We start from the raw sequence: 72,089 nt of genomic DNA, 5'->3' as shown, positions 1-72,089 counted from the left end.
TGGTTTTTCCCCTTTAAGTAACTCATAGGGAGTCTTCTCTACAAGATGTCTAGTCATTCATCTATTGATAACATAACATGCAGTGTTTACAGCCTCTGCGCAGAAGCTGTGGGGCAGTTTACTAGAAAGAAGCATAGTCCTGGCCATGTCTTCAAGAGTCATGTTCTTTCTTTCAACTACTCCGTTTTGTTGAGGAGTCTTAAGGGCAGAAAAGTTATGATCTATACCATGCTCATCATAGAATTCAGCAAACTTAGCATTTTCAAATTTAGTTCCATGATCAAACCTAATGGATGCAAGTTGATCACCTAGTTGTTTTTGAGTTTTTCTAACAAAGGCAACAAACACGTCAAATGCTTCATCTTTAGATGTTAAAAATAGTACCCCAGGTAAATCTATAATAATTATCAACAAGTACCATTACATATTTCTTTCCACCTCTGCTCATGGTTCTCATTAGACCACAGAGATCCATATGGACCAGTTCCAACGTCTTGGTTGTGCTTACCATTTTCTTGCTTTTGAAGGATGATCTTACCTGCTTCCCCCTTGCACAGGCCTCACAAACTTTGTCTTCCTTGAACTTGATGTTAGGTAACCCTATCACCAAGTCCTTAGAGACTAATTTGTTTAGCTGATTCAGACTAGCATGACCAAGTCTTTTGTGCCACATGAGGGGATCATTATCCAACACACTTAGGCAGGTGAGTTCATTTTCTTAAAGAGTAGATAAATCTACAATGTAAATATTGTTAACTCTTTTTCCCTGCAAAACAATCTTGTTAGTGGTAAGGTTAATCACAAAGCATTTAGTAGAGGTGAATTCTACAAGGTTACCTCTGTCACACAGTTGTGACACACTAATCAGGTTGTATTTCAAGCCATCTATCAAGTAGACATTCTCAATGGAGTGAGAGTCCGTCTTACCTACCTTTCCAACCGAAATAATCTCACCTTTCTTCCCATTTCCAAAGGAGACATTACCTCCCTTTAAGTCCTCAAGTGAAAGGAACTAGTTCTTACTTCCAGTCATATGTTTTGAGCAGCCACCATCCATGTACCATATTTGGTTACTTCCCTTCACTTGGACGTACAAAAAGAAATCAAGGGTTAGTCTTAGGAACCCAAACTAGTTTGGGTCCCTTTCTATAGGCAAAGGGATAAATCAAATTCCTTTTAGCCCACCTAGGCAACCTATTTTTCTCTTGAACAAAAGCTTTGTTCTTTTGACTGGCCTTTTCATTTGCATTACATTCATTTTTGTAATGGCCAGTCTTGCCACAATGTGTGCAGATTTTGTTCTCAGTGAGAGTGAGGTACTTGCTTTTAGGATCCCACTTAGATGCTTGAGTCCCATAGCCAAGTCCTATTTTGTTGCTACTGTGATGTTCTTGTAGCCAGGAAAATGCATCAGAAGCCTTGTTCCATTTGCAAATTCTGTCTAGTTCATGTTTTACCTTCCTTAGATCTTCTTTTAAGACTTTTATATGCTCATCCTTTCTGTACAACTCATCCTTCATTTTTCCTAAGTTTTATTCTAGGATGATATGTGTGTGGTCAGCTTTCTTCTTAGTTGTTCCTAGTTTCAGTTTTAAGTTCTCAGACCTAAGTTCTAGGACACTTGTGTCAAGTTCAAGAACCTGGTTCTTCAACTCAGCATTTTCACTATCACTCTCAGTAGCCCTAGACTCTAGATTTTTGCACTTGGCTTTTAGGATCACACACTCCCTAGACAGATTTTCCTTCTCACTGTTAATTATCTCAAACTCATCAATGAAGTCTAACAATAGCTCAGATAGGCTTTCTTTAGACAGGAATTTAATCTTGTCTTTGAGATAAAGTATACTTACCTCTTATTCATCATCTGATTCTCCGATGGCCATAAGTGTTTGTTCATCTCCAGCTTTATCTTCTAAGTCCTCATATAATATTTCTCCCCAACCAGCAACCATAGCCTTTATTGATCCTTTGTTCCTTTTTGGTTAAACTTGTTTCTTCTTCCTGTTCCTTCATTCCGCCCTTTCCTTCTTCCACTCAATTTCCAATTGAGGACAGTTCTTGATCATGTGGTCTGTCTTACCACATTTGTAGCAACCCTCATTGGTCTGTTTCTCAGGAACCCTTGGTTTGTTGAAGGTTGTACCTCTTGAAGAACCCTTTACTCTCATTAGGTACTTTTTGAAATCTCTTGTGATTATGGCCATTTCATCATCCTCCAGATCTGAACCTTCAGTTATTCTGAGAGCCAGACTTCTTTCCTTCTTGGGTGCATCCATTTTCATGGTTTGCCTTCTCAGTTGATAGGCAGTGAGGTTTCTAATCAGTTTATCCAACTTGAGGGTAGCAGTATTCATTGATTCCTAAATAGCAGTGATTTTGCTTTCTTAAGTCACTAGTAAAACCCTTGTCAAGATTTTCTCAACATTGTCTTGTTCAAGGATAATTCTCCCAAGAGATTTAAGTTCATTTGTTAGTGTTGTGAATCTTGTGTAAATCTCCTGGATAGATTCTCCTTCCTTCATACTGAAATTCTCATATTGAGAATATAGCAGTGTTCCTCATTATCTCTTTACTTGAGGAGTTCCTTCATGAGCCACTTGTAAAGTGTCCCATATTTCATTTGTAGTAGTACAACTTTGAATCCTGTTATACTCGTCTGGACCCAGTCCACACACAAGCCATTTCTTGGACTTAGCATTTTTCTCCCATTTCTTCAAATCTTTAGTAGTGCAGTCAGCTCTAGTCTTTGGCACATCCACTCCTTCAGCATTCTTCTTTGTAGTTTCTAGAGGACCATCTGTGACTTTGTCCTAGAGTTCATAGTCTTCTCCTATAATGTGATCTCTCATCATGTTCTTCTACCAAGAATAGTACTGACTATTAAAGAGTGGAGGCCTAGCAGTGGATTGCCCTTCTTAGTTCCCAGGTGGTGCACTCATTTTGATCATTTCCTAAAGTGTTAGCCTCTTCAAGGATAACCTGCTCTGATACCAATTGATGTTTTAAGCGTCAATACTACACAAGAGAGGGGGATGGTGATTTGTGTAGTACCCAATTTTCTCTTAACTGAACTATAGAAGAACCTTGTTCTTCTAGGTGTTCCAACTACTACTGTTTGCGGAATAATAATAAAAGAAAATAAAGGACATAGGTATTTTTACGTAGAAATCACCTGGCTCAAAAGGTGAAAAAACCACGACCTACTATTTGTAGGATTTTCCCAAACTTTCACTAAAATCACTGAGCTAAAACAGCATTTACAAAAACTCTTTGTAAATCTGAGGATTAACTCTAATCTCGTTATGGCACACAGCCTCAACTATTACGACAAGTTCAAGTTAACTATAACTTGAATACTCTAGGCACCTAATACAATTTGCTTCTATGAAAGTTGAAAGGTACAACTTTAAAAAACCTACTACAATTGAACTAGAATAAAAGATAGAAACACTGGAGCTGGTTCTTCTATCTCATTCAAGTAGCTTCAGGAGTGCACACTTAAATCACACATAAATTGTTTGCAAAATCGCCTTGCTCTTTTGCTCTCAAATTTGTTACTTCTCCGTATGTGCATTACATGGAAGAGAGAACAACACTGACATTTAATAGGTTAGTAATCAAAGTTTGATTGGAACTCAATTGCTGCTCTCCTATCATAGCAGAGTTCATGATGATCTCAAACTCTAACACTATCTTCATCCTAGATTGTGTTCTCTTCATATAAGGAGACTTTCTCCCCTTGTCCATTATACAACCTTTTCGATCATATCAGGAGATATTGTTGCTTGATCAGTAGGACTTATCTCCTTCACATGCTTGATCAGTAGGACTTATCTCCTTCACGTGCATCTCACATGTATAGGTTGATCATGATTGTGCTTCACAAGATGGACCTGGTCCATGACTGAGTTCCTTTTGTCATTATTCAAAACTTCCCTTATTCTTGGGCCAATAATAGGTCTCACGAGTCATGAGCAGGTTTAGTAAAGTCTCTCGGATCGGTACGGAGACATCTGTACTTATCCTCGGAAGGCTGCACAACCTTTAGGAAAACTTCACATTCTTGAATTTTTATCATGCGACATTGATTCAGCTTGAAATGTAACTCTTAAAATTCCTTCCACGCTTTCGTATGCTCGCATGAGCGCTCGGTATTAGCTGTGCATCGACGGCTTCTGATTCCCCGAATCGAGGGGCGAGGTGTGATTTCTGTGTGTTGATGTTTGGCAAGTCTAGAGGACTTGAGGCCGGGCTTTTCTTGTAGCTTGAGCACTAAGGTGTTGATTATGTGAGCACGTGCTTTTGGGCTTATATGTCCGATAGTGTCCCTATTAGTGGAAGTGATGGTTGGATGGCTATGTGATGAGCGTGATGTGTTCATATGATTTAGATGTGATAAGAAGAGTCTACTTGAGGGAAGTAAGAATGATTTAGTGCTTGATTTCCATCTTGGTTTGATGTGTAGCCCCGAGTTATAGGTGTGTTGAAGGATCTTTTCATATCTTCTAGTTGTGGAATGAAGTAAATTTCATGTCTTGATATGAGTTCAGACTCTGGAGGGTTAAGTGATCGAGTAATAGTTATGATTATGGAAGGGTATAGAGAGATACCAGTTTGAGGCTAAACAAGTGGCTTATCTCCTGTAGAGTATTCTGAGGTTTGTGTGATCCTCATGTCGTAGGTTGGGAGTCCTCTTTTATCTGTGAATTATACGTGCTGCATTTGGAGTTTGGATCACGTAGAAGAGTTGTCTTGACTGTTACGAGGGTGAATGCGAGGTTCACAAATGATTTGAAATATGAGATGTTATATGTTGCATGGGCTTATGGGGGATTTAGTTGAATCTCCGTATGGTGTTGTGGCAGTCACAGAGTATAGGCATTGTGAGTTTTTGTGTGTTTTGATCTATGGCTTTGAGCCAAGTAGGGGAGTATGCTATTGATCAGTTGATCATACGGTTATATGTGGTGTTGGTTCCAATTTAAGGTATATTAGTGAATCAGCTATGGCTTACAGCGGTTGAGAACAAGGATGAGTTGAGTACATGAAACATCGAATAAAGGTTGGGTTATACTGTATGGGTACATGAGAAACGATGAATGATCTAGCTGTTGTTTGTATGGCTTAGAAGAATAGGATTACTTCCTGGGGTGTTGGAGTGCTAATGGAGCACATGTCGTTTAGCCTATTTCATCAGTCTAATTGAGGTTTGAGCAGAGTGGATGACTCCCAAGAATGGTTCCAATGGACTCGTGATGTATATGTAACAATTGGGAATCTTCAGGATATGTATTTGGCTAGAAACTGAGATTTATTTTGGAGGGTGTCTGGACTTGTGACATTTCTATGTCCTTATGGATTCTACATACCAGTATCAGGAAAACAAAGTTTATGTCTTTGGATTCGCATAGTGGTCTCTTCAGAGCGGGTATCTCGGTTGTGGTACTTCAGGGGTGCTTCAGAAGAATACAACGGTTTATGAGCCTTAGGGTTGTGTAGTCTTATGCTTGGGGTCTCGTGTGGTGAGTCTGAGTTGAGGGATTACTATATTATGGCAAGGAGAAGTATCAAATGAAAGGTAATTTAGAAGGAACTTGGATAAATAGGATAGTTTGGTAGTAGGTCGGATCGGCATTGTTAGGGATATGATTAGTTCTTTGGGTGCTTATGAGGTAATGAGTTTCCACAGGTATTTCGTGGCAATGCTCTTGGGTTTTTGATGGCTTGTGTAGCTAGGCTGAGATAAAAGGATTCCATCCTCACGATTTGGTTTTGTGCAAATGGGATTCGCAGGGTTCTTGATGATTTCTACCACGGTTAGAGATATATATTTTATGCTGGCATGAGGAGCATGCAATGTATAGTGATTTTCTTCTAGATGGGATCAAATTGAAAGTTCTTGGCTAGTTTAGTACATGGTAGCTTGTGGCTCGGAATGGATTATGAAGTCCTCATATTTGACATAGGATGGCATGGTATATGTGGTATGTTGTGTAGTGTTGAGATTGCATGTGTAAGGTTATGGTTCAGTTTTGGAAGGAAGGTTATAAATTCTTAGGCGGCATGGAAAGTTTTAGATGACTAGACAAATGAGATCACTGATTAGTGTGGCTTAATGAGGGTATACATTTTAAAAAGGGCGACGTGTTTGAGTTATGGATACTTCATTGGTATTGTGGCACTCTCTTGTTAGATCGACTGCTGACATTCATGTTCGCTTAGTAGCACAGACAAATTATAGGAGTATCCCCCGTGGAATGATCAAGTATCAGATGTGTGTTAGATGTTCGGGCGGGTAGTTGGGATATGCTAATTCGTGATCAATTATAGTATATAAATGATCAATTATAGGATATGCTAATTCGTGTTCTTTATGGATTGCGAGACTGAGAGTTTTTGTGAGTAGATGGTTTTGTTGTTGTGGACTGTGGTAAAATAGCTAAGGTTAGTCAGAGAGTGGTATGTTCAATGATTTAGTCATAGTGATTTATTTACCTATTGTGGGTTACCAGAGTTGATTTGTGATTCATTGGTAGGCCCAAAATGGATGTGTGTCTTGCACCGGGTCATATTTGTTGATTCCGAGTTGCTATTGCTGAGGGATGTGCCATTCGATTGTCATTGAGCTTTTTCGTGTTCTGGAGTGATCTATGAGTTACCCTTATATGTTACGAGGAGTTGTGATTCGTTGGTTATATACACATATGGTGCGGTTCAATTTGAGCTTTATAGCAGAGTTTGAACGAGCCATGCATTTGACTGTTGCATGATTGATTGCGCATTGGGTATGTTCTCTCAGACTGGTATGTCATTGTGTTATTTACTTCTCTATGGTTATGGTGATTCACTTTTGGTACTAGACATCAAATTGCTTGAGTATAGTGACTTTAAGTGTTTTATATGGACTAGTGTTTAGATAGGGTCGCATATTGTAACAAAGTTATGTGGAGGTATGATCCTTCAGGTTATCTTTGTATGTTTTGGTTCTATGATGTGTGATGGGTTTTCAGCATTGTGTGGTGGTGCTAGTGAATATGCGCTACAACTCTCTCATTTGAGTCATTTTCCTGATTTGAGTACATTTGGGTTGTTGCTATTTGGTGCACGGATTGCACGGATTGTGGCTTTAGATTGTATCGATGTGCCATGTCACCCAAGTAGTCATGTTGGATGAGATGAGGTCATTGAACCTAGAATGAATACTATCTGATTCGGTTTCAGCATGTTGGAAGGATAATCTCGGGATTTGGCTTGGAAGTTTGCTAAGGTCCTTTCTAAGGAGAGGGAGCTTCATGAATGGTTGATCTGAGGGATGGTTTGACTTTTTGTGTGTTTCCTTCAGCATTAACAGTATACAAAAGTGTCGGAATGAGGTTTTGTTTAAAAAGAGGTTTATTACCAGTATTGGGTTATTTGTGCAACTGTTGTGACTAGAAGTTAATGCAATGAGCGTTTGAGTTGTGTGGTACATCAGGTGATTTCATCCTGAGTTGTAGATATGGGTTGATGCAGCTGGTTCGAACTTATTCAGTGTATAGATGTGAGATTCTGATATTATAGATAAGAACAAAACTGGAAATTTGGTTCTAAGGTTCATGGGCTTGGTTGGATTGCAAAATTTCAGTTATGTTGCGTTATCAGACCTATATGGGAAAGGGTAACGTGGGATCACCCTCGAGTATCTACATGGTAAGGTTATACAACGATTTGTTGTCTTTTGGAACAACTATGGGCACGTTCGAGGACGAACTTATGTTTAAATGGGGGAGGATGTAACGACCCGACCGATCGTTTTGAGAATTTTCACTTCGCTCATCGGTTCTCGGGAATGACTAGCCCCGTATGGTGTATTATGACTTATGTGAATCATCAGTTTTGCTTTTCAGGATAATCGAAAAATATTTGGAAGAACAATTCTCAGTTTGAAGCTTTAAATTTGAAAGGTTTCACCGAGTTTTGACTTGTTAGTATATGATCTCGGATTTGGATTTTTTTTAATTGGTTAGCTCCATTAGGTGATTTGGGACATAGGAGCATGATCGGAATCTATTTTGGTGGTCCGTGGAAGGTTTAGGCTTTAATTGGCAAAATTAAAAATTTGGCATTTTCCGGTTGGTAGTAGAAATTTCGATATTGGGGTCAAAATGAAATTTCGGAAATTGTAGTAGGTCCGTTATGTTATTTGTGATGTGTGTGCAAAATTTCAGGTCATTCGGACGAGGTTTGATAGACCTTTTGATCGAATTCGGAATTCAGAAGTTTTTGAAATCCTTAGGCTTGATCCGAGGGTGATTTGATGTTTTAATGTTATTTTGAGCATTTTGAAAGTTGGAACAAGTCCGAACGATGTTATGGGACTTATCGGTATGTTTGGACGGGGTCCTGAGGGGCTCGGACATGTTTTAGATTGATTTCATGCTATTTTTCCCTGTGATTTCAGTGCTGGTATGATTCTGCATCTTGTGTCTTTTCTCTTCATCGCGATCACAGAGAGATGAATGCGGTCACATAAGGGAAAGACCTGAGGCTATTTATTTCTTCCTCACATTTGCGAACATGGATCCGCGTTCACGTAGCTTGTGGCAGATGGAGCATCGTGTTCGCAACAATGAGCACGCGTTCGCGTAGTGTTGGGGTCTGAGCTGAGGCAGCATGGTTACCTCTTCGCGTTCGCGAGATCAGTTACGCGAATGCGTAGTTCAGTCAGTGGAGCATAACGCGATCGCGAAGTGTATTATGCGATCGAGTAGGGTTATTTCTGGAGCCAGCAAAGTTTTTTCTTCACGATCAATGGTCTTTCCGCGATCGCAATTAAGGGAAATTACCTGGGCAGAATATTTAAATTGAGGTCTTTGCGAATTTTAGCCATTTTCCACCATTGTATAGCCGTTTTCAAGCTTTTTGAGAGGGACTGAAGAGGGATACGATGGGAAACACTTGGAGATAAGGTTTTTGGACCTAAAAACTCTATTCTATGTTGATTTTCAATTGTTTAAGCATGAAATTTATGGGATTAAAAGTGAGAAATTGGAGAATTAGGGATTGGAATTGGAGAGTTTAAATTTGGGATTTGAGGGGCCATTTGAGGTCCGATTTTGATGTTCTTGGTATGTATGGACTCGTGGGAGGATGAGGATTCAATTGATGTGATTTTTATCAGATTCCGATACATGGGCCTAGGGGTCGGGTTTGACCAATTTTGGGATTTTTGAGCTAAATTGATTATTTTTGCGTGCATATTGATGTTATGATTCTAATTTCGGATAGATTCAGAGTATTTGGAGACCGATTCAAGAGGAAAAGGCATCGCGGGTTAGAATTTGGACCGGGTTGAGGTATGTAATGATTGTAAATCTAGTCTAGAGGGTATGAAACCCCGGATTTCACATCATTTCACTACTTTGAGGTGACGCACATGCTATATGACGAGCATAGGGGTCGTGCACCGTTGGAGATTCTGACTTGGTCCGTCCCATACGACTATTAAGTCGTGTGTTTGATTGAAAACTATTGATAGTATTGTGTTTTGGAAAGTATTGCTATGTTTTGGGCGGAATGCCATATTTGGGCCGTGCCAACTATTTGGACCCTTAGGAACTTTTTATTACTATTCCTCATTGTGTTGATTTAACATTTGTACTCAGTCATGCTTTGTTTTAGTTATTTCATAACTCAACCTTATTTATTAAGAGAGGTCGAGGGCGTGGTTGTGAGGATTATATATTTATGGATCGGGATGCACGCCACAACGATATATATGTGTATATATATGTATATATGTATATATATATATGTATACGGATCGGGATGAACGCCGTAGCGATATGTGGATCGGGCCGCATGTCGTAGAGATATGTTGGATCGGACTGCACGTCGCAACAATATAGCACTTGGGCTGAAGGAGCCCTCCGGAGCTGCACACCCCAATGAGCGTAGTCGACTATATATATGGATTGGGCTGCACACCAAAACGATATATGGATCGGGCTGCATGCCACAACGGTTATTATGATGTACCTATTGAGTGGGAATGCTGAGTGTGATCGCTGATTGATGAGAGTTGAGTCTCGAGTCACTGAGAGGCTCGCCCGAGGGGCTATACTTATGAGTGATATTGTTGCCCGAGGGGCTTGTTTATGAGATTTTCTGTTTTCACTCTTCTTTTATACTAAGCCTCTATTTAAAAATGTTGAATAAACATTTTAAAGGATTTTTCATCTAAACTAGAGTTTTCTAGAGATGTTCGAAATTTAATTACTGATTTGGTTTTTGTTATTTTTCACTGAGATATTTATGTTATGAAATGTATATGAGTGACAATGATAATTTGCCTGAGGGGCCAACTATGTTATTCACCATTTCTACTCATTGTTTCACCACTTGTTTTGAAAATCGCTGAAAGATGTTTTAAGTGGAGTTTTACACATCTTCAAATGATTTCCACCAAAAATTGAATTTTTGACGAAGTTAGTTGATTTATACGCTATTGTGGAAGTACATTGTACTTACTATCGTGTTATGACGTGGATTATGTGTTTTCTTACTGCTCAGTATTTATTTACTCTTATCACTTACTGAGTTGGCATACTGACATTATTCACTGCACCTTGTGTACAGATTCAGGTGTTTTTGAACCCGGTAGCGGGTGTTGATTACTCAGTGGCAAGTTCACCGGAGTTAGCAAGGTAGCTGTCTGGCAACCGCAACCCTACTTTTCTCCCACTACATTCTTCCTTAGTTATATTCCTTGATTTTTCCGGCCATGTTGCTCTTATGTTGTCAAACAGTAGTAGTAGATGCTCATAACTAGTGATACCCCGATGTCGGGCTTGTGTTATGCTTTCCGCACTGATTATTTAGACTTATATTATGAGGTTTCTTGTTAATAAATGGCTTAAAAATGACTTTTATAGAACAATGGTTGACTTGGAAATTGTGTCCATTGACCTAGTTTCACGATATGCGTCATCATGATCGGGTTGGATTCAGGGTCGTGACATGCATAGGTTGATAATGCTAAGTGGCGACGAGTCGATATTTGAGGTCGGGCAGTTATGGGCAGGTTTTTTGAGTATTTTGAAACGTTCACTGATATTTTGGCATGTGATAGTTGAAAGGTGTACAAATGTGTATGTAATGACTTAATTTTTGGTATCAACCACGGTCATAGATGTAGTATTTATAATTTCTAAATACTCTGCCTTACATGACATTTTATGTTGCATTTGTGAGCTAGCAAGGTTTTAGATTACTCAAGGACAAACACGAACTTAAGTGAGAGGTGGTAATATCTGGCTAAAAATATATATTTATATATATAATTTGCATTTCATTATGCGTCAATCCTATTGATTGTAAAGAAAATATTTGTGATTAGAATTCAGTTATGGTGCTTATATGTGTAGGAGATAATTACAAGTGATTTAGAGAGAATGCACACAATTTGAAGCTAAAACAAAAGAATTAGAGGAGTAGGATTTAGCGTCTAGAAGGGTGCAAGGCCCCTCCCAAAATATAAAACGCAGCAGAGCACAAAAGTGAGATATTTGGGCACCCAACTTGGGGCGAGGCACCTCCCAAAGCACCAAATGCAGCACCCCAAAAGTTTGGACGCCCATCATGGCACTAGGCACCCCCTATAGCGTCCAAGCACGGGTGTTTAGTCTTATCTTGACTTGGAGTGAGTTGTTTCGACCTTACACGCCCTCAATATGTATAAAAGGAGTTTTTAAACCTACTTTGGGGGGGGGGGTGAGGTTTCGGTGAATGTTATTTGGAGGAAATAACACTGTGAAATATTTTTGGAGGCGAAAAACATGAAATTCGTCCTTCCTTCGTCATTTTGTAGTAATTTAATTATGCACAAAACTAGTATGATTGGTATTATAATTATGAATCGCTAAGTGCTCTATTTTTAGGCCGTGGTTATCATGAATATTGAAGTTTTTTAATTATATCTTTGTTACTTTGAATTACCATCTTGTGGTTGTTTCTTTATTTATAAGTTTTACTTGTGAATTATTATAGCTACTGATTCACCATACTATCTTTGCTATGCTTGAAAAATCGATGTTTAGATGAAAGTAGAACTAAATAGAGTTTTTTTTTCTAAACTCGTGGCTCGGGGAAGGATTTCGTGGTTAGAATAGGAATATACCTAATATTATTGCTTAGTTCAATGCCAGATTATATTCGTTCATGATAGATTCAATACCATAGGAATAATTGATTGATATATGTGGATAGACGTACACCACTAAAAAAATCAGGTTTTACTGACGGATAAATTCTGTAGCTAAACAGAAATATCCATCACAAATCTCATTAAGTGACGGATTATCGATGGAATATCAAGAAATTATGCTAGCTACGAGCGATTTGGCGAGAGATTTGTGATAAAGTTCATAGCTAATTCAAGTTTTTTTTTGTAATGATATAGTATAGTGGAAACATACTATATATATAAATTATCTGGTGAACTAGCGACCACAAGTAATTCGGATTACCAGGTGTAATTATGAATGCAAAGAGAAACCCCATCATGCCATTCATATGATTGTCGGTGGGGTCGACATTCCACAGGGACCCATATTCAAACGAACTAACGTATCAATCACCAGGGAGAAAAGAACTTGAGATTACGTGCCCTAAGACTCCTTATCATTCAATGACAAAGAAGTAGAAGGCATTTCTCAGCCACACAACGACACTCTAGTAATTTTTATCTTATTAAATAAAATTCAAGTTAAGCGTGTTTTAGTGGATCCAGGTATCTCGGTGAATATCATCCGATTGAGGGTCGTGGAGAAGCTCGACCAAGAAGATCAAATTGTGGCCATAGCTCGGGTCTTAAACGACTTTAATAAGGACAATGAAACAACTAAAGGGGAGATTATTTAGCCAGTAAACGTGGCTGGAACCATTCAAGATACCAAATTACATGTGATCGAAGGTGACATGAGATACAATACCCTACTCGAAAGGCCTTGGATCCACAACATGAGGGCAGTCCCCTCGACTCTCCACAAAATGATGAAATTCCCAACAAAGGATGTTGTAAAAATAGTATACGGGGAGCAGCATGTTGCAAAGCAAATGTTTGCGGTTGATGAGGTAACACCGATATCGACGTTATCAACCTCAGAAAGGTCTAACATCAAAAGTAAATAGGAAGCAAAATAGCAGTCACATCCACCAGCCCCGACCGAATCGAGGAAGCAAGGAATAGAAGAAGAGGAGGAGGATTTTCTGACTCCTCGAACTTTTATCGTTCCCGAAGATTTGGACGCCACAAAATCAATGGTCGAAGAGCTGGAACATGTTATATTAATCATGTACCTGCATGAGCAAAATGTATATCTAGGAACGGGATTAACCCCAAAAATCAGGAAAAAGCTTATTCAATTTCTTATTGATAACATATATTGCTTTGCTTGGTCCCATTTAGACATGAGAGGGATCCCACTGGAGATAACGACGCATCGGTTAAACCTTGACACCAGGTTCAAATCAGTGAAACAAAAGAGAAGGCCTCAGTCCGAGGTAAAACATGCACTCATAAAGGACAAGGTAACTAAGCTTCTCAAAATAGGGTCCATTCGGGAGGTAAAGTATCCCGAATGGTTAGACAATGTAACCGTAGTCCTTAAAAAAGGGATCAAACTTAGAATGTGTGTAGATTATAAATAATTAAACAAGGCATGCCCCAAAGATTCTTTTCCACTGCCTAACATTGATCGCATGATCGACGCCATGGCTGGCCACGAGATCCTAAACTTTCTAGATGCCTACTCCAGATACAATAAAATTTTAATGCACCCGGAAGACCAGGAAAAAACTTCATTTATCACCAAGTATGGAACGTATTGTTATAATATAAGGCCGTTCGGGCTAAAAAATGCTGGAGCTACTTGCCAACGTGTAGTAAATAAAATGTTTGAAGAACAAATAGGTAAGTCAATGGAAGTTTATATCGAGGACATGCTAGTTAAGTCCCTGCGTGCAGAGAACCATTTGGATCATTGCAAGAAACGTTCGAGATTATGAGGAAATATAACATGAAGCTCAACCCTGAGAAATGTGCTTTCAGGGTCGGTTCGGGCAAATTCTTGGGCTTTATGGTGTCAAATCGAGAGATCAAAATCATCCCCGATTAAACCAAGGCCATCGAGGACATCACCGTCGTGGACAGTGTAAAAGCCGTATAGAGGCTGACTGGACGGATAGATGCTTTAGGCCGATTCATCTTGAGGTCGTCGGATCGAATCCACAGGTTTTTTTCTCTACTAAAAAAGAAGAATGATTTTACCAGGACCCTAGAATGCCAACAGACAATAGAGGAACTGAAGTGATACCTATCGAGCCCGCCACTACTTCACACTCCAAAGGTAGATTAGAAACTTTACTTGTACTTGGCGGTATCAGAAATTGCAGTAAGTGGTGTCCTAGTTTGAGAACAGCAAGATACGTAATTTCCCGTTTATTATGTAAGTCGAACCTTAGGAGAAGCAAAAACTAGATATCCACACTTAGAGAAATTGACACTTGGATTTATAAGAGCCTTTAGAAAGTTAAATCCGTACTTTCAATGTCACCCCATATGCGTGTTAACCACTTACCCGCTTCACAATATTTTGCACAAGCCCGAACTATCGGGCTGATTGGCCAAATGGGCCATCAAACTCAGTGGGTATGATATCAACCCCCAACGGCCATCAAGTCTCAAATTTTGGTGGACTTCATGGCCGATTTCGTGGCAACCCTCGGGCGGGAAGATGAAACACAACTTTTGTTAAAATACGGCGAATCATCAGGGGTATGGACCCTTTTCACATACGGTGCTTCGAATGTGAAGGGTCGGGGTTAGGCATCATTTTAAAGTCGATTATGGGTAACACTATTAGACAGTCCATCAAAACTTCTAGGTTGACTAACAATGAGGCCGAGTATGAGGTCATGATTGCATGTCTTGAGCTAGCTAAAAGCTTGGGAGCACAAGTAATTGAAGCCAAGTGTGATTCTTTACTGGTAGTGAACCAAGTAAACAAAACCTTCAAAGTTCAAGAGGATATAATGCAAAGGTATTTGGACAAGGTGAAGGTAATTTTGCACAATTTCAAGGAATGGACTTTACAACATGTACCTCGAGAACAAAACGGTGAGGTCAATTCACTTGCAAATCTGGGGTCATTGGTCAATGAAGATGAGATCAACTCGGGGAATGTCGTTCAACTCTCGAGATCTGTGATCGAGGAAGGGCATTCCAAGGTAAACTCTACAAGCTTAACCTAGGATTAGAGGAATAAATATACGGCATACTTGAAAAACAGGAAGCTCCCATCGGACACTAAAGAGTTGAGGGCCCTACGAACCAAAGCTACTTGATACACACTGGATGAGGATGGAACATTATACAGAATGACGTTCAACGGACCATTGGCAGTGTGTTGAGTATTAGGAGACACACCGATTATGATTTACGGGAGGTCCATGAAGGCACTTGTGGGAACCACTCCGGTGTCGAATCACTAATTCGCAAAATCATTAGAGCGGGGTACTACTGGGATAGCATGAAAAAAAACACAAAGGATTTTGTTCGAAAATGTGATAAATGTCAATGGTTTGCACCGCTGATCCATCAACCCAGAGAACAACTTCATTCAGTTCTATCCCCATAGCCATTCATGAAATGGGGGATGGATATTGCCGGCCCACTGCCAACGGCCCCAGGTAAAGGTAAATTCATTTTATTTATGTCTGACTATTTCTCTAAATGGGTTGAAGCACAAGCGTTCGAGAAAGTAAGAGAGAAAGAGGTTATAGACTTCATTTGGGATCACATCGCATGTCGATTGGGGATACCCGCCGAAAGAGTGTGTGATAATGGAAAATAATTTATCATCAACAAGGTAACGGAATTCTTCGAGGACCACAAAATAAAAAGGATATTATCAATGCCATATCACCCTAGTGGAAACAGACATGCCGAATCGATGAACAAGACTATCATTCAAGACTTAAAGAAAAGATTGAACAACACTAAGTTAAAGTGGAGAGAATTTTAACCGAAGTCCTTTGGGCATATCAAACAACATCAAAATCCAGTATGAGGGAAACCCCGTTCTCTTTAGTATATGGCTCCAAGGACTTGATCCGGGTCAAAGTCAGGGAACCTAGCACCAGATTTCGACATACAATGGAAGAATCGAAACACGAGGCTATGAATACTAGACTCGAGCTATTGGCTGAAAATGAGAAGTTGTGCTCGTGCAGATGGATGCGCAAAAGCAAAGAATCAAGAGATATTATAATATAATAACCAACCTTCGCCAATTTGGAATCGAGGACTTAGTTCTTAGGAAAGTCACCCTCAACTCTCGATACCCAAACGAAGGGAAACTAGGCCCAAATTGGAAAGGACCATATCAGGTCTTCGGTATCATCGGAACGGGATCTTACAAACTTGGCACAATAGAGGGCGAACAATTTCCAAACTATTGGAATGTATCACTCCTCAAATGGTATTATTGCTAACGTATGACTTTCACCCTTTCCATTTGTATGTGATACTAACCTATTGTAGGTGTTCGATCGAAGATGTCGAAGAAACTCTTCAACATGAGGACCTCATGTTTTAAAGTACGCGTTGCACTCTTTTATCCTTAGATCGATTTTTATCCTAAATGGGTTTTTCTGGCGAGGTTTTTAACGAGGCAACAATCATGTGCTACCTGGGGAAAATTCAATGCTATTCAAGGCTTCTTTGCAATGAACCTCAAATTCTGGGGGCATCACCCTCGAATGTTACATTTTCGAGGAAAATAATTCATGGGGGATATTTGTAATGGGCCAAACGGTTGAATGAACTGTGTCCATATATATTAGTCGAGCTCCGATGAAAAATATGTATGCATGTATAAATTATCTCAAGAAGCACTTTTTCTATATCAAACATCTTGTGTCTCAAAGAAAACATTCTACTATACTAGCTCTATACTTATGATTTTGTGAAAAATGGCTCAAGTGCTGAGCGCAAATATACCTCAAACACTTGGGGACTGTCATCGACGATCGACAAACTCGAATTCATAAGACCTCAAAGAGGCATTGGTGATACCCAATTTTTTCCTCATATATTTTTAAATGCATATATACTTTCAAAATAGTGCATGAACATCAACTAGTATTTTCCATAATTTTCTGTGATTTTAAAAGGATTTTAATTAACTTATTCTAGCATTTTATTATCTAAGTAATTACTAATTGCATCACAAATAATTTTATGATGATTTATTACTTGATTATTTATCATTTATATTTATATTAAGATTTAATCATTTTATGCATAATTATATTTGTATATTTAGGCTTTAATTACAATAACTTTGTAATAATAGCCCATATATGCATAATTACATTATTAACACGAAAAATGGATTTTTATATTTTTATAGTTTTAAGTAAATATTTTAAATCATCTTCGTGCACAAAATGATATTTTTATCAATTATAAATTATTTTATTAAATTAAATGGATATTTAACTAAGAGCCCTAAATTCCTATTTTTACGGACCTAGGCTACCAAACCAGCCCAATGACTAAAATACCTAGCCCAATTACCCTGACCCAATTATCATACTCGTCCATACCCCGCCCCAGCCCGGAATCGATCCTGGTCATTGATCTCAGAAGATCAACGGTCCAAAAACCACATTCCTTTTTTATTACGCTGCCCCCCCCAACCCTATCTCATTTCTCCAAATCCGCCGCCCTTGAGACCCTTTACCTCCTCTCGTCTCTCTCACCTTCCTTCTAACCCTAGCCCGTTGTCACTAATATCCCTCTTGACTTATGGGGTTTTCCATCGATTTCATGCCTTATCCAACCTCACCTCTCTACTGGTTATACGATTTCTATGTTGCTTTATGTGAATCTCAAGAGACTCGAACCAAATCTAATTCAAAGTCTCTCATTTCTCGATTATTTCGTCTATGTTCACTCTGATACCTGTGAGTACGAGTATCTCTCAAATCTCTGGTTCAAACCTGATTTGATTCACTTCTGGCTCAAATCTCTTTAGATTTGAAACGATTTTGTGTTTGTTTGGTACTTATCCCTTAAGATTTTTTGTTCTTACTATTATTATTGACAGATTTCGTTTACCCTAAAAGCTAGGGTTTTGATTTTTGATGGATTTCTGCAAAAAAGGTTTTAGCGTTTAAATGTTCTCATCTCTCACTTACTTATTTACTTTTCGACTGATTTTTACTTGATTTAATCAAGCTATATGTATATGTCTTTGTATTTCTTAGGGTTTTGATTATTTGACTATTTATTCTACTGTCTTTTGCCCATTTACCTTTAATTCTTCCAATTAAGTGTTAATTGATTTTATTACCCAAATTAGGGTTTGAATTTAGTACCCGCATTTTCTTATTAAGATTTTACCTGTTTTTACCTTATTTATATGATTAATTATCCGTGCTACTGGCCTAATTTTATGTTCTAACTTTTAATTTATCTCTGAACTTACTGCTTACCTTATTTAGACCTCAATCTTGACAGTTGATTCATTTCGTGTTAATTTAAGTGATACTTCTATGATTATGCCTATTAAATGATTCTTGTTAGCCCTAATTGACTGATTAACTGATCTTTTTGCCTTATTTGTGTACCATTGATTCTCCTACCTTATTTGGTTTTGCTCTACTATATGTTAGAAAACCCTTCATTGTTCTGATTTTCAAAGACGTTCAGACTCAGACACATACACGCTGAGACATACAAACTCACACCTACACTTACACACTTACACTTGCATAACTTGAGTTCTTTCTATCCCTCTGATTCGCAGCATTGTCTAGCTGGCTGAAAGCCAAGGCTAGACTCTTGGATTCCACCTGCCTTTACCTTCCTGTTTGCTATCTCGTTAACTGGTATGCCTCAATTTCTATTATCATTCTATATGCAATGTGGTCAGTTTACTATAGACATCAACATGCTTTTGTCTTAATATGTGTTTCTTGATCATCTCTTTCTCAACTACTATGCTATAATCCTTATTCACTGTGACTTGTATGAATAGCTTATTTTGAACCTCGATATGTTCTGTTCACTATATGTTTCCAGTTTACTATCCACTAGTATGATTTAGCACTTGTTATCACTTTGTTCTATATGTCTATGTGGTTAAGTGTTTCAAGTTCCAACATGCTCCTGCCGGACATGCAGCTCATGCTCTATTCTTGTTATCTTGCTTTGTTCATAGTAATTTCAGCATATTTCTATGCTTAATACATGTCTATACGATTCCACCTAGTAATAATTAGTATGATAAGTAATCTTCAACAATGTGAGACTTTGTTTGATTCAGTTTGGGTACTTCAAATATGTGCAGGCAGTTCTGTCTATAATTCAAGTGCCCCTGCTGTTGTTGTGATTATTTAATTACTGCTATCAATGCATGAACCAATCTATTAAATGAGGTTCTGTTCTATTTGCAGTCTTCGAACCTGTTTTCCCCCCAAAAAATCAAACTGCTTTTCTAAAACTATCCCTTGCCTCCTTATACACTGTTTTTGAACTTTTACTCTTATTTATATAGGGTCCTACAACCCCTAGTGTGAGCACTGCCTAGGGTCCATAAGGCTCCTCTGAACTCTGACACATTGGGGATGGTCTTCCAACCCGTTAAAACTGTTTTCTTTGAAAGATTCTGGTGGGAGCATTGCACGAGGTCTCAGAGGCCCTTGGGAACTTTGACACATCAAAAGCCCATTTGTATATTATGGATGGACTACCTGTGTACATTATACTTTCTTGCTTGAAGGCCTGGTTTCCAGGTTGATGTTGCGCCTGCTAAGGCTCCCTATAGTGTAATTAATATCTTTGTGTAATTCATTCATATTGGTATGTAATAATATAATAATCCTTGTAAAATAGATATGGGGTTATTAATAAAAGTTGGGGAGGGATTTTTATATATCTTTGTTAGGTTCAGGTAGAAACCATGGCTGTAGGCTATTTTGATGATTCTTTATGTGCATATTATTAGAAATCATGCCTATTGGATCGTGTCTCACCATTTGAAATCTGGAGTTTCATAATTGGTATCCTAGAAATCCTGTTTATAGGTTGTTTTATCTATTCTGCATCAAGAACCCATGTTTCACGCATATTTTCAAATCTCAATATGCATTAGAGATCATGTATATAGGGTCTTCCTTGTGCAAGTTACTAAATTTGAATGACATTTTTTTAACGTCTCTGCCCACTTAGATATCATGCCTATAGGAAATAAACATAAAATCAGTTCTGCACTTACACATCACGTCTATAGGAGTCATTAATTCTATAAATTAGAAATCATGACTGTAGGATCTAATGATAAAATCTGCCTATTAAAATCAGTGACCCGTTTATAAATTGTAGTCTCTAATTAACAGTTTAGATACCATGTCTATAGGATTTTACCCGGTTATCACCTAGGAAAACTGATAGGGAAATTAAAGAAGTCCGAGACTAAAATTGTGATTTCTTACTATTTGAAAATGTGCCCAGATACGGAGTATTAACAAAAATCAGTTGGCAAACTGATAGGTACTACTGCTCGCTTTAATAAAGTTGTTGTATATTCTGTTCACGCTCATCTAGATATCTTGTCTATAGGATCCAAAACTATAACACTTTATTTGTTTGAATTGCGTGCATTGGTTGGCTATTTGTGGAGGTTAACATGAACCCGCTTATTTTCTCCTTACATGATAGTCCTATCTGAATTTTGTTTGTCTCCTAGTTTTCTCATTTTTAAGAAATGTAGTTGAATCTAGATCCATCCAAAATAGAAGTCCTAAACACCTCCAGGACTATAGGTAATGGGCTGGTAGTGCATGCATAAGGTACGCATAAGAAGCTACTAGAACGCTTAGGTAACAACTAAAACATAGTAATGGGGTGGTAAAGGAGATGATGATCTGTGCGCTAATGCTATGTGTAACACCCCAATTTGGGGAAAGTTATCAAGTATTGCATGGAAATGATCCTATAGGCTAAAAAAACGTAGTACCCCTTTAATTCTTATTTTAAAGTAACTATCCATTTGTTTCAAATTGTTTAACATTCCTTTAAGACTAATTCGCTTAATTGAGTTTGGCCGGGACCCACTGTTGTGGACCTCGAGGGGTTCCTAACACCTTCCCCTCAAGGTAATTTCGAGCCCTTATCCGATCTCTGGTGATGTAAACTGGTTTCATCAGTTATTTGATATAGGTGCCCTAACGCACCTTAAGTCGTTAGGTGGCGACTCTTTAAATCCCTTACCTAATCTCAAAAGGAAAGAATTTGTCCCAAATGTCGAAACCCAAACTCCGCAAGGAAAAATGAGGCGCGATAGCATGGCAACTCTGCTGGCGATAATTAGGCTCTTACCATAACAAACTTGCTTTTTGTGAATTAGTCTTAAGCATGCTTTATTCTGTTAATACGTGCGCACCCTTTCCCATTTCCCCTTTATCTAGATTTAATTGCCTATTTTCAAGCATTTATGATTTCCTTTACTACAGAAACTGACTTTTCTTCTTGTTTTCTTACTTAAACATCTTTCAATTATTAAATACCGTAGTTATCATTTTTAACGTGCAAATACGTGGCAACATGCTATTTATTGTTGCATAATCATGCTCAACATCATATTCCACTCGTGCATAATTAATCCTATAGCAACGCTTGATGAGTGTTTGCGCCCTTCCTATATATCACCTTTTAAATTCAGAAAGTCTTATTTGCGGTAAAACTAGTCGATCAACGGTGCAGTCGACGATTCCGTGCCATTCCCTCTAAAGTTGTCCACTTGAGGGTACCAGTCTAGACCTTTATAGAAACCTTAATCTGATTAATTGTACATGTATCATGGTCAAACCTAGCTGGGCTAATATGTTGTCTACATAATAACCCTTTAAGACAAGCCTTGTCCCAAAGTCCACAAGGTTTTCCATGATCCCAACGGACGCAACCACAATTTTGTGCATTAATTTTGGAGAAATAAGTGCCAATATGCTAATCATTGGTGTATAAATAGTCGAATTCGGAGGGGGAAAGGATCTAACCATATTTGTTTTGCAAAAAATAGGCACGAAGTCCCCAGGTTCGGCATGGTCCGTAACATACCACCAATATTGCTAGATTGGTGGGAGGATCTTCCATCAAGTGATAAAAATCATGTTAAAAGGGTTTTGGGAAGTTTGCCTTCTCTATTGGACCTCCAACCGAACAACATGTTGATCGAAGCTTCCACAATGTTCTGGGGCAACGAAAGAGCCGTGTTTCGCTTTGGAAGCATCAAAATGACCCCTCTCCTAGGAGAAATAGGGGGATTCACTGGGCTACCTTGGGATAGTCCTGGTTTATTGGTGCCAGGAAATCGCACTCCCAAAAGGTTTCTGAAGATAATGGGTTTGACAAAGAATGAGGACTTGGAGTGCCTGAAGAAGACTTACATACCTTTTGACTTCCTCTATGAACGATACGGTCACAGCATATCTTATCGTATTTTTCATGACGAATTCTCCATCACTTCCTTGGGTTGGATTCACCGCAGGGTTTTTGTGTTCATCGTCTGCTTCTTGGGTATGATAGTGTTCGCGATCCAAGGAATAGAAGCCACACCAGACTGGACATGGTAACTAAAACCTTGATGGATGGGATCGAGGGGCAGACATATACCATTGTCCAGATGATCATAGCAGAAATATACCGCGCCTTAGAGCGCTGTCATAAGGGCTACGAATACTTCGAAGGTTGTAATCTGCTGCTACAAGTTTGGTTGTTAGAGCATCTCCAAAGAGGTCAATACCGTCAAGAGCTTCCGTGAAAGCTGTGGAATGATTACATAGCTTTTCATCATCCTAAGAGAATGACATATATCCCAGACAGGTTTTCTCAACCCAAGAATGGTATAGGATGAGCGCAATTTTTCAGCAATTTGACCGAGGATTAGGTTCAATGGATGTTCGAATGGTTCCCTACCGACGGGTTCATCCTCAGATCTAGGGATATTCCGTACTTGGTACTGATCGGGTTCAGGGGAATATACCCTTATGCTCCCATCAGGGTTATGAGATAGGCAGGCAGGAAACAGGTCATACCACGAGTTTCTAAAATGAGTCACTACAGGGAAGATTTCCAGGATGACGATGTCCCATACAAATGTGAATATTAGTATATGTGGCACTTGAAGATCATTATAGGAAGGGATACCATCGAACCATACCGTTATAACGTAGGGCATGTCCGATTATACCCATCATGGTTAGAAGATAGTTAATATGGATAGTTGAGCCAGGAATTGGTTGAGGGAATAGAGTCATAGATGAAGTTTCCGAAGCGCAACTGAAATATAACAAACTGCAGAAAATAATTCACGAGTCCGAGACTGAGCATCTGGAGCGACACAAGATTGATATGCAACTAATTAATGAATGGAGGGAGATGGCTGTTAGATCAAACGAAAGGTTGCAATATCTGGAGTACAGTCTGATGGAATTGGAGGGAAAAATGATGAAGAGAGTCACCGATTACCAGAACGCCGAAGGAAGCGAAGGAGGACATTTATAAAGGGCATACCTATTGCTCAACCTGCGCGAACTGGGGAATTTGATCAACGAAACAAAAAACATCAAGCCTGGAGAAGGTCTTTCTAGGACAAAGTAGTTTAGGTTTATTTACTTTTTCAAATGTAATAAGGCCAAGTGTCATCAGTGACTTATCTTATTTAGTGTCGTTTTAGATTTATCTATTTTTACATTAATAAAATGATGCAATTATTGGCACTAAAATTCTCCAAATCAACGTGTCGCAAGGCCTGCCTCAGGCACAACGAGGCTCCCAAATTAGGACGTAAATTTATATTCCCGAAATATGTGTTTAAATACTACAAACATTTTTAGAACTCTTACTAACTTGGTTACCTTTGTTTTTCTTTATTTTAATTATTCCCACTCCCCAAGGTTTGTTCGCACATACTGGCATTGTCAGCATATCACACCAGATCTAGAGGCCCTCCACCTCCTCATCCCCCGCGTAATCCAAAAAGTAGAGGAAAAGCTAAGATGGATGATTTGAGTGGTATCTGAAAAGAAAATGCTTAGAATAATGAAACTTCAGACGGTCGGAGTACTCCGGCCCAGAATGATTTGGTCCTACGATTAGAATAGAAAATACTAGAGTTACAAGGATAACTTGAGAAGGTCTGCAACTTGGCAAACCTCTCCCTCAGCCGAAACATCCCAGACGTCAACCGATAAAATGCTCAAAACCCAGCATCTCCTCAAAACACGGAAAACCAACGTCCACAAAATCCTCCCTCATCCCATCAATATACAACTCCTCCCCAAAATCCTAATCCTCTACCAATGCCCACTCCTCCTCAACACCAACATCTTCCTACTCAGTACTCGCAAACCACATATCATGCTCCCCAAAATACCCCAAAAATTATCCCTGAACCCTAAAACTCCACCAATAATTATGATTATATCCAAACTCCTGGCCTTCACCAGAACAACCCCATATACGTGGAAACCCTACCTCACTCTACTCAACCAATCTTCTATACAGCAGAATTCATTGATAATGACCTGCTTATCAAGAACATGGCCGAGGAGCTCAAGAAGTTGACAAGTTGAGTTCAGGGTGTTGAAGGAGGTAAAGGTATAAAAGGTCTGAACTATGAGGATTTGTGAATACAACCAGATGTGAAACTGCCGGAGGGTTACAAACCTTCCAAGTTCGAAATGTTGGACGGAACGGGTAATCCCAAGGTTCATCTGAGAACTTATTGTGTCAAACTTGTGGGGGTCGGAAAAGATGAAAGGATTCGAATGAAGCTCTTCATGAAAAGTGTTACTAGAGATGCCCTGTCCTGGTACATAAGCCAGAATCCTAAGAAGTAGGCCAATTGGGTAAGCATGACATCAGATTTTATGGACTGGTTCAGGTTTAATACGGAGAATGCACTACATGTCTTCTATATCCAGAACCTAAAGAAGAAGCTAACTGAGACTTTTTGCAAGTATTCTACTCGGTGGAGGTCGGAAGTAGCCAGGGTAAGACCAGCATTAGATGAGGAATAGATGAACAAGTTCTTTGTCAAGGAACAGGACCTACATTATTACGAAAGGCTAATGGTTAATGAGAACCATAAGTTTTCTAAGAGTGAGATGGTGACCAATTTCGAGGCATTGCAAGCCAGGAACAAAGCATTGCAGTCAGGGGGTATATCAAAGAATAAAGAAGTAGGGCAATAATAGTAGCCCAAGGCCCAAAATCTCCACTCACATACAAAATACCTCCACCTACAAACCAACCTTCACCTCCCAGATATTCTTAACCTGCCACCGCGTATCATATTATAACACCCAACTAGCCTATTACCATTCACCTCTAACTCGTCAAAATTACCAGAAACCCCGACCTATTTTTGACCGCAAACCACCCAGATAGTACACCGCCATTGCTGAAACCATTGACCAGCTATACGAAAGGTTGAAGGCTGCTGGATATGTTACCCGCATTTGTGCTATTGCAATGGAAAATTCCTCCCAGTGGGTCAACCCAAACAAAACATGTGCATATCATTCTGGCATGAAAGGGCATACTATCGATGAATGCTGCACCCTGAAAGATAAGATCCATGTATTGATTGATAATAATGTCATATAGGCGAAGGAAGTTGCACCCAACATCTGCAACAATACTCTTCCAGATCATAGGGGCAAAGGGATCAATGTGATAGACTTAATGAGATGTGGGATCCCGAGGGATCAATTGGACTTATCAAATATGGTGACGATCCTAAGAAACCCACAGTTACACTCAATCCTATAGTGGTGCAGGTATAGCCGCCAGTTGAGGTTGATATAACCGCATCGGTTCCATTTTAGGTAGAAGTAACACTACCTACAGCCACACTAGCTCCATTCGAGGTAGAAGTATCCACACCCTTCACCGTGACAATAGCGCCCACAACTCATTTCAAGTCCAATGCCATACCCTGGGATTATGTTGCCGAGGTTAGGAGAGAGGGAAAAGCAAAGATGGAAGAATTTGGTGCCACGCAGTGAATGACCAGGACTGGAAGGATCTATACACCCGAAAATTTGGGAGGATCAAGCATAGAGGCTGCTACCAAACAACCCGTCATTGAAATTGGTCCAGATGATCTTTGGAGGAATGTACAAGCAAGAGAATACTCTGTCGTCGATCATTTGAACAAGACTCCCGCCCAGATATCCATCCTGTCACTTTTGCAAAATTCTAAGGCGCATAGAAGTGCTTTGATGAAGGTGTTAATCGATGCTTGCGTACCCAACAACATCACCAGTGGAGAGATGTACAAAATGGTAGGGCAAGTATTGGAGAGTCACAAGATCACCTTCCACGAGGATGAACTACCTCCTGAAGGATTAAGTCCCAACAGGGCATTGCATATCACAGTACAGTTCGAGGACAAATTCATTACCAGAGTTTTAACAGATGGGGGTTCAAGCCTCAACATTTGTCCATTGATTACTCTAAAAAGGTTGGGCAAAGATTTCCAAGAGATACAAGCAGGGAGTATGAACGTAAAAGCATTTGATGGATCCCAAAGGGCCAGGATTGGGGAGATTAACCTTTGTCTGCAGATGAGACCAACTTGGTTCGATGTTGAGTTCCAATTACAAGACATGTCAACTACATACAATCTTCTATTAGGACAACATTGGATACATGCCACTGGGGTTGTGGCTTCCATGCTACACCGGGCCGTGAAATTCGAATGGAACCATCAGGAGGTAATCATTCACGAGGATGGAATCAACCCCACTTACACCAGTCAAACTGTTCCGGTTGTCGAGAATAGAAGAAGGCTGGGTGGAGAGACTTATCACCACATTGAACATGTCAATGCAATTGAGAAGGACAAGTGGTGGAGTAACAAAATAGAAAGCATACTTGCATGGTCTTGGTATGAACACGGCAAAGGTCTTGGAAAAGAACACCAGGGCATTACCAAACTGATACAGTTGAAGCGTCACGACACAACTTTTGGGCTGGGATATCCGTACACCTGGCAAAAATATAATGATTGGTCATCACTATGGCGTGGTCCTTATTACCCTCTCGAGCAGCCAGTGCCACATCTGAGTCAGACTTTTCACCAGGCCGATACAATATGGAGATCTGCAGAGGAGGAAGCTTTGGCTTGGTTGAGGAACTTGTTTCTAGAAGACGAGAATATGGATTGCAATATGATAGTTGAGGAGGAGGTGGAAGAAGGACTCACCATTCAGACCGTGTAGAAGGGAGTTGTTCTCAAGAATTGGAGTGCCACACCATTTTGGGACCACCGAGTTCCTAGCATTATTATTACTTTTCCTGATCAACCAATGACTGTGACATGTAATGAGACAACGCAATATAAGGATAGTGACTCAGAAGAAGAGGATGAAATACTTGAGGAAGTTGTCAGAGAGGTTGAGATTTTTGAGAACAAACCTAAGTCCAATTTGGACAAAACTAAAGCAATCAATTTGGGAGATTCCAAAACCGTCAAAGAAACTCGCATAAGAATTCACTTATCACCGTCAGAGAAGGAAGGATACACTCGTTTCATGAAAGAGTATGAGGGCATTTTTGCATAGTCATATGATGACATGACGGGTCTGAGCACATCCATAATGGCTCATAAGTTGCTCACCAATCCAATGTGTCCGCCGGTGAAGCAGAAACTTAGAAAGTTCAAACCAGACATGAGCCTAAAAATCAAAGAGGAAGTCACTAAACAGATCAAAGCCAAAGACCTCAGGGTAGTTGAGTACCCAACTTGGTTAGCCAACATTGTACCGGTTCTGAAGAAAGATGGGAAACTCAGGGTGTGTGCTAACTATCGGGATTTAAATAGACCAAGTCCCAAGGACGATTTCCCACTACCAAATATACACATCCTGATCAACAATTACGCCAACCATGAACTCCAATCCTTTGTAGATTGCTTCGCAGGTTATCATCAGATCTGGATGGACGAAGAAGACGTAGAGAAAATAGCCTTCACTACACTATGGGGAGTGTACTATTATAAAATGATGCCATTCGGTCTAATGAATGCTGGGGCTACCTACATGAGAGCCATGACGACCATCTTCCATGATATGATTCACAAGGAAATAGAGGTATATGTTGACGACGTCATCATTAAATCCAAGAGGGCCGCAGATCACATAGCAGACTTGAGAAAGTTCTTTGACAGGCTAAGGAGGTACAATCTAAAACTGAACCCCGTAAAATGTGCATTCGGGGTTCCCACAAGAAAGCTGTTGGGATTCATTGTCGGCCGTCGAGGAATCGAGTTCGACCTGTCCAAAGTTAAGGCTATCCAAGAGTTACCACCACCAAAGAGCAAAAAGGACGTGATGAGATTCCTAGGATGCCTCAACTACATCAACCGCTTCATAACACAATCCATAGTAATATGTGAACCCATCTTCAAAATGTCGAGAAAAGATACTGAAACCAATTGGACCGAGGATTGTCAGAAGGCTTTTGACAAAATCAAGGAATACCTACCTACACCGCTAGTCCTAGTCCCGCCAGAACCTGGGAGACCTTTGCTACTTTATTTGTTTTTATTAAATGGGGTTTTCGGATGTGTTTTGGGATAACAAGACGGGACGAGAAGAAAGGAGCAAGCTATATATTTCTTGAATAAGAAGTTCACACCTTACGAAGCACGATATTCTCTGTTGGAACGCACTTGCTGTGATTTGACATGGACAACTCAAAAATTGAGGCATTACTTCTATGCCTATACTACATACCTCATATCTAGGATGGACCCTCTGAAGTACATCTTTCAGAAGCCCATGCTAACCAGGAAGTTAGCCAAGTGGCAGATATTGTTAAGTGAGTTCGATATCATCTATGTAACTCAGAAGGCGATATAAGGACAAGCATTGGCAGACCATCTTGCTGAAAATCCTTTGGGAGGAGAATACGAACCACTAAAAACATATTTTCTTGATGAAGAAGTATCATTCGTAGGAGAGGACATTGCTGAAGCCTACGACGGATGGAGGATGTTCTTCGATAGGGTTGTGAACTTCAAAGGAGTGGGCATTGGAGCAATTTTGGTATCGGAAATAGGTCAACATTACCCGATATCTGCAAAGCTTAGGTTTTCGTGCACCAAAAATATGGTGGAATATGAGGCTTGCATCATGGGGCTCAATTTGGACATCGATATGAATATATAAGAGTTGTTAGTAATTGGTGATTCGGATCTTTTGGTACATCAGGTTCAAGGAGAATGGGTTACGAAAAACACCAAGATACTACAATAATTGTATCATGTGCCGGAATAGATGAGGAGGTTCACAAAGATAGAATTCAAACATGTGCTCAGAATTCAAAAGGAATTTGCAGACGCACTGGCTACCTTGTCATCAATGATACAACATCCACATAAGAATTTCATCGATCCCACCCTGGTAAGGATCCATAATCAATCGGCTTACTGTGCTCATGTTGAAGAAGAAACAGATGGAAAACCTTGGTCCCACGACATCAAAATATATTTGGCAAAAGGAGAATACCCGGAACAGGCGAACCATACTCAGAAATGCACACTACGAAGGCTAGCCAGTCAATTTTTCCAGAGCTGAGGGACCCTGTATAGAAGAACTCATGATTTGGGGTTGTTAAGGTGCGTTGACGCAAAGGAGGCTTCCAAATTGCTTGAGGAGATACATGCCGGAACTTGCGGACCACATATGAACGGTTTTGTTCTAGCCAAAAAGATACTCAGAGCTTGATATTTTTGGATGACCATGGAAACGGATTGCATCAGGTACGTCCAGAATTGCCACCAATGCTAGGTACATGCAAACATGATAAAGGCACCACCAAACGAGCTAAATGCAACAAGTGCACCTTGGCATTTTGCTGCCTGTGTAATTGATGTCATCGGTCCGATCGAGCCCACCGCTTCTAACGAGCACCAGTTCATTTTAGTGGCTATTGAATATTTTACAAAATGGGTAGAGGGTGCATCTTACAAAGCCGTAACCAAGAAAGTCGTTGCAGATTTTGTCAAGGATCGTATTGTTTGTTGATTTGGGGTTCCCGAGTCCATTATCACTAATAATGCCGTCAATCTCAACAATGATCTGGTGAAAGCTATGTGTGAAACCTTCAAAATCAAGCACAAAAACTCTACAGCATACAAGCCTCAAATGAATGGAGTTGTGGAATCTGCCAACAAGAACATCAAGAAGATACTAAGGAAAATGGTAGAAAATCACAAGCAATGGCACGAGAAGTTACCATTCGCCTTATTGGGATACTGTCACAGTACGCACATCAACCGAGATAACTCCCTATTTAGTGGTTTATGGTATCGAAGTTGTCATTCCAGCGGAGGTAGAAATTCCTTCTCTAGGGATCATACAAGAAGCCGAACTCACTGATGCAAAATGGATAAGGAGCCGCTATGACCCACTCTAAATGTCCGTAACAACCCTCTTCCATACCATAAGGGTGGAGGTATCCACATGACCGAAATAGAAGATGACTAGGATCCCGAGCGATCGGTCGGGTTGATCACAGAAGGTGATGACCCAAAGAAGGCAATAGTTACCCTTAATCCGATCATAGTCTAAATTCAACCATCCGAGGACATTGACGTGAATATATCTATGCCACTTGAATTTGAAGCAATGTCATCTGCAAAAACACCAACACCAATTGAGGTTGAATTCGTGTCTCTAACAAATGCACCCGCACCATTTGAGGTTGCAGTTTTTCCACCCAAAGCACATGCTCCGTTCGGAGTAAGGGTAGCCATGCCAATCCCCGTGGCGATATCGACCATGACTCTATTCCATACTAAGTATGTACCCTAGGACTATACAGCCGAGGCGAGGAGGAAAGGCAAGGTCAGGTTTGAAGAGACTATTGCAGCACAGGGCATGACAAGAATCGGTAGAGTCTATACCTATGAAGATCTAGCTGAGTCTAGCAAGTAGGCCTCCAATTGGCCACCCATCATTGAGACAGGTCCAGACGACCTCTGGAGAAAGATACATCCCAAGGAATACTCAGTCATCGACCAGTTGAACAAAACACCAACGCAAATCTCCATTCTTGCTTTGCCACAAAATTTTGAGGCACACAAAAATGCTCTGTTAAAGGTGTTGAGTGAAGCATACGTACCAAGCAACATCACTGGTGGGGAAATAGCTAACATGGTATAACAAGTACTAGAGAGCTATAAGATTACCTTTCATGAGGACGAGCTGCCACCTAAAGGGTTGGGGCACAATAAGGCACTGCACATCACCGTGCAATGCGAGGATTATTTCATCACCAGAATCCTGATTGATGGAGGTTCCAGTCTCAACATTTGTCCGCTGGTAACACTTAAGAAGTTGGGTAAAGGACTACATGAGATAAAAGACAGAGCTATCAATGTAAAAGCCTTTGATGGTTCCCAGAGGTCCACCATTGGGGAGATTATTCTATGTTTGCAGATGAGACCAACATGGTTTGATGTTGATTTCCAGGTGATAGATGTGCCAGCATCTTACAACTTACTGTTGGCACGGCCGTGGATTCATGCTGTTAGGGTCGTAGCATCAACGCTGCACCATGCAGTAAAATTTGAATTGAATCACCAGGAAGTGATCATTTATGGCGATGGTGGCAACCCCATATACAGTCGTCAGACTATTATGGCGATCGAGGGAAGAAGGAAGCTGGGAGGAGAAACCTACCATCACATTGAATGGGTAAATGTTGTTGACAAGGACAAATGGTAGGATAACGAAATCGAGAGTATACTGAATTGGAGTGGGTAAAAACCTGGCAAGGGGCTCAGCAAGAACTTCCAAGGAATCGCTAAGCCCATAAAACTCAAGAAACATAGCTCTAACTTCGGTTTGGGATATGATTACACCTGGGAAGAATTCAACTACTAATCGCCACCATGGCGTGGTCTTTATTATCTTCTAGAGAAGCCAATACCACGTTTGGAGTAGACTTTCCAACAGGCTGACATCGTTTATGGGTCAGACGAAGAAAATGCACTTGCAGCGCTGAAGAATTTGTTCCTAGAAGAAAATGATATGGACTGTTGTGTTGTTCTTGAGGAGGAGGGGGAGGAAGGCCCTTCCATAAAGGCTATGAGCAAAGGGGCACGCCTCAACAATTGGACCATCAGGACAACCAGAGCCCGACGAGCCTCGGGGTAGCAAGGCTAAAACAAGCATCATTCACTGTTTTATTTACTAAATGATTTTCTTTTTGCATTTTTAAATTCCCGCAATAAAACCTTCAATGTTCAAAACAGTTATGTAATTTATCAAAGCATTTTGACTTTTCTTATGAATCAACACTCATTATCATTTTCTCTAATTACTTTACTTATACATCATTACTATTACCTATCTTGATGAACCAATGACTGCAACAAACGGACATTGAGTCAGAGGAAGATGACATACCCGACGAGATTGTTAGAGAAGTTGAGAACTTTGAGAATAGACCTAAGTCCAACCTGGACAAAACCAAAATTGTTAACCTGGGAGATGCAGAAAATGTCAAGGAAACACGAAACAGCGTTCACCTAGCACCATCAGAAATGAAAGAATACTCAGAACTTCTAAAGGAATATGAGGACATATTCGCCTGGTTGTATGATGACATAACTTGTCTGAGTATGTCTATTGTGGTTCATAAACTACCAACCGATCCGACATATCCACCGGTAAAGCAAAAACTCAGAAAGTTCAAGCCTGATATGAGTTTGAAAATCGAAGAAGAAGTCACTAAGCAAGTCAAAGCTAAGGTTCTCAGGGTAGTAGAATACCTGGCATGGTTAGCCAACATCGTGCCAGTGCCAAAGAAGGATGGGAAGGTCCGAATCTGTGTCAAATACCGGGATCTCAACCGAGCTAGTCCAAAAGATGACTTCCCTTTGCCGAATATACACATCCTAATTGACAATTACGCCAAGCATGAGTTGCAATCATTTGTAGATTGTTTCGCTGGTTATCATTAGATATGGATGGATGAAGAAGATGCTGGGAAAACGGCTTTCATTACGCCGTGGGGAATGTACTGTTACAAGATGATGTCGTTTAGCCTGAAGAATGCAGGGGCCACCTACATGAGGTCCATGACTACCATTTTCCATGATATAATACACAAGGAGATTGATGTATATATAGATGATGTCACCATCAAGTCCAAGAAGGCAACTGATCATATGGAAGATTTGAGGAAGCTTTTCAATAGATTGCGAAGGTACAACCTAAAACTGAATCCCGCAAAGTGCGCATTTGGGTTCCTGCTGGAAAATTGCTTGGGTTTATTGTGAGTCACCGAGGAATAGAACTGGATCCATCAAAAGTCAAAGCTATTCAAGAATTTCCACCGCCAAAAAACAAGAAGGATGTGATGAGTTTCTTGGGAAGACTTAACTACATCAGCCGGTTCATAGCACAGTCTACAGTTATCTGTGAGTCAATCTTTAAGATGTTGAAGAATGACTCTGCTACCAAACAGACTGATGACTGCCAAAAGGCCTCCGGCAAAATTAAGGAGTACCTGTCAACACCACCAGTCTTGGTCCCGCCTGAGCCAGGTAGACTCTTATTACTCTACCTTGCAGTATTGGATAGAGCTTTTGGTTGCGTTCTGGGCAACATGATGAAACGGAAAGGAAGGAGAAGGCCATCTATTATCTCAGTAAGAAGTTCACCCCGTATGAGGCCCAGTATTCTCTATTAGAGCGCACCTATTGTGCTTTAACTTGGGTAGCTCAGAAGCTGAGGCACTACTTCTGTGCCTATACTACATATCCCCTAAAAACGTACTTTCCTGATAAAGAGGTATCATTCATTCGAGAAGACATTGGAGAACCCTATGACGGTTGGAGAATGTTTTTCGATGGAGCGGCAAATTTCAAAGGAGTTGGCATAGGAGTTGTCCTAGTATCAGAAACCGGTCAGCATTATCCGGTGTCCGCCAAACTCAGGTTCTCGTGCACGAACAACATGGCCGAGTATGAAGTTGCATCCTAGGGATCAAAATGTCCATTGACATGAATGTTCAAGAGCTACTAGTGATTGGAGATTTAGATTTAATTATACATCAGGTACAAGAAGAATGGGCAACCAAGAACTCCAAGATACTCCCGTATCTGCATCATGTACAAGAACTGAGGAAAAGGTTCACGAAGACAGAGTTCCAATATGTTCCTAGAGTCCAGAATGAGTTCATCGATGCATTGGCTACCCTGTCATCTATGATACAACATCCAGAAAAGAATTTCATTGATCCTATTCCAGTAAAAATCCATGATTAACCAGCTTACTGTGCCTATGTTGACAAAGAAGTAGACGGAAAGCCTTGGTTTCATGATATCAAGGAATATTTGGCAAAAAGAGAGTACCTAGAGCTTGCAAACCCTACTCAGAAACGCACACTTCAGAGGTTGTCCAACAATTTCTTTTATAGCGGAGGAATCCTATATAGAAGGACTCCTGATTTGGGATTACTAAGGTGTGTCGATGCAAAGGAAGCATCCAAGTTACTAGAGGAAATTCATGATGGGACCTGCGGTCCACATATGAACGGTTTTGTCTTAGCAAAGAAGATACTCCGAGATGGTTACTTTTGGATGACCATGGAAACAGACTGCCTCTAGTATGTATGGAAATGCCACTACTGTCAGATACATGCAGACATGATAAATGTACCTCCAAATGTGCTTAATGCAACAAGCTCACCATGGTCGTTCACCGTCTGGGGAATGGACGTTATTGGACCAATTGAGCCTGCTGCTTCCGATGGACATAGATTTATCCTGGTAGCCATAGACTATTTCACCAAGTCGGTAGAAATAGATTCTTATAGAGCAGTGTCTAAGAAAGTCGTGGCAGACTTTGTCCGCGACCGCATCATTTGTCAATTCGGAATTCCAGATACAATCATTACTGATAATGGCTCCAACCTCAACAACAACTTGAAGAAAGCTATATGTGAAACATTAAAGATCAGACACAAGAATTCCACAGCCTATAGGCCTCAAATGAATGGAGCTGTAGAAGCCGCCAACAAGAATATCAAGAAGATACTAACGAAAATAATAGAAAAGCATAAACAGTGGCACGAGAAGTTATCATTTGCTCTATTGGGGTATCGCACCACAGTTCGCACATCAACCGAGGCAACCCCCTATATGCTGGTTTATGGTACAGAGGCTATCATTCCCGTTGAGTTAGAAATTCCTTCCCTAAGGATCATACATGAAACTGAGCTCGACGACGCAGAGTGGGTAAACAACCATTTTGAGCAACTATCTCTTATAGACGGAAAGAGAATGAATGCGGTCTGCCATGGCCAACTCTATCAAAACAGAATGTCCAGAGCCTTCAACAAAAGAGTCAAGTCAAGACAGTTTTCACCGAGTTCTGATAGGAGGAGCCCTCATACTTGCAGAAATGGACGGAGAAGTCTGGCCAAAGCCGATTAATTCAGATGCAATCAAGCGTTACTATGTGTAATCTTTATGCTTTCCTTATATGATGTAAACTGAACTACGCCAGACCTGAGTCCCGTTTAAGAGGGGATATGTAGGTAGCCCTATGGGTTCAGTCACATTTCAATAAAAATTTCATTTCCCCCTGTAATTGGAAATTGGAGCAGAATTTTGAGCAGGACCCTCAAAATTCCGAAGTAATTTCAGCCGATCATCGCAAGCAACAGTCAGAAGCATCAACCCATTAAACTGGGGCAGAATTTTGAGGAGGACCCTCAAAATTCCATAGCAAGAGAGGTTGCAATGTCCCGAACCACGTCACAGTCGTCCGTTCATCTAAAAGCTATTTTTAATTCTACACTTATGTCATACTTTTACAAAATCATGCATGTTTATTATCAAAACAGCTTTGTTTAGCAACGCTACCCCAATGATACATACAGTATCGCCAGATCAAAGCCGAGCAGGTCAAGCAAAGCCAGCAGGTTTACGAACTGACATTCCCCCTTACAAAACTCATGATTTTCCTTTGGATGCAGGCACTAGGATTGCAAAACCATCAAAGATACTATACACCCATGGGATAAACAGAACCGTTGCACTTACCAACATTTGCTATTTGCACACACCAGTGATTTTCCATCCGACACAATGCTCTCAGTAATCACAATATCACAATCTGCTACTGGCTAAAAAACTATACTATCATTCGTTATTTCATTTTGCATAAGGCTACTTTCTACTTTCCGAGACTAAACGTTGTCTCCATCTGCATTCTTGCATAAGACTACCATTCTACCTTTCGAGACTAAACGCTGTCTCTATCTGCATTCTTGCATAAGGCTACCATTCAGCCTTCCGAGACTAAAAGCTATCTCCATCTACATTCTTGCATAAGGCTACCTTTCTACCTTCCGAGACTAAACACCGTCTCCATCTGCATTATTGCATAAGGCTACCTTTATGCTTTCTGAGACTAAACGCTGTCTCCATCTGCATTCTTATATAAGGCTATTTTTTTGCCTTCCAAGACTAAACGCTATCTCCATTTGCATTCTTGCATAAGGCTACCATTCTGCCTTCCGAGGTTAAGCTCTACCTCCACCTGCATTCGCACATTTGCATAAGGCTATCCTTTTGCCTTCCGTGGCTAAGCTCTGCCTCCTACTTTCTTCGGAACTAAGCACTATCTCAAGCATTGTTTATTTCGTTTCTCTTACGGGCTAAGATCTACCCTTCAAATCGCAATACTAAGCTCTGTCTTGTCCGCATCATGCTACTGCATCTTAGGGGCTGAAAGATCGCCTCATACTGAAGGGCTGAAATATTGCCAACTCATCCGAAGTCATCATCACTCGGAGGCACCATCTTCATAGTCTAAGAACACCATGTCATGGCCTGAGGACCCCTTTCAATCTTTTGCATATCATTATTCAAAGGCATCATGGTTTGGATGCACCATCCTCATAGCTCGAGAGCATTATTTCATGTCCTGCGAATCCTTTATCATACGCTTCATGGCCCAGAATGTTATGGTCTAAGGACGTCATCCTAACCGTCCAAAGACAACATTCATGGTACAACGGGAATTTGCATCATGTTTAAATTTATGCACAATATACGCTTGTATTGCTTCTATTTGTAGGTAAACCGGCGAGCAACGGCCAATCCAGCTGGAGCATTCCCTCTCCAGTTCCCGCAGACATATCAAACCTTAACCATTCCCACAAGCCGTCCACTCACCCCGCCTTAGATATTGCATCTGTCTTTGAAACCGCTTCATCGGTATACTCCGCCGATGGATCCTGAACTACATATGGCCTAATTCCTGTAAAACCAGGGATATGTAGGCAGCTCAAAAGTTAGGGTGCGGGCTAAACCTCTTCAAACCGTTTCGCTCGGTCAAAATTGGTCATCATATCTTTACCCGACAACTCTTTCATCCTTCCCAAGTAAAGAGAGGCAGCTGTTGATATCCAATTTTTCCCTATATATTTTCAATATGCAAAATAACTTCAAAATGGCATCAATATGCAAAATAACTTAAAGTTGGCATATATATATATATATATGCATATGTAAGCATATCCAAGTGTTTTATTATTTTTCCATAATTTTTAAAGGTTTTTAAATCAATCTATTTCCCTTTTTTATCCATAAAATCCCAATAATTACTTCCAAAATTATTATTTTTTGGTAATTCATCTATTGGATTTTCATTTTTATGCCAAAATATAGCTAAGGTAATTTTTACATATTTTTATAATTTTATTTAGCTAACTGCATATAATTGCAATTTTAACCCTTTTTAAGGTTTAATTGTGTTATATATTCATAAAATTAAGCCTTGCATTTTTAAAATTGTTAATTATATATTATAAATCATTTTAGTGCTTTCAATTTGTTTCCAGAATTTATTTACTATTTTTTATAAATTTAAAAGTGGAATATTGACTATTTAAATAATAGCCCAATTGCATTTAAATTGTAGCCTAAATCTGACCCCAAATCAGACCCAATTTCCCCGGCCCAATTTCATTTAAACCCGACCCCTAACCCAGTTTAACCGGCCCAACCCGAATTCCCCACCTACCCTTTTAAATCTAGGCCGTGGATCATTTAGATCAACGGCCATCGTTCCCCCTTACCATTTTTAACCCTGAATGAGCCCTAAACCTAACTCATTTCCCACTGCCCACCGCCTCTGAATCCCTTCCCTCTCATTTCTCTCTGCAACCTCACATGAACCCTAACCGCCGCCATCTAATTCCACCCTAATCCATCTCAACCCCTGCCTAATCCATGGCCTCTCATGGCCATTTGAGATGTATATCGGCCTCCTATGGCTCCTGGTTATATTTTGTGGTTTCATGGACAGACCTCAAAGGAATCTGGTCTAGTCCTTGCTCGACTTTTGTTCATGGCCTTTCTCCGGCCATCCATGACCTTTCTCCGACCATTCATGGACTTTCAAGGCAGATCCTTGACTTTCCGGGTTAGATTGGTAACTCTCAAGGTCTTTCTCATATTTTCTGGGTTTTCCGAAACCCTAAACTTTAAGATCTTTCAATTTTCTTTAGATTTATATTTCCTACAAACTTCTTAAGTTCTTTCTCGAAGGTTCATCAACTTTTCTTTCAAAACGACTCTTTATTTTTTGACGATTAGGGTTTTCTTTTAAGTTTTTCAAATGAGCTCTTCTCTGATTTTAATGTTGTCTGTGATTTTTCTATGCTTAAAATAGTTAGTTCATGTTGTTCTTCTATCTATTTCAGCATGTTAAAAACCCTAGTTCCCTTTTGGTCTTATCCGAGTTCTGAAATTGTTTGCTTAAATGCGTACTTATTTTAAGTTCTTCGTTTATGACTCTCTTTTCCTTATTTGACTGATCTAATTTTGAGTTCTTATCATCTCTTAAATTCGGCTACCGTTGAAGCCCTAATTTCTTAGAAGTTTTGCGTCACTTGTTACTGTGAGACCTTTACTTGTTTCTGACTCTCTTTATCTGTTACTATGTTCTTCTCCACTGTTGATTCTATGTGACTACTTGACCTACTTGACTACTGCGCTTCGAATATTTTCTGGCTACTGAACCCTAGCTTACCCCTACTGCTACTATGTATTTGTGTTGCTTCTTTTTGTCAACATATTTAACTCTGCATGTTTGTTCATCCCTTGCTATTTATATGGTGAAGTGCAGAATCAAGTTCCTATCTTGATTGATATTGATTTCCTCGGTCTTCCGACTAATTGTAAAAGGTTTTCTTATGAGCCCTAATTTTTACTCATTTGTTTAAAATTAATTGACTCCTTTCCTTTACTGTGATGTTTTACCTTGCTGAATCCTTTCCCAAATAAGCCTATTTTGTACTTAGACATGGTTATTTACTTCATACTTTTACTGCCCACTTATATGGCAATAATTAATCTGTCCCCAAACTGATTTTTTTGCTTAATTAAACCTGTTACTACTAGTTAAACAGTGATTCCTTAATTAAAGGGAATCATTTGTGTTAATTGATTCTGATTGTGATTATTTCCATATTTGTGTTTAAGACTTTACCTCTTCTTCACTCATTTTCAAAACTATAAATACCCACCCCTCTTCTTTCAAAGACACGAACAATTTGAGTTCAAGAACACACACTTACGCTCAAAACTTTCTCTCTTTTCTCTACTACTACTTGTGCTACTGCTTTTGTCTAGCCGGCTGAAAGCCAAGGCTTGACGGTGGAATTTTACTTACTTTTCCTTTCTGCACTTTGCTTCTCTACTGGTATGTCCTAGTTAATTTTCAAGCATCAACAACAACATGTTTATTTAATTGTTCCAACTTCTCTCAGCCTTGTCTACTCCTGCTTATGTTTTTGCAGTCAAGTTACATTAATAACATGCTGAAATATGTTCCCTTCCCCTTTTAAATTAATGCTCTCCTATGTGTATGAATCCCAAACCCCATATCCCCTCTATGTGTTTGTGTTCCTTTGGTTGGTTTGTGGCCATGCCAGAATCACCTATTGTTGTGCATGACCAAACCAGACCCCTGCTGGGTCATGTGCTTACAAATAATGTGTTCCCAAAACCCCTTTGACCCCTTTTATGACTATTAATTCTGTATTTTGATTATTACCCCAACTGATTTTAAACATTTCTGCTACTGATTACCTTAAAAAATGGACTTACTAGTCCAGTATTAAACAAACTCTTTTTTTTTCAAAACTGTGTGTTCTGCACTTCCACTATATTCTTAGAACCTAGGTTCTTCCCCTCTTGTGTGAGCCGTGCCTTGGGACCCTTGAGCTCCCTCTGAACTTGGACACATAAGAGCTGGCCCTTCCACACTACACTCATTTCTGTCTGGTTATGAAAACCTGGTTGTAAACACTGCCCGGGGTCCTTTGAGGCCCTTAGGGAACTTTGACACACACAGGTATGAGAAAGGATTTGAAACAACATGGGCATTTGAGGTAGTTTATTCCATAACTCAGAGAGGAAGTCAAGAATTAGGCTTCCTATGGTTGTAACTTCTTATTTTTGCACTTTTCTGATGTAATTCTGTCATTTTTGGTCTGTAATAATTGGTAACAATATTGGGGTTAGCTAGTGAAAAGGGATGGGGTGATTATGCATGCTTTTGATATTAGAAGGGTAGATAACATGCCTATAGGATCTGTTTAATAAATTCTACATTTTTTACTTCCACACCTAGACACCATGCCTATAGGGTCTAAATGGCTATAATTAGACATCATGCCAACAAGGTTAAAATCAGCTTTGAAATTAGATGTCATGCCTATAAGATCAAAAAATCAATTTTTCATAGAAATCATGCCTATAGGAATTTCGCTGTTTAGTTAAAAATTTGGTTTGACTCATACAGTTCTGAATTAGTTTGAATAACCTGCTCTTTTAAATTAATACGGTTAGAAAGCATGCCTATAGGATCCAAATCGCTCGTTTCAAATTGTTTACTGTTTTACTACACCCCTAATCAGTAATAGATATTATGCTCACTACTATGCCTAGGCAAGCCTTGGGTAATAATGATAAAACTGAACTCGACTTTGTTTAATTAGCACTGCTACAACCAGCAGGCAGGCCTAATTTGAACTTCTTATCTGAGTTATGTAATAAATTGGTCTGCTTCAACAATTAAAACACCCTGCCTTAGTACTTTAAATTCTGACCCCAACTATGTTTAAGTCATGCTATTTATATACATTGTCTGCGGAGGTATATATGAGCCTCTTAATTGTTTATGTGTTTCCCCTTTAAATGCAGTCCTACATGTTTTGTCTATCGCCTTAGCCTTTTACCTTTAAAACCTAAGAGTCAGCCTAAATCTTCCCTCTTATAGGAATAGTAGTCCTAAATTCCTCCGGGACTAATAGGAATGGGATAGGTAATAACATGCAATAGAGGTCGAGACCAATCCGCACTTTAATATCTTAACGGGGTGAGAAGGGTATATATGGTTTTGATGACCGGTGCGCTAATACCATGTGTATCCCTCTTCTGAGGAGTGTCATACCGGGTATCGCATTGACGTGATCCATATTCTAAACAAACCTAGGACTCCCCTTCCCCTTCCTTTTTAAATTCTCAAGTATTTGTATAACTGTAACTCCTTTTTAAAATTCACCTTTTAATGATTGTCTTCAAACTCTTATGTGTTTAAACTTAAATCCCCTACTATTTGATCCTATACTTGTCTATTGCTAACTGTAAAAATTCACAAAACTGTCTGGCCGGGAACCACACTAGTGGATCCGGAGGGGTGCCTAACACCTTCTCCTTAGGATAATTTCAAGCCCTTGCGCTATCTCTGGTTATTAAACAAACTTAGAAATGAACCCTATAGGTGTCCTGATGCACCTTAAATCATTAGGTGGCGACTCTTCAAAAATGCAAACCCCCTTTCCCAAAAGGAATGAGTTGTCCCAACCAAAATGTCATAAACCCAATTTTCCGACGAAAAGGAGGGAAAAAGGGGGCGCGACACAGGGACCGCCCTTTTCTTCTCATGGTTTCCCAGAATTCACACCCATCTCGACTACTGCCATTCCGGTCTCATTGTATGATCAATCCTATACACCTGGGTTTAGTCATTATCCCAACTGTAAGACTACAACTGGAACGTCTGTCGTGCGCTTCCAAAGTGTGCCATTGACAGCCAATTAGACAACCACTACTGTTATGCCCGTCTTCACCATCCCACAACAAACGGTGGTGCAAAGGAAAACTCATGAGTCACAGTTTGCTACCCAGCAAGAATAGTCTCACTCTCCTGAGTACCACTCAGACCTATTTGATATTCCTACAAAGATTGAGAAGCCTGCCTAAAAGATGGCACAATAAAAAATGACCGATAGACTGAAAAGCTTAGAACAACAATTGAAAAATATCCTAGGGTTGGAAGGTTAGAAGAGTATTGCCTTCAAGGATCTATGTATGTTCCCCGATGTCCACTTGCCACCTGGTTTCAAGACTCCTAAATTTGAGAAGTATGATGGACATAGAGACCCCATAGCCCACCTGAAAAGGTATTGCAATCAACTAAGAGGTGCAGGAGGAAATGAAGAATTGCTAATAGCTTATATTGGAGAAAGCCTTACGGGAGTAGCTTCTGAATGGTTTATGGATCAAGCCACCTCTCACTGGCGTGTCTGGGATGACATGGCCCAGGATTTTGTCAAACAGTTCCAATATAACATCGACATCGCCCCAGACCGCAATTACTTTTCAAACTTGCAGAAGAAACTAACTGAAAGTTTCAGGGAATATGCCATTAAATGGAGAGAGCAAGCAGCTAGAGTTAAGCCACCCATGGATGACCACGAGCTAATCACTGTCTTTCTTCTGGCTCAAGAGCCAGATTACCTTCAAAACATGATGTCCACAGTTGGCAAATCCTTCTCGGAAGCAATCAAAATAGGAGAAATGGTAGAGAATGGCCTTAAGACATGCAGAATTATAAGTCAAGCAGCTCTCAAAGCTGCAACTCAGGCTGTCCAAATTGAATCTGGTGACATGAATGAGATGGATAAAGAAATCATGATGACATCAGGGTCGAGAAGAGGTCCTAGGAGAATGTCTCGAAGGTATGTCCAGCCTCGTATGTTTTTCGATAACTCCCTTGAGCATTATTATCCACCTCAGAACCCACAATACTCTAATGCTCCACCTCAATATGTTGCCCAGCCACCAAAACACACTGGAAGGCGAGCACTGCAAAATCTCCACCAGCCTCTACCAAATTTTCAAGTTCCCTATAACACACATCTAAGCCAGGGGTATAGAGAGGAACATAGGTTGATAGATAATTTTACACCAATAGGAAAGTCTTATGCAAGCTTGTTTGAGAAATTAAAGCATTATGACATGATTGCACCTATTCCTCCAAATCATGTGGACCCATGTGCAAGAAGCTTTGACCCTTTTAAAAGGTGTGAATACCATTCCAATGCTCAGGGGCACAATGTTGAAAGCTGTCGGGATTTGAAAATAGAAATAGAAAGGATGATCCAGGAAAAACTAATTGTGATCCAAGACAGTGACAACCAGAATATCGTGCCGAATCCTTTACCTGCACATGATGATGCACACTTTGTAGGGATGATGCGTGGTGACAGGGAGTATGAGAATCCTCTCGGGAACTTACTAAGTAAAGTTAATGATTTTTAAATTTGAGAAGGCTCTGCTGATTCTGATGAGCAAATTTGTGGCTAAATGTCAAGCCTAGCGATTGAAAAGTCATTCCCTGCTCACTAGGAAGGAATCTTGGTAGTTTGTTTTGATTTTTTTTCTGTTATCTGGGTTATTTCAGGGTTGCGATCTAGATTTAATTTGTTTTATTGAGTCAAAACCTTCTATCCTTCCATTCTGTTTGTGTGAGTCTTGTTTGTTTGTGTTGTTATTATTTTCATTATCCAGGTTATTTTAGGGTTGTAACTCGGATTTTAGGTTGTTTGTGTTGTTGTCAAATCCTTCCATCCTTTACTCAATGAAATACAATTTGTCCTTTTGTGTCATTCTATTCTTAGTTCTTTTTTCGCTAGTTCTAATGACATGACATGCATGCGAAAATTTTGGCTAGATCATAGAAAACTGATTTAATCTAGAATTGTATAACTGAGAAAAAAACAATTTTTGAGACTGAATAAAGAGTCGAAATACTTTGGAGTTAAGCTCGGTTCAAATTCATGTAGAACTAGAATAGTCATACCCATGAATTTTAATGATCTTTACCTTCAAAACATTGTGAAGGTCGGGCTTGAGGAAAAACCAATTGAACTTTGTTGGAAAGTTTGACATTAAATTATGAAGAGTTTCTTGTGACCACGACACACCAAGAAGATAGACATCTGCATCAATGCTGCGATCGCGAAAAGATACTATGCTTGACGTTTTTTAGCCTGGGAGGCCCTTTTTCTGCTACCCAAACACTTTATACCCTTTGTTACCCTTTTTGAGATTGTGTTATTTTCCTTAACCAGCCTCTTTTGGAATCAAGTTTAGAATTAAAAGTACAATAAAAAATGAAATTAAAAAAAATGATGAAAAAAGAAGTCCACGCCCTAAGAGTACAAACTCGAGAAAATCTTAGAAGGTTAAAAAAAATTAAAAAAAGTCAAAGGTCCATGGCCCCAGAAAATAAAAGCTGGGGCAATTTATTCTGAAAAGAAATAGAAAAAAGCAAAAAAAAAAAAAGAAAAAAAAAGATGAAAAAATTAGTTAAGTCAGATGTTTGAACTACATTCGACCTGATTCCTTAAAAAAGGATAGGTAGGCAACCTCATGGTTCGGTCCAACCAAATAAGAGTCCAAAAAAAAGAAAATAAAATCCTGATATCTCCAGTATTTGAAACTTGCGCAAAAGTTTATTTCACTTTTGAAAGGGTCGATTCCAAAAGTTTTAGGTCTACAACCCTTCATTTTGAGTCTACTTTGAGCCTTCATGCCAACCCTTCTGTCCAACCCTATCCAAAAACCTTCCAAATAAACACCTCCTGATATGCCTTCAAGAATGCCGAGAGAAGCATCCAATGAGCAACGGTTGTCACGCGACATAGAACACTATCAAGTTGCTCACAAAAAAAGAAGGGGAGAAAAGAAAAAGGAAAAAAATGAGAGTCTTACTAGTGAAAACCTTCACGGGCACAGTAAGGCGACAATAAGCAAAGATAAATAAATGAGAGAGACTTGTTGGTGAAAACCCCTCGGGGCACTACTAGTTGAAAGTGAGACATGAAGTTGATGCAAAGAATTGGAACAAACAAGCCCAACTTCAAAGGTCACAAGAATGGTAAAAGGGAAGATTAGATCAGTTTGATAGATCAGGTTGTTGAGTCCAAAATGCCTATCATGATCATTAAGGCTAGTTATTGAAAACAAAAAAGTAAAAAAACACCTCCTTCTGTCCTTCCGACAGTGGCATTTGTTATTAATATTGTTTCTTTGCATCATTGTGCCTTTCACTCTAAGTCAGTCCTTCTCAAAACAAGCAAGAAAAGATTTGAAAATCTGCTACCAGCTTTTCAATTGCACAAAGTAAAATTGTCTAGCACACTCAGTTGTCACTTTCAACATGCCTTGAGGATTCATGCAAAGGCTTCCCCCAAAACACTCTTGTCAGCATACTTGGCGCAAGCAAAGATAACTTGTGACTCTATCTGACAAATAAATTGCTCAAAAAGCAAGAAGTCATTCAAAATATCAGAAAAGGTCACCTAAGCAAAGATCTCCAATTGGGATAAGGCTGATTAAGCCACAAATACAAATGGTTCTGGGTCTGAAACAATTAGGGTTGATGCAGAGTAAAAGACTCTTGAAACCTACTCAAGCTGATGGAGCAAAAGTCAAAGTTGTCCAAGGACTCAAGGCCACAAACCAATCACCACTTTCAAAACTAACAAAATTTTCTTTATTTGAAACAGGAACAAAGTAGTGCAAGGATAGTTGTTAAAAAAACAAAAAAAAAAAAGAGAAAAGAAGAGAAGAGCCGACAAAGGGAAGTTCCTAAAATCTTTTCCTTTATTTGTCTTGCTAATGTGCATAAAATATTGCCATTGCCCTCACATTTTTCCTCCTAGGATAAAAAGCCCTAGTCTGATAGATTTTCTCCCAATAAGAAATTTTAGTCTGATGAATCTTTCTCCTAAGATAACAAAAAAAACCAGTCTGATGAATCTTTCTCCCAGGACCGAAATCTTAGTCTGATGAATCCTTCTCCTAAGATATGAAACCTAGTCTGATGTATCTTTCTCCTAGGATAAACGAGTCTGATGAATCTTTCTCCTAAGATAAAAAACCTAGTCCGGTAAACTTTCTCCTAGGATAGAAATCTTAGTCTAATGAATCTTTCTCCTAAGATACCAAAAAAGAAAAAAAAAAAGAAAAGAGACCTAGTCTGATGAACTTTCTCCGAGGATCAAAATCTTAGTCTGATGAATCTTTCTCCTAAGATAGAAGACATAGTTTGATGAACTTTCTCCTAGGATCAAAATCTTAGTCTGATAAATCTTTCTCCTAAGATAGAAGACCTAGTCTGATGAATATTCTCCTAGGATCAAATCATAGTTTGATGAATCTTTCTCCTAAGATAGAAGACCTAGTCTGATGAACTTTCTCCTAGAATAGAAATATTAGTCTTTTGAATCTTTCTCCTAAGATACAAAAAAAAAGGGAAGAAAAGAGACCTGGTCTGATGAACTTTCTCCTAGGATCAAAATCTTAGTCTGATGAATTTTTCTCCTAAGATAGAAGACCTAGTTTGATGAACTTTCTCCTAGGCTAGAAATCTTAGTCTGATGAATCTTTCTACTAAGATATCAAAAAAAGACCTAGTATAATGAATTTTCTCCTTGGATCAAAGTCTAAGTCTGATGAATCTTTCTCCTACGATAGAAGACCTAGTCTGATGAACTTTCTCCTAGGATAGAAATCTTAGTCTGATGAATCTTTCTTCTACGATACCAAAAAAAGAAGAAAAGAGACCTAGCCTAATGAACTTTCTCCTGGGATCGAAATCTTAGTCTGATGAATTTTTCTCCTAAGATAATAAATTAGAAAACCTAGTCTGATGAACTTTCTCCTAGGATAGATGTCTTAGTCTGACGAATTTTTCTCCGAAGATATAAAAACCTAGTGGGATGAATTTTCTCCTAGGAAAATTATAAAAAAAGGGATGTCTCGATTAAAAAACGGGGTCTTTTGTTCATGCCTTTGAAAAAAGCGCTGGGGAAATTTGTTTAAAAATGATTTTCTCAAAAAAAAAATCCTTCTTGGTTCATTTTAGCATACGTACGCAATTCCCTAGTCTCCTTTTCCAGCATAGGGTCACCACTCCCTAGTTGATGCCAACATAAGGTCTCCACTTCCTAGTTGATGCCAGCATAACCTGATGCCGACATAACCTGATGCCAACATAGGGTCACCACTTCCTAGTTGATGCCAACATACGGTCTCCACTCCCTAGTTGATGCCAGCATAACCTGATGCCAACATAGGGTCACTACCCCTTAGTTGATGCCAACATAGGGTCTCCAATCCCTAGTTGATTTCATTTGAGATATAGGGTCTCCACCCCCTAATCTCTTTTTCCCAAGGATACATAATCCTGACTTTTATTGCTTTCAATAAAGAAGTAGTTTAGAATTTTGTTACAAAAACTCACGAATTTTTTTTAGTGAAAAGTGGGGCAGAAAAATTTCGTTTGTTTGTTTGTTTTGGTGTCTGAGCAGGTTTTACCTCAAGGCACAGGGTTCGAGATGACAAAAAAAAGAGGTCTCAATCCAGAATAAAAGAAAAAAAAAGAAGAAAAAGAAAAAGAAAAAGAAGTGAACTTAAAGTACGGAAGCGGAGAAAAGATGTTGACTGCCCAACACGTGATTGAACTCACAAGCTTTGCATGTCCGGTCTTGATCCAAGAAGTTAAAAAAGGAATCAACCAGCTCCTGCAGCTAACGAGCATCAAGATTCAGATCAGAGTCCGCATGAAGAACCAACCAAGACTGAAGATCAAGCTTCAGAAGACTCATAGATAGAAATCTTGTAACTCGTAGCTGATAGGCTTAGTTAATCTTTTTAATTTTTTGTTTTTTAACCGGACCAAGGACCGGAACCTCACTCGTCTCTCGAACTCATCATTCTACCAAAGCTCCTTGAACTACACGCGACCTGATTCCCTTATAACCCAGGATATGTAGGTTGTCCAAAACAAGGGACTCAGTTGCGCCTTTTTCTTTTATTTTCTCCGTCTTTTGAATAACAATATGGTCAAAAATTAGTCACATGGCTCACTTTGTCTTTGCCTGAAAACTTTTCATGTTTCCAATCAAAGAGGGGCAGCTGTGAGCACCTAATTTTTGATCATATTAAATTATTTTCATCAGTGCTAGCCTTTAAACATCTTTTAAGTTTAATCTTAATATTTTATCTTTTGTTTCACCCTTTTATAGGTTTTATTTATAAAAATTAAAAATCAACATAAAATATTCATGCTTTTAGATGTTAATTTTATTTTTTTGTTACAAAAGATAGCATTGATTTTCAATATATATATATATATATATATATATATATATATATATATATATATATATATATATATATATTCCTCTAGGCTAGTTTAATTTTCAAGTTTTCAACAAATAAATATTAGGTAATTAATATCTTTATCTTGCAACTTTAATTTAATTATAGTATTTAATTTATTACCCTCTAAAAGAAATCAAAATGGAAATCAAGGGAATGGGCACATGAAAAGATTCTTTGTTATCCAAAATAACAAACTCCTGTTATCCATACCTTCCCTCACGTCACTGTCTCACAAATTGCACACATCGTCCACTTTAATTTCACTACATCTTTCCATTATTTTCACATATTTCACTCATACTCTAGGCACTTTTCAGCGAATTTCAGGCACACTCTCACGTGCCTCACCATCAATTCACACACTTGCACATAAGATTCTTGGGCCCTATCACAACTCACTTTTGGCATGATCCTCCCAAGAATAATTCTTATCCATATACACAAATACACACACTCACAAATACATATAAAACATACACACATAGAAGAGAGGGATGGGGGATCTGGGGAACGAAGAACCTGGGGATAGACAGCAAAGAAAATGAGAAAATAGAGGAAAAAACGAGAGCAACAAAAAAAATGAGCTCACTCCTCATCGTCTCTTTCCTCTGTAGAAGAGGACCAGAATTTGCCTTCTTTTTGGTTCATCACTTTCGTCGTCTCTCTTGAGGCAAAGCACGTTCTTTTTGGAGCTATTGTTTTTATCATATCTCTCCACAGATCTTCTAAAGCTTCAATTTCTATAATTCCAATTATACGCCGTAAATCTGTTGGTTGTGGTTGCTTTCTTCCTTAACCAAAAATGCGAAACTCAGCCTGAAATATAGGTGTTAAACGGGTCGGGTCAGCCTGGTTCCAGACCGGCCCAGACCAGTTAAAACCGGAACCGGCCTCGACTGGTATAAGGGGGCTGGGTTGGGCTGGGTTAAGGGGGACATGCGGACCAATACAACCCGGTAGATGAACAGTGATATCAAATCGGTTAACCGTCCCGGCCCGGCCCAGACCGGTTTAACGGTAATTTTTTTTTAAAATATGGGCCCAAATCTGACCATTGGCAACGGTCCATTTCAGAAAATGGTCGTTGCCCAACGGCTGAATTGCACAATTAGCCCAATTTTGGTTTTTTTTTTAAAATTAACCCTCTTTTCAAAAATTATAAATACCTCCCCCTCCCCTACCTCATTTTTTCACTCATCTCACAATTCTCAATCTCAATTCTCATATTCTCTCATTCTTCAATCTTCATTCTTTACCTATTAAAGTGCAATCAACTATTTGGCTATTTTTTGGAATTTAATTTATCGTAGTATTTATTTTTTGAAGTTTGAACAATTGAACTTCAAAATTGGAAAAATTGATGTTTCTTTGTGGTAACATTGGAGTTGCGAAATTATCAAGTGCTCAATTTATTGCCGAATTCGGTGCACTCCCTCCAACTCTTTCTCTTATTTACTATTTTATTTGCATATTTATTTGTTTTGTTGCTAGTAGTTAAATTTTTACAACATGTTTAATGCTGCAAAAATAGTTCGTAACAAAGTTACTAATCGGAAAAATAAAAATAGAGGTAGTACTTCAGCTTCAGCATTTGGTAGTAATTTAAATACCTCTTGTAATATTCCTGAAACATTACATGATAAAAATATAAATTATGAACAATTGCAGGAAGATTTTGGTATAGATGATAATGAATTAGAAATGAAAGATGAGATACCACTTACACCTAGTAGTGTTGGAGCTGGTAGCAGGGGTGGTGGTTGTGGTGCTAGTAGTAGACCACCTGTGGTCCCGACTAGTAATCGTAGAAAATAAAGTAAGGTTTGGAAATTTTTTAAGGAAATAGAAGGTACTGATAGAGTTAAATGCAATCTTTGTAATGATACTTTTAAACATAAGACTGAGGGACAATTAGGGGGACTAGGACACTTAGTAGACATATGAGAATTGAGCATCCTATAGAATGGGGATCTGATGGAGATGGAAATCAATCAACTCTAAACCCTACTACTGGAGGTCTTGTGAAATATGATAAAATGAAGGATCGTGAGGAGTTAGCAAAAATGATTGCTTTGGGTTGTCTACCTTTTTCTTTTGCTTCTTCATCATATCTTATTATGTATATTCAAAGGATTTACAATCCTTTATTTAAAGGTATCCCTGGAAGTACTTGTAGATCTGATATTTTTAGACTTCATGGACAATATCAAACATACATACGTTATTTGTTTAGCCACCTTCCTTGTAGAGTTTCTTTAACTTCTGATATTGACCATGCTGTTAATGGAAATGATTATTTGATAAATATATGTCATCGGATAGATGATACTACTTGTATGCAAAAAAGGTATTATCGCTTTTAAATATGATGAAGATCATAGTCATACTGCTGCGTTTATAAGTAGTGCTATTTGTGAAGTTGTTGAATTTTATAATCTCAAGCAAAACGTATTGTGTATGTCTTTTGATAATGCTTCTAACAAAAATGTCGCAACTTCAATATTAAAAATGCATTTGCAACCACCTCTTGATGAAATTTTTCATGTTAGGTGTGCATGTTATGTTTATAATTTAATTGTTAAAAGTGGCCTTGATTTATTTTCAACTGAGATTACTCATGTTAGAAGAGCAGTTGGTGTTATTCGAGGAAATAATAGACAATCTAGAATAAAGGAATTTAAGAATAAGTGTGTCCAGTATAACCTTAAACTTAGATTCATGCCAGACGAAATTGTTACTAGATGGAATTTCTTTTCTACTCTTTGAATTTAAGAAGAAAGAAAAATATAGGGATGTTGAAAAAATGCAAGCAAAATTCAAAAAATATTTCTTTCCAATTCCTCTGATTTACTTAATTGGTGTTGTTTTAAATCCTTCTATTAAGATGTCTGATTGTCACCAATTAATGAATGCTTTATATACTTAAATGGAGATTGGACCAACTGAAACCCCAGATTTATATACTTGTATGAACAAGCTAAATGTATATTTACAATAATTATATAATTATTATGCAAATGTAGGCAATGTTAATCCCACTATGCACTGTACCACTTCTGCTTCTGTGGATGATGAAGAAGGCCTTGATAGTTTTAATATTTTTTCAACATTTTCTAACACTCAAATCAGTAGCAGGAACATTGATGAATTTCAATTCTACTTGCAGAAGCAAAAAGAGCCTCGCACAAAGGAATTTTCACCATTGGGATGGTGGCATGAGAATGGAAAGCAATTTCCTGTTCTTTTCGCTATGGCTCGGGACGTGCTGAATGTGCCAATTTCAACTGTTGCATCAGAGAGTGCATTTAGCCAAGTAAGACAACAACTTGGAAACACCCGTCACTCATTGGGAAGCAATGTTTTGTAAGTTTTAGTATGTTTTAGAGATTGGATTAGATCGGAACGAAGAAATCAAGGACGTGAAGATGTTGATAGCCCAGAAGACGAGGAACTTGGAGATATATTAACACATGGTAACCCATCCAAATTTAATACTCCAGAAGAAGGTCACTCAATTCATATTGATTATGAAGAACTTACTAAGGTAATGCAAAACCTTTGAATTTACTCTTTTTTGGTTAATTTACTTGTTGTTAAATGTAAACATTTCAATTTGTAAGTTTGAATTTTGAAATAAATGTAGCACTTGCAATTTATAAGTGCAATTTTTTCCCATCTTCCTTGTATTCGTTATATTAATACAAATTATTAATATAACTTACAATAGTTATACAAAATACAAAAAAAAAATTAAAAAATACACTAAACCCGGCCCGGCCCGGCCACCTCAATCGGTAACCCTTACAGTTCAATTTTTACCCGGATGAACCCGAACCCGTTAAACCCGGTAAGCCAAACCCGTAACCAGCCCGGACCATAACCCTACGGGTCCAAAAAATCCTAATCCAGCCCGGCCCACCCGTTAAATACCCTTAGCTTGAAACCACCATCAACACCCGGCTGAAATCCACCATCAACACCCGGCTGAAATCCACCATCAAAACCAGCTCTAAAATCTCTCCAAACACGATAAAAAATACAAGAGTTTCAGTCGAGATTCGAAGTTTCGTCGAAGTTCTCGGTGCCGTTTCCGGTCATGGTTAGTTCATACGGAATTTTAGCATATCTTTGTTCCTGTTTTATCGAAGAATATTTAGCAATAAAAGGTCTGTTTTTTTTTCATCTCTTTCCCTGTTATTTTTCCATGTGTCTCGTTACTTGCTTGCACAAATGAATAGATGGCATGACGCTCCAGTGTGTTTTTCATTGATTTTTGGATCATTTAATATGATTTTTTTCCCTATTTTAACATTGATTAATATTAAGCCATATGGATTTTGGGGTAAATTTTTATCTTAACTATCGACATTATATTAGAATTGAGCAAATGGTTTTAGAAATAAATTAGTCGCGCAGGTATGAGCACAAAAACTAAAGGGATTGGATTATTTAATAGTGTTATATTTCTTTTTTTAACTTATGGTTTTTGTTGATTTATTCTTATGGTTGGTTTTGCTCAATAGAGTATGGATAGCTACTATTAATGGAATGTGGAGTTTTAATTGACAATTTAAAAGAGATATTGAGTCATTAATTTGGCCTGAACAAGCTAATCGGCCAGTTTGTCTTTTATTAATTGATTTTCGCCAAATATAATTCCAAATAGAAGGAAGTTTCTAAGTGCTAGTTGCTTTAGGCGCGATTTATGATATGATTATCGTGAATACGGGTACGGTTTTTATGGCGTGGTCACGATACATAAATCCAAATTCGGGTGTGCATTTCATGTGACCCGACCATAACTTCGATTAATAATAAAAATAAACATGTTGCAAACCGCGGGTGCATTTCATGTGACGCGATTCGCTATGTGTTTAAAGACAACGAGTGCGCGACATCGCGACTTGATCAAAAATTCCATAAATAAATAAAAGCGGTTATAAAGTTAAAGTGCACAATAGGTTGTAAATATGTAGTAAATTAGATAATAGGCCAATTATTAATAGTTTAAGCGACCGTGCTATAACCACAGAACTCGGAAATGCCTAACACCTTCTCCCGGGTTAACATAATTCCTTACTTAGAATTTGTGGTTCGCAGATTTTTTAAATAAAGTCGAAATTTCCTCAATTTGGGATTTTAAAATAAACCGGTGACTTAAGACACCAAATAAACTATCCCAAGTGGTGACTCTGAAAAATAAATAAAATAATCCAATTTCGAATAATGTCACTTTAATTGGAAAAACTCTCTTATATGCCCCTCAGGTGGTAAAAAGGAGGTATGACAAATGTAGTATGTCACCGTCCGCATTGTCATAATAGATTGTCCAGAGCTTTCAAAAAAAGGGTCAGACCATGACAACTCGCACCGGGACAGTTGGTGCTGAAGCGGATCTTCCTGCATCAGGATGAAGCCAAAAGGATATTTTCACCCAACTGGCAAGGTCCTTACATGGTTCGCAAAGTGCTAACAGGAGGAGCACACATACTTGCAGAAATAGACGGAGAAGTTTGGCCAAAACCTATCAATTCAGATGCAGTCAAGAGATACTACGTCTAGGATTGTTTACATTCATTCATCTGATGTAACTGGATTATGCTTGACCTGATTCACGTTTAATAGGGGATACGTAGGCAGCCCTATGGGTTCGTTCATATCTTAATAAAATCTGCATTTTCCCAGAACCAAAAACTAGGGATGAATTTTGAGGAGGACCCTCAAAATTCCGGAACAAGTCCAGTTGACGCCATCATATGAAAGATGGTCAAAAATTGGTTAAGTAACTGGGGTAGAATTTTCAGAAGGATTCTCAAAATTCTGGAGCAGATCCAACAAAATTCGTTGCACGCAGAACGACCGAAGAATCACTTACTAAACTAGGGCAGAATTTTGAGTAGGACCCTCAAAATTTTAATTCAAAAGAGCAACAATATCTCTAAAAGTGCTACAGTCATTAGTTCATCTAATTTACTTAATACCATATACCACTATGTTTTAAAAAATGATTCTATTTCATCAATAAGTGCATACTTTTCGAAAACTTTATTTCCATAGTAGCCAGGTATTACTCAGGGTATCTCAAATAGGATCTCCAGAGCAAAGCAAAGCGAAACAAGCAGACAAAGGCACGAACTAACCTCCCCCCGCAAAACTCACAAATTTTCTTTGGATGCAGGAATATATCATCATGATAAGCATCGTCGCAAAAATACAATCGCTACGCACGAAACACATTGTCAACTAAGAATACTTCACTCTTACTCTTACATTTGCATAAGGCTAAGAACTACCTTATCTTTGCATGAGGCTAAGCCCTACCTCCATATTTGCATAAGGCTAAACAATGCCTTCTCTTTGCATAAGACTAAGCATTGTCTTCCTTTATTGCATGAGGCTAAGCCATGCCTCCCTATTTTCATAAGGCTAAGCATTGCCTTCTCTTTACATAAGACTAAGCCTTGTCTCAAATCTTGCATGAGGCTAAGCCCTGTCTCAAATCTTGCATGAAGCTAAGTCGTACCTCCATATTTGCATAAGGCTAAGCATTGCCTTCTTTTTGCATGAGACTAAGACCTTTCTCAAATCTTGCATGAAGCTAAACCTTGCGTCCATATTTGCATAAGGCTAAACATTGCCTTCTCTTTGCATGAGACTAAGCATTGTCTCCCTTTCTTGCATATGGATAAGCCTTGCCTCCCTATTTGCATAAGGCTAAGCACACTGCCTTCATTATTCAAAGGATTCATGGTTTAGAGGCACCATTCTCACGGCTCGAGAACATCATTTCATGGCCTGCGAATCCATTATCTCATGATTCATGGCTTAGGGCATCATGGTCTAAAGACGTTATTCTCTCTGTCCAAAGACAACTTTCATGGTCAAAAAGGGAATTTATATCATGTTTAAATTCTCACAATAATCTATATACTTGCATGCATTGTGTTTTATGTTTTGTAGGTAATCCAAGAAGTAAACGTTCTTCAAATAGGAGCAACCTTCGCTCTGGTTTTCGCTCATACCATCTACACCTTGCCATCATTTCAAATATAACTCATTCCCATCAATTGCTCTCCTTCACTCCATGATTGTTCAGATACTTGCCTTGTGATACATCCGTTATGATTCAGATTCATCGTCATAACTCCGCATAAAGCCATCCGACACTCTCCTTCCCAAAAGAACCCTTTCTAAACCATATGATTATTCTTATAACAACTCCATCGGTTTCACTCACCGGGTCCAGAACTACACGTGGCCTGATTCCTGTAAAACCAGAGATATGTAGGTAGCTCAAAGACCAGGGTGCGACTTATATTTTTCAAAACACCCCATTCGGTCAAAATCGGTCATCATTTCTTTACCAGACAACTCTTTCATCCTTCCTGGGTAAACATTGACAGATGTTGATACCCAATTTTTCCCTCATATATTTTTAAATGCTTATGTACTTTCAAAATAGTATATGAACATCAACCAGTATTTTTTCATAATTTTTTGTGATTTTAAAAGGATTTTAATTAACTTATTCTAGCATTTTATTATCTAAATAATTACTAATTGCATCACAAATAATTTTATGATGATTTATTACTTGATTTTTTATCATTTATATTTGTATTAAGCTTTAATCATTCTATGCATAATTATATTTGTATCTTATAATTGCAATAAATTTGCAATAATAACCCGTATATGCATAATTACATTATTTACACGGAAAATGGCTTTTTATAGTTTTATAATTTCAAGTAAATATTTTAAATCATCTTCATGCACAAATGACATTTTTATCATTTATAAATTATTTAATAAAATTAATTTATTAAATTTAAATAGGTATTTAACTAATAGCCCTAAATTCTTTTTCTCGGACCTAGGTTACCAAACCAGCCCAATGCCAAAAATACCTAGCCCAATTACCCTGACCCAATTATCCTACCTGTCAAAAACCCGCCCTAGCCCGGAATCGATCCTGGCCATTGATCTCAAAAGATCAACGATTCAAAACCCACCTTCCTTTTTTTTATTATGCTAATCCCCCCAAACCATATCTCATTTCTCCAAATCCGTCGCTCTTAAGACCCCTTCCCTCCTCTCGTCTCTCTCACTTTCCTTCTAACCCTAGCCCGCCGTCACTAATATCCCTCTTGACTCATGCGGTTTTCCATCGATTTTGTTTACCGTGAAAATGGTAATAACAATTAAATTTGATTTAGTGGTTCTAAAAATACGTAATCTATTTTTATGCTAGTTGTTAGGCATTTGATGCTATGTGAAAGACTTAGAATCAAGAAAAGAACTTAGAAACTAGATGTTAACCAAACTGAATCGCTGTCAATCGGTGCCTCGAGCTTGCCTATTCGAGGGCATTGTGGTCGAGTCTGAAGCTCGACTAGGAGCTATCGAAGGTGGGAGATGGAGACTAACAGTTATAAATAAATCAATAAAGGTTCTTTATGGCCAATAATAAGCAATAAATGATGAACTTTAAGTAGAACACAATAAATATGAGCAATAAATGAAATAATGAGATCAAGAGAACGTGTTAGAGAGTAAAGAGAATGTTCCTGTGTATTTAGTATGGAGCAACAAATGTTTACAAAATGACAAGGATCCCCTTTATATAAGAGGGGGAATCCTAACATAGTACAAGTGCATTTATTACAAAGATATGGAGATGAGATAGCTAGTTAATGCCATGATGCGGGCTCAGACTAGCCTGGCACACTTTGTCGGCTCTAGCTTCACACCTTGGAAACTCCCCACTTTCTTTTTGTGACCGTCAGTCTCATACTGCCCGAGGTCGAGCATCGATGGCCTCCGAGAGATGAAACTCAACTGTGGTGTCGAGCCTTTGAGACGTACCTACAAGGCGTCGTAACAATGGAAAATTGGACCCTCCAATTTTACCTTATACAGATAGTTCCCGTGTTTCTTAGAGTAGAATGATAAGAAATGACCTTGATAACCATCTTTCCGAATTTCCCATGATGACGTCATACTGATGATGTAAGCCTCCGTGATAACCGAGACGTCCCATCATTTCGTCTTTCCATAATCATTCAATGCACTGTAGATTCTTATTCTTCAAAGCGATAATATCACTGCCGGTCAACTCTTGAAAACGCATTGATTACATCTGTCGGTACGTCTTTCAAAGGCATTGATGGCACTGTCGGTTATGCTGCCACCCTTTCTATAAATGGGAATTTCCCTGAATCAATTCTTCATTCCAACGTTCTTTAATCAGCCTTTCTCCTATTTCTTCTCTCCATCCTCATCCGATGTCATTTCCCATGTCTGAGGCTCGTGGCCTCAAAGTTTCCTAGTGGCGTTCTTATCAGATATGTCATGGCTTTTTCTCGGGGCTCTTCCTTATCGAGCGAGATTACACCAACTTGTTGTTGTTGTTTTTGTTGTTGTTGTTACTACTGTCGTCGTTGGCTCGAGACGAGGAGATAGAGGGGCCGATTTCTTTCGTCTCAGGAAACGTTTTGGACTCTACACCGCTGCTTACGAGGGAGTTCGAACTATACACCACTGCTCACCTCCCCCGACTACCCGCTGCAGCGCCTTGCTTATTTTGCTTTCCGTGGAGTGAGACAGTACTATTTACTAACTATTTTATCCCGCACCGGTGTAACGACTCAAGAAGTGGCTTTACACTACTGGTGCTGGCGAGACCCATACTAGCCAGATTTTTTGCCCAGCAACTTCTTCATCCCTTTCTGCTTCTTCTGCGTCACTTTCCTCTTCTCCGTCACTTTCCTCTTCTTCATCTTCGCCCTCGGAGATATCATTCTGGAGGACCGAGGTGATACCCCCTAGGAGGTGGTGCTCGAAGATACTGCCGCTGAGGATGTACCCCCAAGAATAGATTAGGCTCAAGGCTTTTACTACATGTATACTTTTGCTTCTTTGTTTTTGTGTAAGGACCCCTTGTGGGTTTTTGTAATCATATGTAAGGACCCCTCGTGTGCTTTTGTAATGAAGTGTTTATGAATAAAAAATGTTTCTTCGATTTGTCTCTAATGTATGCTTTTTTCCCTTTATCTATGCCTGTGAAGAATCTAAGTGCACGACTCCATCGATTGGTGCAAATATAGAGCCCGGGTTTGAATATTTTTTCTGAACTTTGATTGATTAACACGGCTCCGTGCAGAACCCTTTGTCGTTCCTTGGACCGAGCACGGGTCGGACTGATAAACTCGGGTTGTCGGGACCCTGATTTCGAGTTGAATGAGAGTAGGGCTTCGAACCCTCAGGCTGAGACTTAGACTTTAGACCTTGCAATAATCTTTAAGGGGGAATTTGCTCGGAATCCCAAAAATAGAGACCGCCTTTAGGCTTTTAGGAATAGTCCTTGAGTGGGGGTTTGCTCAAACTCAGGCCACTTGGAAACTTCTTTTGAACTTATTGTAAAAAGCCTTAAGGCGTTGTGGATGGATCCGGATGAGGGTTTACCCGGGGATAGATGGTACGCCGAGGCCAAGCCCATATGAGTGGAGTTTGAAGCGCTTATTTTCTTCTTTAGAGGATCCTTCGAAACTAGGTGCCATCTCGAGTCTTCTAATGATATCGATGGCCCTTTGGAGAGGTCCTCGAGATCGGGTACCATATCGGGACTAGCGATGATGCCAATGGCTTCCTGGAGCCTAACTTCTTTTTGATGGAGGTCCGAGATCGGGTACCATCTCGGGACTTGCAATGATGCCAAAGGCTTCCTAGAGCCTAACTTCTTTTTGATGGAGGTCCTCGAGATCGTGTACCATCTCGGGACATGCGATGATGCCAAAGGCTTCCTGGTGCCTAACTTTTTTTTGATAGAGGTCCTCGAGATCAGGTACTATCTCGAGGCTTGGTTGGTGATGCTAAAGGCTTCTTGGAGCCTATCTTCCTTTGGATAGAGGTCCTTGAGATTGGGTACCATCTCAGGACTTGTAGTGATGTTAATGGCTTTTTAGATCCTTTCTTCTTTTTGGTGGAGGTCCTCGAGATTGGGTACCATCTCGGGACTTGTTTGGTGCGGGGGTCTCCGACCCCAAAACGTCACATAGCGTCGTCAAACATAAGACACAACTACAAAGTGACCGAGATGATCCCGCTAGCACATCTTCCCGAAGTGATATCGGCCAGTATTTTTAATCGGCCTTTGAGGCAGGCATATTTCACCGCTTTTCCCATATATAGGGTTCTCTCCACCCTTCTAGAGATTCCGTCTCTTTGAGTGGTTAGTCTCACTTCCTATGTTACGACATCCATTATTTCAGTATTAATGCTTTTGCCCTAATTCCTGCTCCATTTCTCTAATTTTTCCATAGTCATGACTACTACATTAGGAACCGTGCGGTAGAGAGAGAGAGTTTTACCTCTGGTTCTTGCCTCATTGGCGGAGCACCGCTGATGCCTGGCGGGCCTGACTCGGGGCATTTTGCTTCGAGGCGGGACTTCTCGTCAAACAATGCTTAGGATCAAAGGGAACATACCTTGAAGTTTACTTCTTCGATAGGAGAGGAACACCTTGAGTTGGTGATATAAGACTGTGGATGGGGGGGAAAGTTAGTACTGCAGATACCCTTCCCAGATTAGGGCGTCATGGACCGTGCCGATGGGTTTTTGAATGTGTACATGTGTCCTTTCATGTTAGGCCCCATTGATAGGGTCGTGCTCGACTTCTATCGAAAGTACCAAGTTACCTTGGCGCAAATTCACCCATCATTTTGGCGGTCAATATTGATGATGAGGTTCTTTGTGGAGAAGTCATGGCTTGAATTCACGCTCAGTCATCTTATCAGGCTGTAACTGTCTTTTTGTCATTGAGGTCTGCTAACTTTACGATGTCGGTCGACCACACCTTTCATTGTTGACGATGAAGAAGATGGAGATTGGGAGCGGATGAGTCGATTCATCCGAGTACGGAGCGTTAATATTATCCCCATGGAGTTTATGCCATTCCTTGAGGAACAGAATTATACACATAAGTGGTATACTCGTGCCTTCTTTGTTTTGTTTATGGCGAAGGCTGGCTTCGTAAATGCGACTTCCTTTCTTTTTCAGCAGCGATTTCGTGGATGCCGGGCGAGGTTCCCGATCTGCTTGATTGGGTTTGGAAGTTGGAGACCCACTCAACTTTCAATGAGCATAAGTGGTGAGCTTTATCCAAGGATAGGTGGGAGGCAAAAAACCACGGTGCGCGCTATGTGATTTGCTCCCCCTTTCTCTCGGAAGGGCGCTTTTGCATTCATCGTACTAACTCTGCCATCGTAGGCATTGGGGAGCCCCTTACAGCAAGGTCGTGCCCTTTAGGATAGGGATAAAGACCGCTGACTTCAAGATTTAGGGATGATAATAGTAACAAAAAAGCAAGAAATGCCTTTGCAGGGCGACGGTGCTCAGAGCAAGACGAACCCAGACCTGGGGCTCAGAGAGGATGTATCAATTGAGCCGACTTCGCCTGCGATTTCTGGTTTTGGAAAGGTGGTTTCTCCTCGACTGTCATCTTTATTTCCTACCGAAGGTACTTCATGGGATATTCAAAATCCAGGGTCATATGCACCGAGCGATCGTGCCTCGACCGGGGTCGATTCTTTCGGAGCTGAGGGAGCTAGGTTAGCAAATGTGTGCTCAACCTTCAAGGAAGCCCAGCGGCTTCACTCTGTGGTGAGTTTTGGCACATGCCTTTCGAGTTTTGCACCTTCCCTTCCTTATTCAGTTTTCTTTTGCAGGCCTTCGACAAGCTTAAGTCTGAGTTGCTTCGCCGTGAGTCCAGGCTGCAAAAAACTCTTGATGAGGAGAGATCCCTTAGGCTCCTTTGCGATGAAAGGTAAGTCGATTTGGCACACTTACAGTATGAGGCGAGTCTGAGCTTGAATTATGAGAGTTACTTGAAGGAGCAGGTAGTTTTTGTTTCGAGTGAGTGTGTGTTCCTCTTTCTAGCTCCTGAGGCTAATGTTGCATTTATTTTTGTTGCAGAAAAAGACGGAGGACTTGGAGAATATTCGGGATGAGGTTGGCCGATCCAAGCACAAGTATGATGAGTTAAAGGCTCAGGGGGAAGCTCAGGCTTCGACAGAAAAGGGTGCTCTGGCTAAAGCTTCCACCTGAGGTTCAACTTCGCTTAGCTCGTGATAATAGCTTGGTTCGAACAGATATGATTATGAAGCTCGAGTCTGAGCTCTTGAAGATAAAGGCTGAGGTTGTGGATGCCTGGGCTAAAGTTGTAATGAGCCGAACTAAGGCTGACTAGAAAGTGGCGGTCTATTTGAAGGATGCTTCTGATGCTCAAGCTGAGCTGAGAAGGACTCTTGATCGCGAGGGCAGGAGCAAGGAATATGCTTGGTGTAAGTCTCGAAGGTAAACCTTCGAGGAGATCCATGCTAGGGGCTTTGACCTCTCGGAAGAGGTAAAGCGGGCGAGGGCGGATGAACGTGGTACTAAGTCACTTCTATCCGATGCCAAGGATAGCGAGGATGAGGCCGATGGGCCATAGTCCCCAAGGGGGATGTAGATTTCCTTTTCTGATTCTATACATAGTACTTTCGAAGTATGTTGTAAATGGAGCTTGTACTTTCTTGCATATCTGTATAAAGATGATACCTTGCGGTTTTGTCTCTCCTGCTTTTCTTTTTTCCTTGATTTTAGCCAGATGAACTGGTTTTTGAGTTAGAAGGAATCCTTAGATTCCTGGTATGGCCCTGAGGCTCATTAAGCTGGCCCTTAGGCTCTTACGCACTTGGTCGATACGACCTTTGGTTTTAGTGCTAGCGACAGTGGCTCTTACTCTTTTGGTCGGTGTGACCTTTAATTTTAGTGTTGGCAACTTTGGCTCTTATGCGTTTTCTCTTAGGCATATTCAGTTAATTGTTTTGGTTCATTCTCCGAATCGGGTTTTGACTCGAGCTCATTCGAGCCTCGAGTTTTTGAATTGCAAGCTAGCCTTTAGGCTTTTACGCATTAGGTTGGTGCGACCTTTTTTGTGGGTTGGCGACAATGGATCTTACGCCTTAGGTCGATGCGACCTTTTATGTGGGCTGGTGACAATGGCTCTTACGCCTTGGGTCGATATCTCTAATATAGGCTTTAATTTTCCCTCGTTAAGGACTTTTTGAAATAATGTTTGTCTGACTCTTCGACGGTTTAATAAAAAACCCCGATTGTGAGTCGTTATATGGCAATGATCGAGCACCTTGGGAGGTTTGGCTCGGAGGCTGAGTATCTCGAATCCATAGTTTAGGAGTCGACGTGGTCAAAGATCTTTTTCCTATGTCGAGGGTAGCCTGTTTAACCGGTTCTTTCTGAAGTATATTCAAAGTAATTGAAGGCCTATGATTTTATAGAACCGGTCGGGCATCCCCAAGTCCCATTAGTTTGGATGGTACAACCTTGTGACCAGAGTCATTGTATTTGGCCGGAGCCTTTAAGTCCTGAGTGAAGTAGTTTAGGCATCTATATCGAGGGTATGCCTTTTTAGGGTTCTTACAAGTTCAATATATAGCCTAAACTTTGAGATCGGGTTTATGCCTTTAATAAGGTCTTACAAGTTTTACATTACTTTGAGGTCTTATAGTTATGGATACTTGGTACAAGTATGGTTCATGCCTTGCTTGAGGTCTTACAGATATTGTTGTTGCCTTATATAGGTCTTACGAGACCAAGGTTGCCCGCATGTGGCCTTACGGCCTCGGGTTTTGATATTGATGGAGATGGCGATTGACGGCAGTCCTCGAGTCATCGTGGACTCCTTAGCTCGGGAGCCATCATTGTGAACATGGTATTGCCTCATCGAAGGCTTACGATTTCGGAGTTTCCGACCCGGACGTCATGTGGCCTTGAGTTTTCGACACCAGTCCCCGAGTGTTTGGGACATTTTTGGTTTTGGAGTTATTTTGTGATCTCAGTGTTGCCTCACTGAGGGCTTATGAGTTTGAAGCTCTGACCCAGGGGTCGTACCTTTTTGAGCTGTTGACGCCAGTCCCCGAGTATTCGTGACGTTTTTTGGCTCTAGGTCCATTTTTGCAAAAAATGTCGAGCTTCCTTGACACGCAAAATGCTTTTGGGATGTATTCTTTGATTACTTGGTACAAGTATACATGTCTTTGTTGTTTAAAGGCCCAGTTGTTCTATACGGGCATGGTTCGCTCAACCGTTTGGCCTGGTACATTATTTTCCTATCGAGACCTTTCTTGGTGTATCTTGGCTTCTCTGAGTTGGTGACCTTATAGGGGGATGCCCCCAGTATTCGAGGTTGATTGCAAAAGAAGGAATGAATATTTGTTGAGTCTTCCTCAGGTAGCATATGGGTGTTGCCTCATTAAAAACCTCTTCGGTAAAACCCTATTTGGGATAAAACCACGGTCAAAGGAAAAGAGTGCAACGCATGCTTTTGAAACCTAAAGACTTCAAGTTGGAGAGTGCTTTGGACGTTTCAATCAGATACCTTCACTCAGGTCAGTATATAATATAATTGAAAGAGAAAGGAGACGGTCATACCTTAGTGTAGAACGTGTCGGCGATGTTTCGAGCCCTGATATGTTTCAGGCGCTTGTGATGAGGACGCGGTACGGTCCCCTGCTTTGTTTAGTCGGGGATAGCTGAGAGTGTAGCTTGTTATCGCTATTTTACTATTTGCTTATCCTTCGGCTCCTTTGAAGGTAGAGGTACCTGTGTCGGGGCCACATCGCACACCACCAAACATTTCTCTCGCTGTGTGTTGTTCCCCATAGACGGTTTTAATCTCATCCTTTGTAGAAAATTTCATCAATTGATGGAGGATGGATGGTACTGCTCTCATGCAGTGTATCCATGACCTTCCAAGCAAGGCGTTGTATCTCATATATCCCTCGATGATGTGGAATTTGGCATTTTGTGTTGTGCCGGCCATGTTGATTGGAAGGGTGATTTCCTCTTTTGTTATTTCGCTCGCCATATTGAATCCGTTGAGGACTCGAGAGGTGGTTACGATTTAGTCAAGCAGTCTGAGCTACTCTACCACCCTTGACCTGATAATGTTGGCCGAGCTACCTGGATCCACAAGTACACGTTTAATTTGAAATTTATTTACAAGAAAATAGATTACCAGTGCGTCGTTGTGAGGCTGAGACAAGGTCTTGATGTCCTCGTCGCTGAATGTGAGGGCATCCTCGGGTATGTAATCCCGAATTCGCTTTTCTCTGGTGATGGATATTTTTGTTCTTCTCATCATGGGCTCTTGTGGGGCATCGATGCCTCCCAAGATCATGTGGATGACATGTTGTGGCTCATTCATTTCGTTCTTCTTGGCCGCCTCTGTCTCTCAGAAGTGATTTTTTGCCCGATTGTTGAGGAACTCTCGAAGGTGACCTTTACTGAGTAGTCTGGATAATTCTTCTCGGAATTGGTGGCAATCCTTGGTCTTGTGGTCGTGCGTGTGGTGAAATTCACACACTAAGTTATGATTTATGTACAAAGGATCTGATTGAATAGGCTTGGCCACCTGGCATCTCTGATTTTACTGATGGCAAACACGATGTCTTATACGTCTACGTTGAAGTTGTACTCGAACAAGTGAGCTGCCTCCGTTTGTCCAGTGTGCCTATCGAATCTAGCTCTGTTGACAAGTCCCCGAGGGTTATGGCCTCGGTCCATCCTTCTATCATTGCGGGGTATGTTGCGCCTCAAGGCATTTCTCCTGTCTTAGGTATATGGCTGGTACCTTTCTTTGTTCGACTTTGGCTCCTTCGCCGGAAGCCTGCTTGGGTATACCAAGCCTGAGGGGCCCCTAGTTGGTCTTCCTCGACGCTAATTTTTTATTGGTATTGGTTGTTAACGTCCGACCAAGTCACGACGGGATATTCAACTAGATTCTATTTTAGTTGCTTCGAAGCCACCGAGCTTCGTTCATTCAGACCTTGAGTGAAGGCTTGCACTGCCCAGTCGTCTGAGACTGGTGGTAACTCCACTCTTTCCATTTGAAAATGAGATACGAACTATCACAGCATCTCATTCTCCCTCTGTTTGATCTTGAAGACGTCGGATTTCCTTGTTGCCACTTTAATGGCACCGGCATGTGCCTTTATGAAAGAATCTGCCAACATGGCAAATGAGTATATAGAGTTAGGAGCTAGGTTGTGATACCACATCATGGCCCCTTTCTAGAGTGTTTCCTCGAAGTTCTTTAGCAAGACCAACTCGATCTTGTCGTCCTTTAGGTCGTTGCCCTTTACTGCACAAGTGTAAGCAGTAACGTGCTCATTGGGGTCTGAGGTTCCATTGTATTTCGGAACGTATGGCATTCTGAACTTCTTTGGAATCGGCTTTGGAGCCGCTTCCTCTGGGAACGGCCTTTGTATGAACTTCTTCGAATCCACACCTTTCAAGATCGGGGGTGCGCCCGAAATTTGGTCGACACTGGAGTTGTAGGTTTCGACCTTTTTGTCGTTGGCTTCTATCTTCTTCTCGCCAGATTTGATCCTCTTCGTGAGGTCCTCGAGCATCTTTACGATGGCAGGGTCGGCCACCGACCCGTTGTTGCTTGATCTCTCTAGTCACTGCTCGCCTAGGGAGCCATCCCCAGCGTTACCATGCTGGGAGTTTTCTGGTGACTTTGCAGCTGAGCAATCGCTGGCTATTGTGCCTGCAACATTTCGAAAATAACGTGAAGGCTAACCTCTTGTTATTCCCTAGCTGGGGTTTTCTGAGCTTTTTGTTGGTCTCCTTGGTGCACGCTCTTGTTAGTGTGGGAGCTTACATCGACGTGTTGAGCATCACGTGAGACCGTGTCCACGGGAATCAGTTCTGGTGCGTCCTTAGGGTTTCATGGTGGTACACCAACACCTTGAACATCCACACCATTTTCTCCGTGGTTCTCAAGATTGTTGTTCACTGAGTTAGACATATTGACCTGAAATCAAAGATCCTGGGCAAGAAAAAGTGTGAAAGATAACTTGCGTTATGTAGTTAAACCAGCAATAATATAATCACTAATATTTTTAACCCCCGGTAGGCGCCAAAATGTTTACCATGAAAATGGTAATAATAATTAAATTTGATTTAGTGGTTCTAAAAATACGTGATCAATTTTTATTCTAGTCGTTAGGCAGTTGATGCTATGTGAAAGACTTAGAATCAAGAAAAGAACTTAGAAATGAGATGTTAATCAAACCGAATCGCTGTCCATCGGGGCTTCGAGCTTGCCTATTCGAAGGCCTCGGGGTCAAGTCTAAAGCTCGGCTGGGAGCAATCGAAGGTGGGCGATGGAGACTAATAGTTATAAATAAATCAATGATGACTCTTTATGGCCAATAATAAGCAATAAATGATGAACTTTAAGTAGAACACAATAAATATGAGTAATAAATGAAATAATGAGATCAATAGAATGTGTTAGTTAGTAGAGAGAATATTCTTGTGTATTTAGTATGGTGCAACAGATGTTTACAAAATGACAAGGATCCCCTTTATATATGAGGGGGAATCCCAACATAGTACAAGTGCATTTATTACAAAGATATAGAGATGGGACAGCTAGTTAATGCTATGATGCGGGCTCAGACTAGCCTGACACACTTTTTCGGCTCTAGCTTCACGCCTTGGGACCTCCCCACTTTCTTTCCATAACCGTCGATCTCATACTGCCCCGAGGTCGAGCGTCGATGGCCCCCGAGGGATAAAACTCAACCGCGGTCTCGAGCCTTCGAGACGTGCCTACGAGGCCTCGTAATAATGGAAAATTGGACCCTCCGATTTTACCGTATACAGATTTCATTTCTTATCCAGCCTCACCTCTCTACTGGTTATATGATTTCTACGCTGTTTGATGTGAATCTCAAGAGACTCGAACCAAATCTGGTTCAAAGTCCCTCTTTTCTTGATTATTCAGTCTATGTTCACTTCGATACCTGTGAGTACGAGTATCTTCATATTTTTTGGGTTTCAAATCTCTGGTTCAAACCAGATTTGATTCGCTTCTGTCTATTTTTATGAACTTAGCTATTTTCTGGTTGAATCCGTTTAGATCTCTTTAGATCTGAAACGATTTTTTGTTTGTTTGGTATTTCTCCCTTAAGATTTTCTGTTCTTACTATTATTATTGACCGATTTTGATTACCTTAAAAGCTAGGGTTTTGATTTTTGATGGATTTCTGCAAAAAAGGATTTTAGCGTTTAAATGTTTTCATCTCTGACTTTCTTATTTAATTTTCGACTGATTATTACTTGATTTTATCAAGCTCCATGTATATGTCTTTGTATTTCTTAAGGTTTTGATTATTTGACTATTTATCCTATTGTCTTTTGCTCGTTTACCTTAAATTCTTCCAATTAAGTGTTAATTGATTTTAATACCCAAATTAGTGTTTGAATTTAGTACTTGCATTTCCTTATTAAGATTTTACCTGTTTTTACCTTATTTGTGTGATTAATTATCCGTGCTACTGGAGTAATTTTGTGTTCTGACGTTTAATTGATCTCTGGACTTACCACTTACCTTATTTAGACCTCAATCTTGACTGTTGATTCATTCTATGTTAATTTAAGTGATACATCAGTGATTCTGCCTATTAATTGATTCATGTTTGCCCTAATTGACTGATTAATTAATCTCTTTGTCTTATTTGTGTACCATTAATTCTCCTACCTTATTTGGTTTTACTCTACTATATGCTATAAAACCCTTCATTGTTCTGATTTTCAAAGACACTCAGACTCAGACACATACATGTTGAGACACATAAACTCACACCTACACATACACACTTACACTCGCGCAACTTGAGTTCTTTCTATCACTCTAATTTGCTGCATTGTCTAAACGGTTGAAAGCCAAGGATAAACTTTGGGATTCCACCTGCCTTTACCTTACTATTTTCTATCTCCTTAACTGGTATGCCTCAATTTTTGTCATTCTACATGCTATGAGGTCAGTTTACTATAGATATCAACATGCTTCTATCTTAATATATATTTCCTGATCATCTTTTTCTCAACTACTATGTTGTAATCCTTATTCCCTGTGACTTGTATGACTAGCTTATTTGAACCTCGATATGTTTTGTTCACTATATGTTTCCAGTTTACTATCCACTAGTATGCTTTAGCCCTTGTTATCTATTTGTTCTATATGTCTATGTGGTTAAGTGTTTCAAGTTCCAAAATGCTTCTGTTGGACATACAGTTCATCCTCTGTTCTTGTTAGCTTGCTCTATTCATAGTAATTTCAGCATATTTTTCTGCTTAATACATGTCTATACGATTCCACTTAGTAATAATTAGTAAGCTGAGTAATCTTCAACAATGTGAGACTTTGTTTGATTCAATTTGGGTACTGCAAATATGTGCAGGCAATTCTATATATAATTCAAGTGTCCCTGCTCTTGTTGTGATTGTTTAGTTACTGGTATCTATGCCTGAACCAATATGTTAAATGAGGTTTCTATTCTATTTGCAGTCTTCGAACCTGTTTGCCCCCAAAAAGTCAAACTGCTTTTCCAAAACAATCCCCTGCCCCCTCATACACTATTTTTAAACTTCTACTCTTAGTTATCTAGGGTCCTACCACTCCTAGTATGAGTACTGCCTAGGGTCCATGAGACTCCTCTAAACTCTGACACATTGGGGCCGGTCTTCTAACCTGTTATAAAATTGTTTTCTTTGAAAGGTTCTGGTGTGAGCATTGCCTGGGGTCCCTGAGGTCCTTCGGAACTTTGACACATCAGAGGCCCATTTGTGTATTATGGATGGACTACTTGTGTACATCAGACTTGCTTGCTTGAAGGCCTGGTTTCCAGGTTGATGTTGGGCCTGCTAAGGCTCCCTATAGTGTAATGAATAGCTTTGTGTAATTCATTCATATTGGTCTATAATAATGTAATAATCCTTGTAAAAAAGATATGGGGTTACTAGTAAAAGCTGGGGAGGGATTTTTATATATTTTGTTAGGTTCGGGTAGAAACCATGTCTGTAGGTTGTTTTGATGATTCTTTATGTGTATACTATTAGAAATCATGCCTATAGAATCTTGTCTCACCGTTTGAAACATGGAGTTTCATACTTGGCATCCTAGAAATCCTGTTTTTAGGTTGGTTTATCAATTCTGCATCAAGAACCCATGTTTCACGCATATTTTCAAATCTCAATATGCATTAGAGATCATGTATATAGGGTCTTCCTTGTGTAAATTACTAAATTTGTATGACATTCTGTTAACGTCTCTGCCCACTAAGATATCATGCCTATAGGAAATAAACATAAAATCAGTTCTGCATTTAGACATCACACCTATAGGATATAACACTAACTACCAGTTTCAGCACTTAGATATCATGCTAATAGGGGTAATTAATTATGTAAACTAGAAAGCATGCTTGTAAGATCTAAAGATAAAATTTGCCTATTAAAATCAATGACCCGTTTATAAATTGTAGTCTCTAATTAACAGTTTAGATGCCATGTCTATAGGATTCTGCCCGGTTATCACCTAGGCAAATCGGTAGGGAAATTAAAGAAGTCTGGGACTAATATTGTGATTTTTTACTGTTTGAAAACATGCCCAGATACAAAGTATTAACAAAAATACGTAGGCAAACTGATAGGTACTGCTGCTCGCTTTAATAAAGCTATTGTATATTCTGTTCATGCTCATCCAGATATCTTGTCTATAGGATCCTAAATTATAAAACTTTGTCTATTTTAATTGCGTGCATTGGTTGGCTATTTGTGAAGGTTAACATGAGCCCCCTTATTTGCTCCTACTTGATAGTCCTATCTGAATTTTGTTTGTCGCCTAGTTTTCTCCATTTTATGCAATGTAGGTGAGTCTAGATACATCCAAAATAGATGTCTTAAACAACTCCAGGACTATAGGTAAGGGACATGTAGTACACGCATAAGGTACGTATTAGAAGTTACTACAACGCTTAGGTAACAACTGAAAGATAGTAATGGGTTAGTAGAGGAGATGATGACATGTGCGCTAATGCTATGTGTGACACCCCATATTGGGGAAAGTTATCAAGTATTGCATGGAAATGATCCAATAGGATAAAAACATAGGACCCCTTTAATTCTTTTTTTAAAGTAATTATCGATTTGTGTTTAATTGTTTAACTTTCCTTTAAGACTAATTTGCTTAATTGAGTTTGGCTGGGACCCACTGTTGTGGACCTCGAGGGGTGCCTAACACCTTCCCCTCAAGGTAATTTTGAGCCCTTACCCGATCTCCGGTGATGTAAACTAGTTTCATGGGTTATCCGTAGTTCTCGATTCTGATTGAACTAGGGATTTGTTCTAGGTGCCCTAGCGCACCTTAATCCGTTAGGTGGCGACTCTTCAATCCCTTACCCAATCACAAAAGGAAAGGAGTTGTCCCAAAAGTCGAAACCCAGACTCCGCAAGGAAAAAGGGGGCGCGATAGGCATCCCTCGATCTATAGGCCAAGGTCATCATTCTCGGGGACTAACACTTCGAACAAGTTCAAAGTGTTATTTGGAAATAAGCCCAAGAGGCATACCCAAAGGGTACGACCAAATTAATGCGGCTCTGAGACGTCCGGATCCCGCAATCACATTAGGCCTTCGAATTCTTTAAAATATCGGTTAACAAAAGGCTACCCTTGGCAAAAAACCAAAAGGGCTTCGACAAAATCAGCCCCCAAAAAATACCTTAAGAGGTATCAAATTATCTAAACACAAACGTGCTAAGGCATAAAAAGCAGAAGGGTCTTCAATCGACATCAAACCCTTAAATAACCCAATGGGTAAAAAATATATGCTAAGGCATAAAAAAAAATTACCAAGTATTTTAAAATAAGGGAATAACAGCCATCTTTTAGAAGCCATATCGGCCCGATCTAAAGATCCTAAGGTCCAATACACTTAGAGTTCGAGATCTTGTTCTCACTCCATCCGAACCCAAGGGTTCGACTATCCCGAGCCTAAATAAAGATTAACTTGACTATGTCTTGGCGACTCACCATTATCTGACATGATTCCTAAAGGGCTTACACATCAAGTTCCAACCTTACTTGAACTCGACTGTGGTGACTTCGAGGAAGCCACCCAAAACCAAAGTCTCGAATGCACCGTTGAAAGCATAAGATCATGCTAAAATTTTACAAGGCAAGAAACATGATAGAAGACATTCAAAAGGGAAAGTTTCTTTATATATATATAGGCAAACATATGTACAAAGGACCAACGGAGGTCTTACAAAAAGAAAAAGAAAAATAAAATCCTAACTATTCCTGGGGCTAGTTTCTCCCTTGGGGGTAGCTTCTCCTTCGGGCCCCTCGTCATTTTTCGACCAGCCTTGACTACCTTCATCGTCATCATCATCATCAGAGGAGATGAACAACCTGGAATTAGCTTCAAGCGCCTTAGCTTGAGCTATCTCTTTAGAGAGGTCATAACCTCGAGCATGGATTTCCTCGAGGGTCTCCCTCCG

The 72,089-nt window shown here is 39.7% G+C and overlaps 1 long non-coding RNA gene across 1 annotated transcript; it reads left to right on the top strand.

Moving 5' to 3' along the window:
• The first annotated feature begins 48,987 nt into the window (after positions 1 to 48,987).
• On the top strand, positions 48,988 to 52,309 carry LOC142176781 (uncharacterized). The gene is made up of 2 exons (XR_012705577.1): positions 48,988 to 49,688; positions 51,838 to 52,309. It is a non-coding gene; the product is annotated as an uncharacterized LOC142176781 (long non-coding RNA).
• Positions 52,310 to 72,089: the final 19,780 nt, after the last annotated feature.

The sequence above is a fragment of the Nicotiana tabacum genome, chromosome 22 (genome assembly GCF_000715075.1).
Source record: "Nicotiana tabacum cultivar K326 chromosome 22, ASM71507v2, whole genome shotgun sequence".
Lineage (NCBI taxonomy): Eukaryota > Viridiplantae > Streptophyta > Magnoliopsida > Solanales > Solanaceae > Nicotiana > Nicotiana tabacum.
This window is presented reverse-complemented; position numbering and strand designations above follow the sequence as displayed.